Below are 72,089 nucleotides of genomic sequence, written 5' to 3'. Positions count from 1 at the left end.
TAATTTTCCAATTTAGCCTCAAATCAAAACAAATCATACCAAGTTGCACCATTAATTTTTAGGGAAGTTGAAGATGATGAATTGCAAGAAGAAACTTAAGAACATTATTTATGAAAATTTTAGAATTTCCTTGATTTATTTATGAAAATTTCACAAACTTATCTGAATCAACATAACTAAACCTTCTCCAAATAATTGTTGAATCCAAACACTTAGTTACTATGATTTTTGTAATGGGTAAAAGATGTAATGCATATGAACCCTACACGTGTCTAGATGTGGGTAGAATGAATAAATTAAGCAAAGTTGTTCTACTCTACTTAGAGGCACCTAAGTCAACCCAACACAGATTTAGGGCAGGGTAAAGTGTCCACCCTGCACTATTTCGAGAGTAGAGCATGGTAGAATTATGTAGCAAGACAAATCTTTCAAATATCCTAATTTTGTGGGATATCCCAAGAATTTTGGAAGGATGTGATGCGGTCAACGCGGAATCTCTTCAAATTGAGTAACTTCCTCAAAAAGCAAGGGATTCTTGTATAAAGTTCCCTGAAGATTAGGGATCATGAGAGGACTTCTATTCGGGGAAGATCTCAGGAAAAATGGATAAATAAGGTAGGAGGCCCAAAAAGGTATAGGGATCTGGGATGAGATTGAGAGTTTATTATTAATTTTTAGAAAGCTAACTTGATCGTTAGAGAATCCTTGGCAGGTACTACGCCGATACTACCATTAGATCAGAGAAGTAGGACTGAGATATGGACGGAATGACGAAGCTTAGTTGTCAGAGGTAACTCGAAATCACTTCTGTGGACACGTGATTTATTCAATTTTGAATATATCAACCACTTTTTGGGGGTTTGAAGTCACCACCATTCATATTTGAAATGGGTGTGAATGGTCACCCGGATTGCATTTTTTTGAAAAATCATATTTTTGGCATTTGATGACTTTCGTACGAATATGACTCATTTGGTCCAACTTTTGATTTAAAGTAAAGCGGTCCATTTTATGGAGTAGGGAAGGTGTTAGGCACCCTACTCCATTCACCGTTAGTGGTAACCTCAAACTCGATCCATTTTTTAAAATAAAAATAAAATTAGAAAATGAATCGGAAAATCCGATATGTGCCCTCAAGTATGAGGGGCTTTGATGTTGGTTCAACCCATTGAGGGCACCCTTATTGAAAAAGGGGCCTTTCGATGGTTCAAACCATGGTGATGTGTGTAAAGGTGTATAGAAAGGGATGAGTAGAAGAGGGGAGTTGAAGGGGGAGTTTTTTTTTCCAAACCCATCTTACTCCTTTGTTGACTTTCTTTGACTTTTCTTTAACTTTTATTGATGAATCATTTTGATCTTCTTAGATTTGCTTGAAAAGAAGTTGAAAGTTGAGAGTTGAAGGTAATGGAGGCGAGTTGAGAATTGAGAGTTTGAGAGTTGAAAGTAGTAAGGTGAGTTGAGAATTGAGAGTTTGAGAGTTGAGAGTAGTAAGGTGAGTAGAGAGTTTTTTTTTTTAGAAAGTATTTTTTTCAAATTTTCATTAGGTAATGAGAATTGAGAATGAGAGGGATTTTATAAAGTTTGGGAGTTATTTTTAGGGGTAAGATGGGGTGAAATGAAAAGAAGTAGTGTAATGGTGTGAGGTTTAAGAGAAAGGTGGAGGTAAATTAGAGAGGATTGAAGGGCATTTGTGTAAGAAGGGTAAATAGGTTGTTTTACAACCCAAATGGGTTGGATCTTTCAACCCATTTGAGTTGAGTATTAGATGGAATAAAATAAATGAGATGATGGGATTGTGTAAGAGAGTAATTAATTGGTGAAGTAAGTTGAGAGGATGAGATTTTAATTAAAAGAAGGGTTGTGTAAGAGGGTAGTTGATGATATTTTGGGAGGGTATGGGAGATGATGTCATGTGTTAAAATGGGTGGAAATGAAGGGTTGAGATGAATTGATGGGAGAGTATGATTACTTGATTTGAGAGGAGGGGTATGGGTTTAGATTGTAGGTATGAGTTTTGTAGGGAATGATGATGGTAGATTAGGGGAGGTATAAGTTAGAGGTGTGGGTAGATTATATTTTTTTAGAGAAAAGGTGATGGGTAAATGTGGGTAGATTAGGGATAGGTATAGGTTAGGGGTGTGGGTAGATGATGTTTAGAGAAAAGGTGATGGGATAGGTTGGAAATGAGGGAGGTGAATTGGGGTGGTGACATGTGTCTCACCTTGATGATTGTGGTGATTGGTTGTGATATTGGGTTGGGTTGAGAATTGGGCTTGGATAGAGTGTTGGGTAGGTATAGTGTTGGATTGAGTTTAGGTTGTGGGTTGAATATGAATGTATTTGAGTTGAATGGGTTTGGGTAATGGGTAGAATAAACATGGGTTTGGGTTAAGTTGAATGAGCTTAAGTACTGGGTAGAATAAAAATGGGTTTGGACTTATGTTGGATTGAGTTGAAGAGTATATAAGGGTGATGAGGAACTGGGGTCCATGGGCCACGTGGGAAGCCTTAGGCCATTTATTGAAAGAAATAGAGGTCTTTGAAGGTATGGGCTTTGGGGGCCCAATCCGTTTTTTACTATCTTTTTGAGCATTTTGCGTTGAGGGCCCGGTCAAATTTGGGTGTCTACAACCTCTACATAAACAGAACTTTGTTTTAATTTCATCTTTTTAATAGAAACAAGACGGTCAGATCGACTCGTTCTAGTAACAACCAATTGCAAGTCCCTCATGTCGTTCCCATCACGAGAGACCAATTGATAGCTTAGATGAACAAGATGAGGAAATGGCAGGAAGAGTTGCAGTAGAAGATGGAAACTTTGGCTATAGAGAATCTGGCACTTACCCAAGGATTGGAGGCTCAACAAAATGACAATCAAGGTCATAATTTGTGTGAAGATGCAAATGATGATGATTGTGCTTCCTTAGACCGTAATGGCTCAAGGCCTGGCCATGACCAGATTGGTACGGGAGGGGTGGTGTAGACACCTCATTTTTGCATCTACTTAATTCGACAATTCGTTACCTGGTTGTTGTGGATTCCTAATGATGAGCATAAAAGAACTCGAAGGCTTGTGAGTATTGCTTGATTCCTTTTATTTCTAGTATTTTCATCCTCCTTATTCGTTACAACTCGACATAGAAATTTACGCACGCTTAGGATCACTACACCTTACACCCGATTTAGCAAGCACGTACGCTTAGGTTCGCTACATAGTTCGACAACTTAGAGACTTTGCTGCACTAGGAAAATATGACTTTGAAACTTAGAAATACTCACACAGTGACTAAAAGAAACCTCATGCTAAACTTTGAAAAAATTCGTAAAAATAATCAAAATGACGAAAATACCATTAATAAATTCCAGACCTTCGAAAAATCTCGAAAGTACCTCCATTGCACTCAGAATGTGATTTCGAGTCTAACGAGACCCAAATAAATGAAAACAGAGAAATTTATAAAAATATATAAAATCACCTAAAATGACGAAAATACTCCTCATAAATTTCGGATCTCCGAAAAATCTCGAAAGTATCTCTATTGCATTCAGAATGGTAATTTCGAGTCTAATGGGACCCAAATCAACAAAAATAGATAAATTCAAGAAAAATCTATAAAATTCATAAAAATAACTAAAATGCCCCTTAATATTCAACTCTAACATAAAGACTCTGATCCCTAGGAAAATAAAATTCAAATCGAAAATAAAATTAAAATTTAACCGAGAAATCAATTTAAAATTCAAATCAAGTTCAAACCGAAAATTAAAATAAAATTCAAATTGAAAATTAAACTAAAATTTAACCAAGATCCAATTAAAATTCAAAACTCAATATTAATTTAAAATCGGAAATCAAATTAAATTTCAATTAAAATACAAAATAAAAATTAAGTTTAAATTAAAAATCAAGAAAAGAATTAAAATAAAAAATCAAAATCAAATTGAAAATCAAGTTGAAAATCATTCAACCAATTAAAAAGTAAAATTAAATCGAATCCATCAACAACCACTAATACAAATTAAAATTAAATTGAAAATAATTAAACAATCAAAATTTAAAATCAAATACAAATTCAAATTTATTTTAAACATCAAATTCAAATTCAAATCAAAATGTCGACTCAAATAAAGAATTTAATTGAAATCAACCGATCGTAATTAAAACCAAATTTATCAACCAATTATAACTCAACAATGGTAGGTTACCATAGTACGAGTAGCGTGGGATTCCTCCCCCATTTTATAAAAACATAATAATAATAATAAATAAATAAAAAGAGGGGGCTACCCACGTTTTCTTCCCTCATTCACGTCTTTCTTCTCCAACCGTTGCCTTCTCTCCCATCTTTCCATAACCACCCATGATCTTCCTTCTCTCCCTCTCTCACGTTCTATGGTGGAACCACCATAAAATAAGAGAAAACAGAAGTTCAAAACAAAAACAAAAACGAAAAAAAGATCATCTCTCTCACACTTGGCAATAGCCATATCCTCATAAGACAACCCACTCTTCCTCACGTTTTAGAGGACCCATTGCAGCCCCTTTCCTGCACAAAAAACTTGCAACACAACCCCATCCTCTTGGGGGAATCTCACTCACGTTCTACCCTTCACAACCACTTCTTCTTCTCCACCATTAAATTTGCAACACAACCATCATCATCAATGTCCCAGCCCTCTCTCACTCTCTAACAATGTCTCCCTTTTTGCTACAATAGCCCTCCCAATCTCTCTATCATTCTCTCTATTTCTTCTTCTCCATAGAACCTGCAACATAGCAAGCCCAGCTAGCTTTCTCACGTTTTTTTTTTCTCTACCCTCTCCTACTTGTCCTCTCTACAAAAACGCCCTCTTACTCCTTCTAGACGTTTTCTATTCTAAACCCCTCTTACTGCCCAATGCCCTTCTCAGACCTTTCTCCGTCTCCCAACCTCCATCTACCTCTCCCAACCACCATCACCTCTTGGCCTCATACACGTAATAGTAACCCAGCCGTTTTCTTTCTTTTCTACCCATTGCAACACCTCCCAGACCAACCTTGCCGCTCACAACAACCATTAACGCAATACAACGTCCCAGCGTGCCCACTTCTCTGCTTGGGCTATTCAAGTTTTTGTTACGGCATAGTTACAGCGTGTATAATAGCATCTACCTCTTTGTCCTCATCTCTTAGCAGCGAGTACTCACCGATCTTCAAGTTATACCTGAAGGAATCAACTCGCTATTATTAGGTAAGCCCATCTTTATTTTTTATTTTTATTTGTATTTTATTTTTATTTTTTTTATTTTTATTTTATCTTCTTCTTTTATGTTAAATTTGCCCCCCGTTCACATTGAAGTTTCATGTTAATTTTTGGTGTTATGATCATCATAGAATTGGTTATAAGATGATTTTATTTTACTTTATTTTATTTTATTTTATTTTATTTTTATTTTTTTATTATTTTTTCAATACCATGTGATATTTTATCGCATTTTAAACGAGAGGCATTGTTTATATGTGTTGTTTGTTTCCGCACGTCAATAAAATTAAAAACAATTTTATGAAATCTCATTTTCTTATTTTCTCATGTATATTGGTAGGATTAGAAATTCTTTTATGTATTCCTTATGTTTGCTTATCAATAGAATTAAAAATATTTTACTTTAGGCGGTTTTGAGTTTTTATCGATAAGATTAGATTTTTTTTTAACACACTCTTTTATATGTTTTGTTTTATTTTTGCATGGTGATAGGTTAGAGGAATATTTTTTATGTTTTATTTTTGCACGGTGATAGGTTAGAAGAATATTTTTTATGCCTCCATCTTGTTTATTTTATTTTTATTTTTGATTTCGTTTTTCAATGTACCTAAATTGATTTGCTAATCTTGGGTATACGCGCGTGGCACTAATGACAATCTTTAGTTTCCGAAATATTTTTGGATCTATTCGCTCATTTTTTGTTGATAGATTGACCGGGCCAACTCGCTAATATAAAATTAGTGGATCGGCTCGTTGGGTGTTAATATTTATCGAGTCAATTCGTCAATTTTTGATGTTATTGAGCCAACTCATTAATGTTAATATTAATCAATTCATAAACTTTTTGTGTACACGGAAGTTAAAAATTGATTTTCCTCAATAAAAAATCAACGAGTGAACTCATTGATTTTTGTGTGCATTGAAAATTTTAAATCAAAATTTTCTATAAAATAGGCGCATGAGTCAACTCATTGATTTTTTATGTGCATTGGAAATTCCAAATCGAGATTTTCTATAAAATTGGGTACGTGAGTCAACTTACTGATTTTAATACACGTGGCATTTAAAAAAAATCGAATTTCCTTTATTAAAATCATGTGAATCGACTCATTGATTTTAGTGCATGTGGAGATTCAAAAATCGATTTTCTTTGATAAAATGTCGTCAATGAGCCAATTCACTAATTTTATATACGTGGCATTGAAAATCGATTTCATATTATTCGAAATGTGACCGAATTGATCCATTATTTTTTGGCGCCATGTAAGTCTTATTAAATCATGGGATTCCTTTATGTGAAATTAGATAATCTATGTAATTATCTTAACCATAAGATTTGTTTGGCAAACCCGACATAAATCGACGATGATAATTGGACTATAGTCTTATCCCGTTGACCATAGGTTAGTTTTGGATCGTATTAGAGACCGATCATCTTGATCGGACAGGTTCGGTGCCTAACACTTTCTGAAACCCGTAACCTGACCCCTTACTCATCTCTCTAATCTGTGGACCGATCCATATCCATTTGGAGTTAATTTTGATTCCTACACCAAAACTAAGTGGCGGCTTTCTATTTCTTCAAATCCTCGAGATACATAAATCGGACCCCTATCCGTTATTTAGAGAACGGTCGGGGGTCGAGGCGATTTCAACAACAGTTATACATGTTGTACTTAGGATAGATGAAGAAAAGTTCAGAAAGAAAGATATTGATATAAAGCTAAAAGCTCGCAGAACAGAGCACATGGAGCACGTCTACTCAGTTAGGAGTGGATTGATAGATAGAACTTTAGGGGGAGGCGAGTTGACAATGGCTTTCTCTGAGAGGGATTTGGAATGAGTAGTTTATCCGTACTACGATGCACTCATTAGTCACCCTCCAAGTCGAAACATTCACATTGAAGAGGATATTGATCGACAACGGGAGCTTGATGCACATTCTATACTTGTTTACTTCCAAAAAGATGGATTTGACTAAGAGTATGCTTAACCCTGCTAGGGCACTTCTGGTCAGATTCAATAAGTCTTCAAAACAACCTTGGAGGGAGATAGTTTTGCCAGTTTAGGCAAGGTCAGTGACGTTAATCGTGAGGTTTACAATTGTAGATGTGGTTTCTCCATCTAATGCAATCCTAGGAAGGTGGTGGACTCATGAGATGAAAGTAGTTCCATCAACCTACTATCAGGCCTTGAGGTTCCCAACCCCTCAAGGAATAAGGGACATCCGATGAGATCAGGCGCTCGTATAGATCTGTACTATAGGAAATCCAAATACCGTCATGTCGACGTTTCTAAAGCAATCACTGTTTCCATGTTTTAAACCCTAGGGTTTTTTGATAGAAACCCAGAAAACTGTCTACTTAGAGAGAAGAAAAAAAGAGAGAATCTGATATTCTATGATTGTTTTTCACGTCCCCTCTTCTTATCTATTTATAGAGATAAACATAGAATTACAGTCTCCTATTATAATAGAGACTCAATCTTATTAGGACTTTAACTCAAAGAGGAGTCCTAATATGTGATAATCATGGTTTGGGTCCACATGGATGCCTAAACAACCAAAAAAAAAACATACAAAGGTGAGAAAGAAAATGGTAAGTCAATGAAAAAGGGTATTTTTGTCAAAACACAAGGGTTACTATAGAAAAACGCCCTATTTGCCCTATACTTTAAAAACGTCTTTATTTTATGAGTTTCATACTTGTGGAATTATAGCTAAAATTCCCATGTAATAATTTAACTTGTATGAAATTTTATAATATGTGAAAAAAGAATAGATGTTCATGTAATGAAAAGGTAAAAAAAGCTGAACACTTAACACAAGTACTTAAAATTCTCTTTATATTTTAAATTTAATTTTACTTGAATTACATTTACTTTGAGATATCATTTTGTTAGTATTTAATTAAACTACCAATTTTATTATAAATAATATGAATAAAATAAATGTACTAGTTGGATACCCGAATGAGACACGATTTTTATAAGGTCCTTAAGATAGCTACCTAGAATTAAACCCAAAAATGATCAAGTCCATAATAGAATACTCAAAACTGACTAATCGATTTTTTATTTTTAATTTTATAAGTAGAAGTTTTATTAAAACGAGAACAAGGAGTCCTCAAGGAAAACAAGCAACAAGCATCAAAACCACATCAAACAAACAAAGACTACTCCCTAATTACATTTTCCCATCTAAAAGGAAAGTTTTCAAAGTAAAAATTGTTGAACTTCTTAAACCGCTTACACCAATAAAATAACAAACCAAAGATAATATCCTAAGCATTACTCGCCTTGTCATTGAAAGTATGCATATTCCTCTCTTTCCACAAACCCTAACAAATAACAAAAAGCGTTAAACTCCACTGAATTTTCAATTTGCCAGAAAACGAAGGGGACTTCCAACCAAAAAGACATTGAACCATCGAATTAGGATGACACCAAGTAATCTTAAAGAAAGAGAAAGTGAGACCAAACACAGAAAGCCACTTCACAATGAATAAAAAGGTGGTTCACAGACTCCCTACTTGCTTTACCCATACAACAATAGTCAACCAAGATGAAACCTTTCCACCTAAAATGATTGATCGTTGGAAGCTTGTTCAGAAATGCCAACCATAAGAAAAAATACACTTTAGACAGAACCTTAGAATTCCAAATAACCGAAGAAGGAAATAAATGTCTTGCATACCTTCAATTAAGGAATAAAAAGATTTGACCAAGAAACGATCATCACCACTTCCTTTCCAAATCTTACGATCCGCCTTATCAAGTGAAAGACCCATAGAAGATAACAAGTCAACGATAAAAATTGCGTCATCAATCTCCCAATCGTTCAATCTTCTCCTAAGGCCAAGATCCCAAGACACACCCCTCTCATTAGGAACTAAGAAGATGGAGATCGACATTCCTTCTCTCATAGATAACAGGTACAAATCAGGGAACAAATACTATAAAGGGGTGTCACTACATCAACCATCTTCTCAAAAATGAATACTATCACCTCTACCCACTTCAAAGCAAATGCGATCATCCAAGGAAGTTCCTAACTTCGAAATGCCTCTCCAAACCTTGAACCCAAAGGTATGACGACTCGACTTACAATCCCAACCAAAATGTTCTTTCCCAAAGTTAGTCACTACAAGGGTTCTCCAGAGATCGCTTTTGTCAATGCCAAAACGTTAAAGCCACTTCCCAAGTAATGCCTCATTAACATACTTGAATCTCCAAATCCCAAGAGCACCCACTTTCTTAAGACAACATACTAGCTTCCAATTCACCAAATAAAAGTTACAATTATCGCTCTTGTCATTCCAAAGAAAGTCCCTCACCCACTTATTCAATTGAGAGTCAATGGAACTGGGCAACACAAATAACGAAAGATAGTAAGTAGAATACTTGTCAAAGTACTACTGATTAACATCAGCTTCCCCCCTTTAAGAGATATTTAGTTTAACATGAACCAAGTCTCTTCCTAATCCTTTCCAACATCAACTCCCAAACCGAAGGTGCTTTATAAGATGCTCCCAAGGGAAGACCTAAATAGGACGTGGGACTTGACAACCCAAGAACTCGGCCCAGGTCTCAATATCAGGAACCTCCCCAATAGCATAAATCCTGTTTTCTCTCAAATTAATTAGAAGATTAGACACCGCCTCAAACTAACAAAGAAGGCCCCTAAGAAAACACACATGACTAGGACTCGCATCCAGAAAGATAAGTGTGTCATCTACAAACTGAAGGTGGGGTTACTTTAGGTCCCATCTCAAAAACTCCAAACTCAGTTAAAGCTCCCACCGTAGTGACCCTATGAATCATCCTCCCCAAGGCTTCCACAACAATGTTAAAGAGAAAAGGAGAAAGCTAGTCGCCTTGCCTTATTAACCCTTTGGAGCTCTTAAAAATGCCAACCAAACAACTATTGACCAAAATGAAAAAGGAGACCGAGGAAACACATTTGGTCATCCAGTTGATCCATTTCTCATAAAAACCCATACAACGTAGAAGTTACCATAGTTCCAATTAAAATGATCATAAGCCTTTTCAATATCCACTTTGCGCACTAGACCCGCCTTCCTCGATTTCTTCCTAGAATTAATACACTCGTTAGCCACCAAAACACCATCCAACATCTGCCTCCCTTTAATGAAGAACCATTGCTCCTTGCCAATAACCTTAGGAATTACTACCTTAAGTCTCTAGGCAAGAGTCCTCGTCAAAATCTTTTAGGTAGAAGAAACCAAGCTGATTGGCTAAAGTCCCTAACGCTAAGAACGTACTATAATCCAAAAAAACTTCATCAAAGAAATCTCTAAAAATCAATAAGTCCTTTTTAATCACCTCCCAACATGACTTATAAAAACCCATCATGACTTATAAAAGATTTAAGTATAAAATAGTAAAATAGAATAAAAATATTTCAAATAACTTTTTGAGGCTTGATAATATTCATGAAATATAAGAATTTGTTTTGCCATTACAAGACGAATATATATATATATATATATATATATATATTGGGTCAGGTTCAAGGGCCATATGAGAAAACATATGAGAAAACTTTCGTTTTTCAAAATAAGGGTTAGAGGTTTTGGATTGAGCTGATTTTTTGCAAGGATGGTCACTATGATGAGAAGATCATCCTCACAAAAAATCAGCTCAATCAGAAACTTCTAAATCCATCAAAAGTGATTTACAAATTAATGATAAAAAGTGGTAAAAAAATCGACGGTCCACATTCTAAATCACTTTTAATGGGGTTAGAAGTTTCAGATTGGGCTGATTTTTTTTTTTTTTTGATGATCTTCCCATCATAGAGATCATCCTCACAAAAAATCAGCTCAATCCAAAATTTCTAACCCATATTTTTAAATTTTATTAAAAACGAAAGTTTTCTCATATGTTTTCTCGTATGGCCCTTGAACCTGACCCACATATATATATATATATAGGGAAATGTTCAGCACCCTAAGTTTTACCACACACTTTAACAAACGTTTTTTGTCCTACATGGGTTAGAAGTTTTGGAATGGGCTGATTTTTGGTGAGGATGATTTCTATGATTAGAAGATCATCCTCCCCAAAAATCAGCCCATTCCGAAATGTTTAGCCCCATGTTTACACGTTGAAAAATCGTGGACCGTCCATTTTTTGTAAACCATTTTTGATGGGGTTAGAAGTTTTGGAATGAGCTGATTTTAGGTGAGGATGATCTCCTCACCATAGAGATCATCCTCATCAAAAATCAGCCCATTCCAAAACTTCTGACCCATGTAGGACAAAACGCATTTGTTAAAGTGTGTGGTAAAACTTAGGGTGCCGAACGGGACCCATATATATATATATGGGTCCCATATATATATATGGGTCCCGTTCGGCACCCTAAGTTTTACCACACACTTTAACAAATGCGTTTTGTCCTACATGGGTCAGAAGTTTTGGAATGGGCTGATTTTTGATGAGGATGATCTCTATGGTGAGGAGATCATCCTCACCAAAAATCAGCTCATTCCAAAACTTCTAACCCCATCAAAAATGGTTTACAAAAAATGGACGGTCCACGATTTTTCAACGTGTAAACATGGGGCTAAACATTTCGGAATGGGCTGATTTTTGGGGAGGATGATCTTCTAATCATAGAGATCACACACTTTAACAAACGTTTTTGGTCCTACATGGGTTAGAAGTTTTGGAATGGACTGATTTTTGGTGAGAATGATCTCTATGATTAGAAGATCATTCTCCCCAAAAATCAGCCCATTCCGAAATGTTTAGCCTTATGTTTACACGTTGAAAAATTATGGACCGTCCATTTTTTGTAAACCATTTTTGATGGGAGATCATCCTCACCAAAAATCAGCTCATTCCAAAACTTCTAACCCATGTTAGACAAAACGCGTTTGTTAAAGTGTGTGGTAAAACTTAGGGTGCCGAACGGGACCCTATATATATATATAGGGGGGCGTTCAATGGCCAACTTTTTGGCAAATTTTTTGGCAAAACATTTTTCAAAACATGAGTTAGAGGTTTTGGAATGGGCTGATTTTTGGTGAGGATGATCTCTACGGTGAGGAGATCATCCTCACCAAAAATCAGCCCATTCCAAAACTTCTAACCCATATTTACAAGCTAAAAAATCGTGGACCGTCCATTTTTTGTAAACTGTTTTGGATGGGGTTAGAAGTTTTGGAATGGGCTGATTTTTTGTGAGGATGATCTCCTCACTGTAGAGATCATCCTCACCAAAAATCAGCCCATTCCAAAACCTCTAACCTATGTTTTGAAAAATGTTTTGCCAAAAAGTTTGCTAAAAAGTTTGCCCTTGATCGCTACCCATATATATATATATATATATATATATATATATATATATATATATATATATTTATATGGGCCTCGTTCAACAGACAGACTCAGAAACATAATTCATGACAAAACTTCTCGTGGGACTTTAGATCTTGTAAGATCCAATGGACAAGGTCGTATGAGATAGTTGCAAAACACTAATAAATAAAATACTTCTTCATATTTACAATCCACCCCCTCAATATTACCAACACCTCCCCTCTTATACACAATGTTCTGATCTCTTGCGAATTTGTACAGATGGGCATAGAGGAGGAAGAGATGATCATGATGAGGTTGAATGGTTTCAAAGACAAGTAAACAGATTTAGAATTATGATTTTGTTGTTGTAGTTGATATCATGGGTTGTAGAGGATCTTCCAAGTTTAAAATCTGCAAAAAGAGAAAACAGTTGATCAAGCCTTAAAGATGGATCCCCATATTACATTCTACACCTGCAACCCCTTCATCAAAGATGAGTTCCAATGACAAAAAGATTGATCGAAAAATCCCTAAAGATGGATCTTCAAAATTCGCGACCTCTCATTCAAAGATGAGTTGCCAAGATCGAAAATCAAACCTGCTTGAATCACGAATCACTCGAATGTGATACTCTACAAATCAAATATCGAATACCCATTTCAAGAAAATCATTTAATTTTCTTTTTATTGTGAAATTTTATACAAAATTAAACAAATCAAAAGATGGGAAACTTAGGGTTTTCTTTGTGAAATTTAGGATTTTTTTACTGATTGTTTTTTTTTATTCAAAAAGTCCTTCAGAGGTCCGCCATTAATGAGCTTTGAGGTTGCAGATATATATGAAGGGGACGAGAGAGAAAGAGTGATAAGAGGCTCTGTTGCAAGGTGATTGCAAACTAAGCTTTTGCCGCCTTCTACGATGGAGAGTGAAGGTCGTGTGGAGAGCTTCAGTTTGGGGAAGACTGAGAGGATAAAACGCTGGAAATTCATGGAAAGGTATTATTTATAAGAGAGAGGTGATTGTAATTAAACAAAAAAAAAAAAAATTATAAATAGATTAAAAAATCTGATAAAGAGTTGTGCGTCCTGCACGAGTGGTGTAAAACTATGAAACTTAGATCCTGGCCGTCCAATTGGTTATGATCCAACAGTTACTTTTCTTTTTCACGAAATCTGTTTTTGAGTCTGTCCCTTGAGGTTCTTTGGTGAAAGATGTAATGGAGATCACCGCATCCATATGCTTGCAAAGAATATGAGCATTTCCCAGAAAAAAAAAATTAAAATAATTTGCACAAGAGTAGGGCTAGCAACGGATCAGTACCACTCTGCTATCTATCCGAAATTTTCACCATGCAATCTAGATCCGATCCGAAAATTTCACCCTACAATCCAAATTCAATTCGAAAATTTCAGCCTATGATCCAGATCCGATCCGGTTAAAATTTCATCAATCCTAATCCGATTCAATCCAATAGATTTTTTTTTTCAAGTAATTATGTTTGGTGAAAATAACACCTACAGTTTGGGTTTGAGAGGGAAGAAAAAAAAGAGATGGGCTTTGAGGAAGGAACCCATGAAGTTTAGGCAAAAAAATTAAGAGATCGTCTATGGAGATGGAGATCTGCACTCTGCAATTGAAAAAATAAATAGAGAGCGAGACATACCTGGCGCTAGAGAGAGAGAGAGAGAGATGTGGTGCCCTCAGTGTCCAACCATCTTTGTCACCTAAGCCCTCTCCGTCGCCTGTCTAAGCACTCGTTGTTGCCGTGAGCCATGGCCTTGCAAGGTTGAATATGGGTGTTGAGGAGCCTAGCGTTTGGGATGCTTCTATTGAGGAAGATGAGTTGTGGAGGAGAAAAAAAAAAGAGATTGAATGAGTGGGTTATGGGTTAAGGGACACCACTTACGTATAAAGAAATCAGATTGGTTTGAGACTAATCTGAAACCGATCCGAGATTTTATTGATTTTTAATATTATGATGCAAATCCAATCCGAAAGCACAAATCTTGTATCCAAATCTGACTTTTTAGGATCGGATTCCATTCAGGATAAAAAGTGGATCATTGATAGCCCTAAACAAAGTAGGCCAAATACATTGATTTTTAGTGCAAATAGGAAATATCAATGTCCAATTCAACTATGGGCTAAATTAACCTTTCACACAAGTTTTATTAGAGCCTAATACATGGATTTTTACTGCAAATAAGAAATAACAATGCCAAATTCAACTATGAGCTCAAACCTTTACACAAGTGTCTTATTTCAGGCATCATTGGAGAAAGTGTCTTCTATTATAATACAAATGCATATCGACAAAAAAAAACCAACCATGAATGAACTATATTATCCACAAAGTAAATATATTTCACAAACCTGTATAAGACAGTAATGTATGTTATTGGAGATGGAATGAAATTCTACATTGGCGCCCTGCTTCCAGTGGTTGAAGAATGGAGACACTCCTTGATCATCTCCTGAATCGTTCTCTTCATTAACCTATTCTTCACATTGGTAAGCATGTTTCGGTAGAACACCTCCATCCAGTTGAGTGTCCCACGGTCTGCTGATTCCAATATATTCTCCCATTCCTTGGCAATATCATAAGTACCCGAGTTCAGCAGTGACCGTGGCAAATCTTTCTCGTCAAAAGGTTTCCCAAAAATAGAGCCATGTAGTATGCTAGCATATCGTTCCATGAGAGTCAATTTTGACTGGAGATGCCGCACCTCTTCCATAGCTAAAGATAACTTTTTGTCTGTTTCCTCCAATCCTTCTTGCAAGACTTCATCGAGTGGTGGCCACATCACGATACATGGATCAAAGCTGTCGATTACATTACCTCTTCCAAGAACACCACTCCATCCTCTACCCCAAGCCCAAAGCTTATATCCATCATGAGCAGCAAGAACTGTATGGGCTGCCCCACACGCAACTTGTACTGGGCTCACAAACCTATGACCATATAACTGCTCATCACATGGAATCCTAAGAGGAAAGACTGCATCACCAGCATCTGTCCCAGTAAAACTGGCATCTGGGCATAACCCAAGACCCTTTTCCATACCCCATGACCATACGTCTCCCTCCGAGGAAATGACACACGTGTGGAATAATCCACAATCAACAGAAATCAAGAACACATCTAGTGGCAGTTTCTTCACAGGTTCCGGTAAGGACGTGCTATTGGTGGTTCCGTGTCCGAGCTGCCCATTATTCCCAAGACCGAAAGTCCAACAAATAGATTTTTTCTCGAAGTGAGATGAGTTGACCTTATTGTGGGTGAGTACAGTGGTATGAAATGCCCCACATGCAACCTCATAAGCAGTGAAAGGGCTTTTAAGGTTAAAAGTCTCCACCATTTCAGGGTTCAGCCTACTCTCCAAGTCTCCCAGACCCAACTGGCCATGGTTATTATTACCCCATGAATAGCATATGAGATCAGACCCCATAAATGTTTCTCCAGCACTTACTAGGGCAACAACATGTTCGTTTCCACATGCCACCTTAACAACAGTGCGGCCATGGAAATCCCAAACAGGGAGGGGAACAGAGCTGCTAGTGAGAGAGAACTCTCCATTGCTGCTTTTGCTCGGCTGTGGGCAGTTTCCCCATATCCAGAGGGCCCCAATGCTATCAATTGCCAATGACATCATCCCTCCTGCTTGGACAGAAAGAACCTGCAATACAAATTCAATTTTTTAGAGCTGCTAGTGGCACCCCAACTTTTGCTTATTACACCCCAATTTCTTAAATTATTTCATCACCCCAATTAAAGATTAAAACACATTATTCAAAAATAAGAAAGACTTGGCTCAAATTATTAATTGAACATTACAAAACACTACAACACTCATTCAAACAATTTCAGTAGCTGTTTTCAATTATGATTAGGCTCATATAAATCCTAAACCCAAAAAATAGAAATCAAATATATAAAAAAAATATGAGAGGGCTTCTATTTGCACCCCAACCTTTACTTATTCTCAACCATTAATTTGCTTTCTTTATTTTTAATTGGGGTGGAATAAGTAAAAGTTGGGGTGCCAATAGCAGCTCTCTTAGTTTTTCATGATGGCCAACTTTGTGACTGTACAAGGAGAGCTCTTAACTTTACTTGTCTGTTTCAATGCAGGATCATCTGTTCAATGGGATCTTTTTTTTTTTTGTTTTCCTTGATTTTGTCTTTAGATGGGAATGGGATTCATATTGTTTGTTTAGGGTGATTTTTGGTTCTTGTCTGTCATGATTTTTGCTGCATTTTTGGAAATCTCAACTTACAAGGAGGGTGCCCTTTCCTCATTGTTTTTGTTTCTTTGATCTTAAGAAAATATTTTTTACCTAAAAAAAAGGTGATTGAATTTGTTACCTACCTTCAAATGTGTTTTGCAGTCTGTACTTGATTCATCTGTCAAGGAATCAGGAGAGCCCAACTCGAGGAACTGCTCTAATAAACATGGAACTGAAGAGTTCTCCACATTGACACCAAGCTGGCCGTCCATGCATCTGTCAAAGGAATAACAACTAGAGGAACCTATCATAGAGAAGATTAACATTGAAATGTTCCAATTGTTCCTGTGTCGCATACACCAAAAGTGGTAAAATATCTACTATGAAGGATACAGACATTATAGCCCCAACACCAAACTGATCCATCATCTGCAATTGGAATGATAAGGGATCAATTTTTTGAATAACAAGGATAGTATAGGCCAATAATATTGCAACGAGGAAAAAACAAAGTGACATATAATGATAAAACTAAATTTTTTCTAAAGGGATGTTATAATTGGATGGATTGTGCAAACTGTGCACAGTGATTTCTATTGTGGTTTTGTCACTGTGGGTAACCTGAGATGTTGTGACTCCCCGATTTGACAAGACTTACGTAGAGTGGAGTTCTGTCAGGCGCCAACACTTGCATGCTTGTTGCTTGCGGCTCATTGCTTTTTGGCTTTTAGACTCGCTTCGGCAACTTCACTCGTTGGGTGAGGCAATGAAATTGTTGATCATTTCATTCTCCAACCAGTATTTCTATTCCCGGTGATCCTATCCCGCTAAACACGTATCTTTCTTTTCATTTTATGTATCCCATGGGCGTATAGACGAAGTAGTAATTATAACCAAGTAGGTTTCAAAATGAAATAACCCATTAAGTAGAAGAGTCAACAACACGCACACGCAAGAAAGACGGTCTTTCGGTTCATCGGCCTGGTCTTTCACTTGTACATACATTATATGTAAAGCTAGTCTATTACAGGTGCTTTTCCCACTTATGGGTTTGTAGCCTCTCGGTCAACTGCCTACGCCGCCTCTACTCATGCAAGATGGCACCCGTGCCTATGCTTCTACGAACTATGGCATCCCTGCTCCCAGGGAAACCTCTAGTTTTATAACGTTCATATCCTATTTTCAAGTCGTTTTGTCTTGCGAATCTTCACTTTCTATGACTGTGAAACCAATTAGTTGAACATCGACGAAAGCCAGCCATAATAGACCATAGTGATCCATGATGGCCACCGAACATCTGGCTAGAGTGGATGGAGGAAAGGATTAACTAGTTGCATGGATTAGCTCTCCTCATCCCAACTTGAAGAATGAAAGCATATGAGCTACAAATACAACCTTATAAAATTGTCGAAGGCAAAGAAAACACCCAAAAACAAGTTGGTGTTCAAGTAGAAAAATGAAGAGAATAGCTTATAGTCACGTTACGAGCCAAGGTTGGTTGAGAAGGGTTTGGATAATATAAAAAAAGGTATTGATTTTGATGAAAATTTTAATCCGTTGTAAAAATCTCATTGAGTGTAGGATAGGTTTTGATAACAAACGCGAATTTAGAAATTGAGGGAGTTGATATCAAGTCAACCTTTGTAAATAGTGATTTGGAGGAAGAGATTTATAGGGAGAAGCCAAAATGATTTAAGGTCAAGGGCAAGGAGAGCATGGTTTGCTAAGAAAAAGAATGTATGGGGGTTTAAACAAGATCTAAGAAAATGTTATAGGAAGTTTGATTCATTTATGGTGGATTATGAGTACAAAAAGAATAGGTTTAGTTATGTATCTATTAAAAAAATAGTAACTTTTATTATCCTTTTTTTCTTTATGCTGAAAACATGTTGACCATTGGATAAGAAAATGAATAAAATTGACATGTAGAAGCAAGAGTTGAGGAAGAACTTTTCCATGGACTTGGGATTGGCTAAGAAAATCTTGGGAATGAAAATCTCTTGTGATAAGAAAGCTGAAAAGTTACGGATATCACAAGAAAGATATATTGAGAAAGCGTTTGATAGGTTCTACATGGAAAAAAAAAATTGGTTGGTTCTCCCCATAGATTGGCCATAAGAAGTTTGATGTACAGGAAGCCACACATTGCACATGTAGTTCATGGTGTAACATTTCTAGCTAATTCTTCCAAGGAGAACAAGACAATAGTTAAGTGGATTCTCATGTATCGCATGGGGTCATCCAAGATGTGTTTGCACATTGGAAGTGGTAAGATTGTACTGAAAGGTTGAACTTAGATCCATAGCTCAAGTTATTGACAATTTGACACATTGCAATGGAGCTTTGAGGCCATGAACTCAAGTCCAGCTTATCCATAAAATAAAATAAGATAAAAGGTTCACTAAGAGTATATGCAGATGTAACTGTGCAGGAGACATTGGTTATAACAAATTTAGGTAGTCTCATGGAAATTCGAATTGCCGAAGTTATTTGGGACAGTTATTTGACCTCATCTACTGCATAGCTAAAATACATTGCTATCATCGAAACTTGCCAAGATATATTATGGATGAAGAAATTCTTTCAAGTGAAACAAAACAGGTTGGTTTCTACTGTGATAGTAAAAATTTCATTAACTTGAGTGAGATCCAAGTTTTCGTTCTAAATGCATTGATGTGAGATACCATTGGACTCAAAATGTTATAGAAAAGAAACTGTTGCAATTTGATACATCCATACTGACTAGAATGGTGCAGATATGATGACTTTGTCCTTACTCAAGGACAGGTATGAGCTTTGTAGAAGCATGGCAAGTTCGAGTATGATAGAAACCCACTCATGATTCGGGATGGGAGGGTTGTGGGGTTCCTTCTTTCTATGGAAGTGGAACCCAAAAACCTTTGGAAAGAGTACTCCTAACGAATGTGGTGTTGTTTGAATTTGGGTTGGGTTTGTGAGAGTTATCAATACTCACTTCTTTCCAACTATTTTTTGGTGATGGGCTTAGCTTGGTGAATAAGCCATCCACTGTGTTGGACTTTCGAATTATTTCTTCCATGTTTGAGAGTGGAAGTGCGCAAGATAATAGTTTTCAGGCTATACTTTTGTAATAAGAGAAGAGAAAGAAGTTCAATATCTTAGTGGCGATTTTCGAAATCATACTGTGCTTACAGATTTTCTTTTATAATTGAACTTTAGTGTTAGGGCATCAGAGAAAGAAAAGAAAAGAAAAGAAAAACATCGGATGGCCTATCAATATAAACATATAACAATAACATAATCAATCCTACGATAGTTTGACTAGTTGCAAACCATAGTTTGAATTTGAAATAAACCAATGATGATAATAATCAGATCAATGAACTCTTTAGAGATAAGTGGGCCACAGTTCTGACCAGCATAAAAAATCAAAATAGACCCATCATCATCACCAATCATTGACAAAGTTTTATCCCATTACATATAAAGAGAGCTTCTATTAACACACCAACTTTTACTTATGACACATCAATCTATATGTAGATAATGACTTAATTTCATAAGGGTTGGTTGTTGTAAGCATGGCTTAAAATCTTGTTTCAGTTTGTCGGAAAACCGAAATGATACTGAAACAAACCCGAAACAGTACGAAACATTCCGAGACATACATAGCTTCAAATTGGAATGTCTATGAAATCTTACTCAAAAGACTGTGATCAAGAGGCATGGGTCAGTTTGAAGACATGGGACACCTCAATTATTTATCAAAATATGGAGGGTTTTAAAATAAATAACTCAATTTTTTAAGAAAGACCAAGGTCAAGGGCAACACTTTCGTTGTTTCTCTAAAGAAAAAAAAAAGTCAAGAGGAAGAAGACGACCTTACCTGGAATGTTGGCACAAATCCGGAAAAATCACGGAACCACCCAGGTCCTCTCTCTCTCTCTCCTTCTTCCTTCTTTATTTTTTCAGACAAATCTGCGAAAATTTCGTATGTTTTGAGTTGAGGATTGTTTTGTCTTGTTTTGGTGAAAACTCAAAACGTTTCATACAAAATGGTAAGAAATTTTAAACCATGGTTGTAAGTAAAATTTGGTGTGCCAATAGAATTAAATTGTACAAGAATGGCCCACTGGATTATTATCCCTAAATTATAACAATAATATAATTGATCCTGCTGCATACTTATAACTTAGAGAAATTATATTGCCACACCAGTTTTTCTTACGACACACCTATAATAAAGGTAATGGATTTCTAGGATGTGAGGATAGTCGATATAAATTTTCCTCTTAGACACCCCATTTTCTAACTTCAGCTAAAAACGAGGGAAGGAAGAGAGAAACTTCATTTTTTTTTCGTTGAGCTCTTCTCGATCGTTTGTTCTATTTAAATGCAATTTATAACCCCAAACCTAGAGCTTAATCCTTGCATCCCTTTCTTTGTTCTTCCAACGACTTTAAGAAATAATAACAAGCTGCCTACAACTATCCAATTGATGCAGGACTATGAAACTAACTAAAATGATAGTTCTGAGATTACGAGAAAAAAATTATCAAAGACAATGAATATCATAAGCTATCAGATTCTATCACAAAGAAATAAGAAAAGTCATGTAAATAGCTAACAAATAATTCTAGACAATGTTTTAAGTCCCGCCAATCTAAATCTAAAATATTAAATTGAGGGATCTTATAGAAGATAGAACTTCCAACTAGCCTAGGGTATTAGTCTAACAATATCTAAGAAGATCTAGAAAATTAGGGTTCCTAAAGTTAAATATAGGGTTGGAATAAGGTTAGAATAATAAAAATAAGGATTTTAAGATGGTCTATGCTTGCTGTAAATTATTGGACAGCAAATAGGAATGATTTATTAGTTGATTTTGGTCAACTAGACAAGGGTTTTTTGACTGGTTTGGGCTGGGCAGCAACATGGTACTTTTGGGAAGGGTTTTGGTAGGTTCTAGTATGTGTAAGATCTCTTAAAAGACGTTGGTAAGGGCTCACCTAGGGCTTAGTAACAGAAAAATCACAGAAAACTATGAAAATATGATGAAAAGAAGAAGAAAATTAGACTTTACCTACAAACCAAGAAGAAAATAGAAGAGTTAGATGATTATTGTTCACCGAGATGAATGTCCCAACATTAAAGATAGGAAAATCAGAATTCTGTAAATTGTATTAAAAAAGTTCCATAAAATAATATAAAGATGTCCTTAAATAGTACAAACAAAACCCTAAAGAGAAAAGACCTAAGCTACCCAAAAGATAAATTACAAAAATTATCTATTTTTCGTAACTTTCTCTCTCCTAACATTTCAAACCTTAAAAACTTAAATAAAAAGACAACCTAAAGTTACTAAACTACCCTCAAGCATCTATACTATGACCATGGGCCAATAAAACATGAAAATAAGCCACAAAAAAAAAAAAAAAATTTCCCAAGTATGCTAACATTATGGTCACATGTTGGTCATTCTAATTCAACCAAGGGAGAGATCGCTGCTTCCCAACCAATGGGTGGGTGAGCCCTCCCTTGGGATGAGAACGAACGATTGGGGGAGAAAGAACCTTCACTGGGACCGAAAGAAAGAAAGGACGGGGGACACCGATACCGCAAGATGGCATCAAAGGCGTAAGGTGTTAGGTTAAGTCCCGCAACAAGCGCAACCCTCGTGTTTAGTTGCCACACCAGGACTTTTTTTATTCTTCTTCAACCTTTCTTCGATAGGCTCAGAGGTATCAACCCTATGATATTCGCATGGGGCTCCTCGTTGAATCTTTTCTTCAAAGTTTGGCGACCAAGTCACGCTCGTCGGTGACTTTTCAAATCGATAATAAATGGTATCCGTACGCCCAACCACACACTGAACAATTCTACCAAGTCCTCCTCGATCCAAATAAAACCCATATGTACTCTCCAATGTGGAGTCTTCAAAAGATCTTGCACATTGGGTCCTCAAGTCCTCTTTGTAGCTATCACCAATCCACAAGAAAGCTTGTGATTTCCTTCTCCTATGGTAATATTTAGAGGGTGATGATCTAATGTCCCCATCAACTCCCCCTGATTGAGAAAATTTAGCCTTTAATCCAAGTGACATAAAACTATGGTATTGTTCCAAGAGATCCGGGTCAATCTTTTGCAACTCTTCCTCTATAATCCAAGTGCAATCTGAATCTGGCCTATTCTTCTACTTAACTAGACATTTTTGATATCTTCCATGTCGGGTTGAAACCACTTGATCGCTTTTGAGGTATAATAGGTGTGAGAGGCAAAGGTATGAAACTTTGTGATGGAAAATGCCATGGGTCATGGGTTGGGTCAGAAATAGAAGTAGAATGACTAACATGATGATCATGAGACAAATTATTGGGTGGTATTGTTGATCATTGAAAAGGCACAGGATCTTCCACATTAAATGTGAACTAATTCCCATGTCAGATGGAAGCTCTATCACATACGCGTTAGTACCCACCCTTTTCAATATTTTAAAAGGTCCAGCACTACAGGCTTGCAACTTCTTGAGGGAATCGCTCAGGTCTAATACGAATCATCACATAGTCACCTACTAGAAATTCCTTAAACCTACGGTGTGAATCAGCATGCATTTTATAATTTTCATTATTCAAGGTAATTATCTTCCTAATCTCATAATCCAATTCATGAATATGTTGTGCAAATGATTGTGTTGACTCATATGACCTGTGTGAAATTGCCATAGGGATGAGATCAATAGGTGTCATAGGCTTGTAACCATGAACTACTTCAAATGGACTCATGCCTGTGGTCCTACTGACAGAACTATTATACGCAAACTCAGCTATGGACAATATAGAATCCCATGATTTAATATGATCACTTACAAGACATCGCAATACATTTCCTACACTCCTATTGACCACTTCAATTTGACCGTCTATCTGTGGATGGTGTGCTGAAGAAAATTGCAATCTAGTACCCATCATATGCCATGATGTTTTCCAAAAGTAAATCATGAACCTAATGTCCCTATCAGATACTATGGTCTTTAGTAATCCATGCAAATGAACCTCTTCAAAAAATATTTTGGCCACATTAGCAGCGTTGGAGGTTTTGGAACAAGGTAAGAAATGAGCCATTTTAGAAAAATGGTCCACTACTACAAAGATGGAATCATGCTTCCTGATGGTCTTGGGAAGCCTAAGCACGAAGTGCATACTAATATCTTGCCACGGGGTAGTGTGGCACTGGCAAAGGGGTATACAACCCAGTATTCGGCTTTCTCTATTTTGCCATTTGACAAGTACGACATTACCTAACAATTTTGGCTACATCTCGTTTGAGACTTGGCCGATGAAATCTATCCTCAACAAGGACAATAGTCTTATCTTGCCCAAAATGTCCAACCGCCCCACTAGAGTAGAGTTCCCAAACGAGAAAATCTCGCAATAAGGTACGGGGAATGCAAAGTTTAGTGCCCTTAAACAGGTAGTCATCCTATAGAGCAAACCCATTGTTATTTCTCGCTAGATCATTCATAAGTAAAGTGTAAAGTTCCCAAAATCTATGACGTGGAATATTTATCTTTTAATCGCTCAAACCCGATTACTTCAACACTCATAGAGTGTACTAATGCAATCCTACGACTCAATGCATCCACTGGCCTATTCTCTACTCCCGTTTTATATTTTAACACAAAAGTGTACTCTTGTAGAAATTCAATTTCGCATGTCTTGGGTTAAATTTCTTTTGGAAACTAAGGTACCTAAGAGCTTCATGATCTGAGAATAACATGAATTCTTGCGGCAATAGGTAATGTCACCAATATTGTAAAGATTATACCATAGAAAATTCCTTGTCATAAGTAGAGTATTTTTGTCTTGTTTCATTCAATTTCTTACTAAAATAGGCAATTGGATGACCTTATTGACTCAATACTCCACCTATGCCTACCCCGGATGCATCACATGCAACTTCGAAGACTTTGCTAAAATCTGGAAGGCGCATGACGGGAGCTTCCGTCATCCTCGATTTAATCTTCCTAAATGCTTTGGCTGCGACATTAGTCCATCTAAATTCCCTCATTTTTATACAATTTGTGATAGGGGCCATGATGGAGTTGAATCCTCAAATAAACCGACGGTAGAATGTAGCTAGACCGTGGAAGCTACAACATCGTGTATATTCTTTGGTTCGGGTCAGCTAACTATGGCACCCTTTTAAGAAACTGCTGACATCCCTTCAGAAGAAACTATGAAACCTAAGAAGATAACTTGATTGGACATGAATGAACACTTCTTTCGGTTTGCAAATAATTTCTCTTTTGTAAGTACATCACAAGTTTGCCTTAAGTGGTCTAGGTGTTGTTATTTGGATTTACTATAAATCAAGATATCGTTGAAGTAAACTACCAAGAACTTGCCCATGAAAGGCCTCAACGCCTATGTCATTACCCTCATAAAAGTACTTGGGCCATTGGTTAACCTGAAGGGCATGACTAACCACTCATAAAGACTATCCTTCGTTTTAAAGGCAATCTTCCATTCATCCCCAGGACAAATGCGGATCTGGTGGTATCCACTTTTAAGATCTATCTTTGAGAAGATTGTGGCGCCTGCCATCATATCCAACATATCATCTAGTTTTGGTATAGGAAACCGATATTTGGCCGTGATTTTATTAATTGCTCTACTATCCAAACACATATGCCAAGATCCATCTTTATTTGGTGTAAGGAGAGCAGGCACAGCACAAGGACTCATACATTCTCTCACAAATCCCTTTTGTAAGAGTTCACGGATTTGCTTCCTCAACTCTGCGTGTTCAATTGGATTCATCTTATAATGTGGTAAATTGGGTAGAGTTGCTCTAGGGATTATATCAATTTCATGTTGAATGTCATGCATGGGAGGGAGTTCATTAGGCAATTCATCAGGGAAGATATACTGGAATTTCTGTAAAATGGGCAGTACTTCTTGTGGTACTTCCAAGTTGGACTCTTGTGAGGCTTCTTTGGTGGTCAAAACATAAATGGTAACCTCATCCTTTGTCTCCCTCTCAAATTTTGTGGGACTGATAATATGAAGGGCTTTAGAATTATTCTTTTGTTTACCCTTACTCAAATTTTTCTTTCCCCACTATGTGGGTTTTGGATTGGAGAGGATTCAACTTAATCCTTTTGCCCTCATAGGTGAATGAACACTAATTCATTCTGCTGAATAGTATTACATCTCAATCATATAACCAAGGCATATCCAAAATGATGTGACCCAAATCCTTAGGCACAACAGCACACCACACTGTCTTTGTAAGAACCAATTTCAATAGGAACCTGACACCGTTGGGAAACAAGAATAGATGATGTATCAACCCACGCAACTCGATATAGTTAAGGGTGGGCTACTCGCTTCAATCCTAAACAAGAATTAGTAGAGGAAGCAACTACATTTGTGCAACTCCCGTTGTCGATGATTAACTTACAATTCTTATCACCACACTTGATGTATGTGTGGAAGATAGAAGACCTTCGTCAATCATCATTTTCTTTTATCTCGGCTAGCGCACACCTAACAACCGTGGCCCTCGTCATGTCTCCTGGGAGATCCTCAGTATCCTCGCAATCCTCAACACTAGCTCCACCCGTGGGCTCATAAAATTCTTCATCAAACTCACCTTGGTCATTTTCCTCTATCCCCTCAATCAGTAACACACTTTGTTGGGATTTCTCGAGGGACATTTGCTTTGAAAGTATCCAAATCCTCCACAATTGAAGCATTGTAACTGATCATTTCCCCTGGAACTTCCACTAGTTATTCCCTTCCCCTTGATATATCTAACATTGGGTGGATTACTAGAATTTGTTCAAGGTAGTTGATTTCCGAAAATTGGTTTCACTCTCGTAGGGACATACTTGGCAATAGTCTCACGGGAGTCGACTCTCCTCACGAATTCAGGTTTTATGTACCGTTCTAGTTTTGGCAAAATTTGATAAGCATGATCTAAACTACTCACATCATAGGGTATGAACTCTTTTTAAAGCTCTGGACATAAGCCCATTCTAAATCTAAGGAGGATCACGCAAGGACTTGCATTGACATCACAATGCATCATCTACTCATCAAATTTCACGATTTATTCATTGGCAATCATAGATCCCTGGTGAAAGGTTTGCCATTGGTCTAAAAGCCTCTCTTGATAGGACAAGGGAAGATATTTCTCCTTGAGCTTCTCTTTCATCTCAGCCCAATTGACAATGGGATACTCATTAGCTCTCTCAATTTTACATTCAACATTAGTCCAATGGAGCTTAGCTTGGCCCACTAATTTCATATTGGCAAACCTCACTCTACAACCTTCAAACATCTCATTCCACTCAAAAAAGTGGTCCATGTCTGATAACCACTCAAGAAAGGCCTTTGCGTCAAGTCATCGATCAAAGTTTGGGGCCTCAATCTTGACGCTACACATAACTCTATCATCGGGATCATAAGGATCTCAAACCTCAACATGCCATGGTGGAGGTAATCTACCTCGTCCGCCTCGACTTACCGAACCTCTACCTTGGCCGCCCATATTTCCCTTTATGTCATCTAAGGCATCAAGATTATTCTGTAAGGCAAAATCCAACACGGTCAAGCGAGCATTGATCTCAATGGTATTTTGAGCCACACGTCCTGAAAGACTGCTATTACTCAGGTAAGCTCAGCGAGATCCACTAAAGGGTGATCACCCTTAAAACTACGAGTCGACATTTGTGCAACCTAAGAATCGATGTTGTCCTAAAACTTAATGCAATGCACATAAAAATTTATATGAATCCTATTTCAGATGTGTGATGATAAAACCCTAAGTAAAACCTATGTGCTCTAATACCAAATATGATGCAGGACTATGAAACTAACTAAAATGATGATTCTCAAATTACGAGAAAAAAATTTATCAAGGACAATGAATATTATAAAATACTGGATTCTACCACAAAGAAATAAGAAAAGTCGTGTAAATAACTAACAAATAATTCTAGATAATGCTTTAAATCCCGCCAGTCTTAATCTAAAATATTAAATTGAGGGATCTTATGGAAGGTAGAACTTCCAACTAGCCTATGGTATTAGTCTAACAATATCTAAGATCTAGAAAATTAGGGTTCCTAAGGTTAGATGTACGGTTGGAATAACGTTAGATTAATAAAAATAAAGATTTTAAGATGGTCAATGCTTGCTGTAAATTATTGGATAGCAAATAGGGATGATTTACTGGTTGATTGAGGTCAACTAGACAAGGATTTTTGGACTGGTTTGGGTTAGGCAGCAACATGGTAGTTTTGGAAAGGGTTTTGGTAGGTTCTAGTATGTGTAGGATCTCTTAAAAAAATTTGGTAAGGGCTCACCTAGGGTTTAGTAACAAAAAACTATGAAAATAAAATGAAAAGAAGAAGAAAATAGAAGATTTAGATGATTCTTGTTCACCAAGATGAATGCCCCATCATTCAAGATAAGGAAACCAGAAATTCTATAAATTGTATTAAAAAAAACTCCATAAAATAACATAAAGATGTCCTTAAATAGTAAAAACAAAACCCTAAAGAGAAAAGACCTAAGCTACCCAAAAGATAAATGTCAAAAATTATCTAATTTTTGTAACTTTCTCTCTCCAAAAATTTCAAAACTTAAAAACTCAAGGTCATTCTAATTCAACCAAGTCCTTGATCCAAATGCAACCCATTTGCACTCTCTAATGTGGAGTCTTCAAACGATCTTGCACATGGGATCCTCAAGTCCTCTCTGTAGCTATCATCAATCCACAAGAAAGCTTGTGATTCCTTCTCCTATGGTAATATTTAGAGGGTGATGATCTGATGTCCCCATCACCAATGCTCCTCAAATTCCAACAAGTGTAAAGTCTCATTTTCTCTTTCTTCTATGATTAGTATAAGAATTTCTCTACTAGCCATGATTCCGCTTCACCTAAAATCAAAGACAAAGAGAGAGGCGACTATGTGGGCCAAACAAAGAAATGAATTTCTTTAGTTGTTAGCCTAATTGTGAGAAACCCCAAATTGGCACCACAAAAAAAGTTAACCCTAACAAAGAAGTAGGCCATGTCTCTTTTGATTGCTTGCTCCTATGTATATTACCGTTCCAGTGTTTTGCACAATGCTTGTCATGGGACCTCTTGCAATTGCATTTTTTTGATGATGAGTTGCAATCATGCTTCTTGATGAACTAGAATTTGCTTTTCATGGTTCTCAGTGTGTTGCAATACAAGATGTTTATGTGTTCCCATTAGTTGCCTATGCATGTGAAACCTACACCGCAAGATTCATAATCATAAGAACAATATTGACCTTCACAAGATATGTAGCCTATCTTCAGAAGTACTATCATTTATTTTAAATTATTACACATCAAGGCAAAGAAGAAACCCAATTGATAGCCTCCAGATCCAGAAAACCATAGCCCATCTCACCTTAACTCTTGTCGGATTTGACATTCCATCAGCTTTATGACTCAATTTCTTTCTCTCTCTCCCTACTCTATACCCCCATATCTCTATTAGTCCAAGGGTTTTCTTTATTAAAGAAACTAGGGAAGAAGACTAGCATAATGAATGTTGTAGCCACCCCAATTTTTTTGGACTGAGCCCGAAAGTTCAGAGAACCCTACAAGGTAAAGTTTGGCCTACAAAAATCTATCGAAAGACCAAGAGAGGTCCATTTCTGAGGAGACTCAAAGCAAGGAAGCCCAAACTTAACATGGTCCATGCCTTAGGCACGGACCCAAGGGCAGATCCAGGATTTTATTGTTATAGGGGCAAGTTATAGTTAATGGAACAATTGAAGAGCGTGAAGATGAATGGTTTTAGAGAAATTCAGAGGTTTTTGGTTGGAAATTGAAAAAAGGATATTTAGGTCTTTTCCAATTAGTCTATAAGAGAAGGCTAGTCAATAGGCAATGTCATCTTCAAAACTGAAGGGGAGGGGGGGGGGGCAAAAATTGGAGGGAGGTGAGAGGTGGGGGCAAATGAGGCATGTATTTAGTTGAAAATATAAGGTTATCTCAATGTTTTGTGGGGGCAATCGAGGCATGGACTAGGCTAGTTTTTTCCATGGTCATGGGTACCCCAAGCAGGGGCAGATTCAAGAATTTCTAAAATCAACAGGGAGGTACTAATAATTTTTTTTTAAAAAATTTAACATTCTACTGCTTTGCCCCCACAGAAGTTTTGAAAATTTTTCTATTTGTAATTTGCCCCCACAGAAAATCAGAAATTAAAGATTTAAAAAAATAAAATAAAACCTCTACTCCAAGGTTCTAACCTCTCTAGTGTCCGTCTCTTCTCCAAGGCAGGAAGACATCTCGAAATCCCCCTCTATCTCATGATCTACGACTACAAGACCTTCCATTTCCACCTCCAACCATCACTGAAGTCTCTTCTCTAAAATTCAAGAGAGTCTCACAATTTAGAAGCCCTAGACGGCTCCCTCTCCATCACCACCAGCCGACAAGGCGAGAAGAACACCACCGTCACCACGAATTTGAACCTTGAAGAGTTATTTAGTATGTACTCTCTCTCTCTCTCTCTCTCCATAGTGGAGATTTTGATTTTGTGAGACCTTTTTATGTGTGTAAAAGGGGTTTTCAAACCCTAGATGAAAATTGAAGAACACTATGTCAATGGACAAGTAGTCATTGAAGCTGCAAGGGTTTTCCTAGAATCTCGAAAGATTAAACGTGATTACATGATGGGGGCGATTCAAGGGACATATGTAAAACCAATGGTTTTTCAAAACATGGGTTAGAGGTTTTGGATTGAGCTGATTTTTTGCGAGGATGGTCACTATGATGAGATGATCATCCTCACTAAAAATCAGCTCAATCTGAAACTTCTAAATCCATCAAAAGTGATTTATAAATTATTGACAAAAATTGGCAAAATATCGACGGTCCACATTCTAAATCACTTTTAATGGGATTAGAAGTTTCAGATTGGACTGATTTTTTTTTTTTTTTTTGGATAGAGATCATCCTCAAAAAAAATCAGCTCAATCCGAAACTTCTAACCCATATTTTGAAAATTTATTAATGTTACATTGTTTTTACATATGTTTTTTCATATGTCCCTTGATCCTAACCCTTACATGATTCATACTTTGAAACAACTCCATTATCTACTTAGTATGTCACTCGATTTGGAGATCAATTTATTGTAGTACACATGTTTTGTTGCTTACTTGCTCATCTTTTGAACTTCCATGGTTTGTTTGAAGGTTGTTTGTATAATTGTATTGTGTTCATTTTTAATGTATATACGTCGAGTTGCTTTTTTCCAAGAGATTCATAATTTCTATTTCTGATACTAATGATGAAGAATGTGTTATCCATTTTTGGCCTCTCCACTTTTGTGAGAAGTCTGATGGAACAAAAATTATGAAATTTTGGGATGAATATAAAAGTATCCCAGATTGTTTCTAAGGTTACATATCTTGGTTCATCTTCAGTTTCAATACATTTAGAAGTTGATTTCATTGAAAATCACACAGCCTCTAAAAGTTTTTATAGGCCTCAAAAGCACTTGCTGAACATTATCACCAAACAACCCCAACTTTTCATTACACTTGACCCCGGATGACTTCTATAAGCCTTTTCAAGTATTTATCATCTTCCTTCTTTTTTTCGATTATTTGGTAATGGTGCTTAGAGGCACTAAGTTAAGATTGACGAACAAGAAATATCCTAAAAAAATTAGTATGTTAGTTAACTTCAATAATCTATAGAGATGGAGTGATTGGTGAGGATATGATCCATATAATTAGTGTTATTGGAATAAAGTTGAGAGCTTATAAAGCATTAGGTAACCGACTTCTACTGATCAAGGAAATTGTTTACAAGATAACAGTAAGACTAGCATGCTTATGGAGGATAATGTTGGGTAATCAAGAAACAATTTGTTCATTAATCCATTTTATGTCTACAGTTGAAATTAATATAAACCTTGCTAAATTGTTAATGAATATTCCCTTCAAATGTGTTGTGTTTCCTTGCTATCATTGCATAAGTATGAGATGTACTAAAGGCACTGGTGTGTTAATATTAGTCTTTTAAATAAATGATGTGTATATTTTCTTATCCAGTGTGGAAAAAATAATTCAATTAATTGATATGTTACCAGTAAAAGTTGGTGTGTATATTTTGACAAATTTTCTTAATTTATTTATTTATTACTTTTTATATTTTTTACTCAACCAAGTATAATTTTGTAGGAATCTTTCAATTTATCACCAAATCTAAGCTTTGATCAGTCAACGATCAATACTCTTCCAATTTTGTTATTCAAGCATCGAAATTAACTTCAAAGGTATTCACTTTAAACTTATGTCGTTATTTCTTTTTATAAATGTATAAAGGGCGGAGCCCAATTGTTAATTTAGTAATGAAAAATTTATATTTCTTTTATGAATATACAGGGGGGCGGAGCTCTATTATTTACTTTATCAATGAAATATTGCATATACAAGGGGGCAGAGCCCTATTGTTAATTTATTGAAGATATATTGTTATTTTTTTTATAAATATACAGGGGAGCGGAGCCCCATTGTTAATTTTTTGATGAAATGTTATTCCTTTCATGAATATATAGGAGTAGAGCCCCATTTGTTAATTATTGATTATGCTTATAAAGTTATGATGTTATTAACTTTAATTTTTATTGATCATTGAAATTGTTGATTACACAATTGAGATTAGATTAGTTCTTGTTACCTTTCTTTTATATGTAAAACTATTTTTTAATGTTGGATTACATAACTTTCTAGGATAGAATAATATGTATCTTTAATATAAAGAAATATGTTAAAAAATTTGAGATCTAACTAAATAAATTAAATTTGTCAATCAGATATGGATAAATTTCTTATAAGAAAGTCTAATTTGGAACAACCATCCATTACTCGAGAAATGAATGATCCCAATGATGATAACATGTGGCGATGTTCAAAGCATAGTCGTGTTGAAATCAACCTGGAAGATCTTCCTTCGGATCCTGGATTATGAATCAAAATTTTGGATTATAATTCTAATGATCGAGACGAAATTTGAAGAGCGTACTTACAAAAAGGCCCATGTCAACCTCGTGAACATAATTTCCCACAAAGAAAGTTTGGGAAGGTGTCACGTCATTTTAATTCAACTTGGTTTGATAATTTTGGAAATTGGTTAGAGTATAGTATTACGAAAGATGCTGCATTTTGCTTGTGTTGCTATCTGATGAGAGTTGATTTTGAAGAGCAAGTTGGTGGCGATTCTTTCATTGCTGCGGGATTCACAAATTGGAAAAAGAAGGAAAGATTTCAAATCCATGTTGGAGGTCCAAATAGCGCTCATAATAAAGCTTGAAGGAAATGTCAAGATTTAATGAATGAAAATCGACATATTGAAGTTGCTTTTTCTCGACAATTTGCTCAGGCTAGAAATGAGTATCGGATTTGTTTGACTGCAACAATCGATTGTATCCGATTTCTTTTACGTCAAGGATTAGCCTTTCGAGGTCACGATGAATCCGAATCTTCAAGAAATCGTGAAAACTTTATTGAACTCCTACAATTTCTTTCAAATCATAATGAAATTGTCAAAAATGTCATGTTAAAGAATGCTCCAAAAAATCTGAAGATTGTATCTCATGATACACAAAAGGATATCGTGCGTTGTATTGCAAGTGAAACTACCAATATAATAGTCAATGATCTTGGAGATGATTTATTTTCTATTTTGGTTGACGAATCTCGTGATGTATCAATCAAAGAACAAATGGTAGTTTTGATTCATTATGTGGATAAAAAAGGATGTGTTATTGAGCGGTTCCTCGGCATTGTCCATGTTAGTGATACAACGGCTTTATCGTTGAAAGCAGCAATTGAAATATTATTCTCAAGACATGGATTAAGTATGTCAAGATTACGTGGACAAGGTTACGACGGGACTAGTAATATAAGAGGAGAATTTAATGGTCTTAAAAGTCTTATCATGAAAGAAAATCAATCTGCCTTTTATGTTCATTGTTTTGCTCATCAAGTCCAACTGGCACTTGTAGCTGTTGCAAAAAATCACTGTCAAGTTGCTAATCTTTTCAATATTCTTGCTAATTTGTTGAATGTCGTGGGAGCTTCGTGCAAACGTCGAGATATTCTAAGAGAAAAATGCGTTAGTAATATTATTCAAGCATTAGACAATGGTGAAATTTCATGTGGGTGGGTTTGAATCAAGAAACTAGCCTCCAACGAGCTGGTGATACACGTTGGGACTCACATTATGGTACTTTGATGAGCTTGATTTCTATGTTTTCTTCTGTTGTTAAAGTGCTTGTGACTGTTGAAGAAGATGATACAAATTCTGAGCAAAGAGGTGAAGCAAGTGCCTTATTAGATTCTATTCAATCTTTTGACTTTGTATTCATCATGCACTTGATGAAAACTGTTTTGGGAATTTCAAATGAATTGTCACAAGCACTGCAGAGGAAAGATCAAGATATTGTAAATGCTTTGACCTTGGTTAAAGTATCTAAGCAACAGTTACAAACGATGAGAGATATTGGATGGTAATCTTTACTCAATGAAGTTTCTTCTTTTTGTGAAAGACATGATATTATTATACCGAATATGGATGACATGTATGTAGTTCAAGGGCGGCCACGACGTAATGCTGAACAAGTCACAAATCTACACAATTATCATGTAAAATTATTTTGTACGGTGTTAGATTTGCAACTTCAAGAGCTTAATGATCGTTTTACAGAAGGAAACACCGAGCTACTTCTTTGTGTGGCATGTTTGAATCCATGTGATTCATTCTCTACTTTTAATAAGGATAAGTTGATTCGTCTTGCTCAATTTTACCCATCAGAATTTTCTAGCGTGGAACTTATGGCACTTGATAATCAACTTGAGACTTACATACTTGATGTGCGCTCTGACAATGAATTTTTACAACTTAAAGGAATCGGTGGCCTTGCAGAGAAATTAATTAAGACAAAAAAGAATGTTGTATATCAATTGGTGTATTTGATTTTAAAACTAGCTTTGATACTACCAGTGGCAACTGCAACAGTTGAAAAAGCTTTTTCTGCAATGAATATAGTAAAGAGTCGATTGCGTAACCGAATTGGAGATCAATGGATGAATGATTGCTTGGTTACCTATATCGAGAAAGATGTGTTTCATACCATTGATAATGAGATGATCATTCAATGCTTTCAGAATATGAAAACTCTACGGGAGCGATTGTGAAGATTTATGTATACATATCAGTGATTGGATTTTTTTAGAAACGATATGAAAATTGTGTATATATTACAAGTTTATACTTTTTGTAAGTGACAAATTATTGAAAATACATGTAGTAAAAGTTACTTTTTGTATATTTTAAAAATCAAAATTTAATATTATTAATGAGTTCATAGTTGCCCCCACGAAAACAAAATCCTGGCTCCGCCCCTGACCCCAAGGACCTCAATCTTTTTGCTCTGGCTGTGGGTCACCCAAGGATCCTTGAAGTTTTGCTCAGGACCTTGCCCAAGGAAAGGACCAAACTATTTCTTTGTTATTTTCTTGATTTCCCCCTATGTGTTATAGATTTTGTTAAAGTGCTCTTACACCATAAGCCCCTCTAATCCTCTCATTTCCTTCTTAGTCGTGAGAAGATGAGAGTGATTTGCCGACTTTATCCTTGCACTAATCACTCCCTTGAGGTTTCTTCCTTAGTTTATTGTAATTTCATGAGTCCTCAAGGATTGACCTTTGGCTTTTTCAAAAATCCAATTACCTCCCTAACCTTAGTTTGTTGAGACCAATGATTGACCCTAGATACATTCTTCTTTTAGATAATTCTAGACCATGCATCAAGGTTTCAATGTAGTTTGACCACCTTCAAAAGGCATGGACACCTTTAATCCTCCAAAAGAATTCTCTAGAACTTAAGGAGCTATTAGCCTCTTAACCACAATTTGTTGAGAGACATGGGAAAGTACTTGACCGTTAAGACCATCCCTTGAGTAGATAATTGCTTGCCATTGTGACATTTTTTCCCTAGAAGAGTCATTGCCTTTCAAGGGTAAAGACAAATTTATTCCCCAAGAGTTCTCAAGAAACTGTGAGGAGAATTATATTCTTATCCTTTGATCATTTTGATTGGTAAGACTAATAGGATTGTAATTGACCACAAAGGTTGTAATGCCCTGAAATTTTCTTACATATCTCGATGAATAAATTTTATGAAATTTGATGATTATTAATCATAATTGTGATGAAATAGTTTTTTAGTCAATCATGTATTGTTAATTGGTGTGGAATTGTTGGAAAAACATAATTTTGCATGAGCTTGATTTGATATTTAAGTTAGTTGATCCAAAAGAATATTTTAGAAGAATATTTATGAATATAAAGAGTTAATTTATATTTAGTTCTATTAAACCAATTAAGAGAAGTCAACTCTTAAAGTTGTTTATCTCTTGGCTTTTAATTTAGGTGTTGATGTTGATCTCTTTAGGAAGCGAAACTGAATAAAAAACTGGACTAGTTGAATAAGATTTAGGATGCCGATGTATGAAGTTAAGAATTGAATCCAATGAGGTAAGGAACTTCCAATTTCTTAATTGTAGTCATAGATTTGTTTTTAAAATATTTTTGTTTTAAAGTAAATGAGTCATTTCAAAATTTATGTTAAATGTATGTATTTTTAAGGGAAAAAAAAACAAACTCATGCACGTTGGATTAGAATTTTGATATATCGCTATTGTATTTATGTTATAGGATATGGTGTTCTGTAAAATGTTTTAATTTTAAAAGTATTTTTGTTATAAAATTGGTTTTGAATATAAAAAGTCAATAATGTTTCTTATTATTAAACTAATTGGAATGATAGAACACAGTTTTGAGCTAATTGAGCATAGTTTATTATTAATTAGAAACTTGTTTTAATTAACCATTTAGTTTAGAAGTAGGAAATATAGTTGTGAAAAAAAAAAATGATTTTTAAAAGAATTTTAGAAGGAAGAAGATTGAAAATTAAAACAAATTTTTCTATGATTTCAATTATTTGAGCAGGAGAATTATTTTAGGAAAAATTAGATATTTGATGTTTGAGTATTTCATTATGATTTCAAAAATGATTTTATTCATTTTGTAAAGAAAACATCAAGTTTTGGATTGCTGAAAAAAAGGGATTTTCAAAAGAGATTATGATTATTTTATATTAAAGTCACACTGGAAATGTGATAACTTGTGATGTTATTGAGAATGTAATTCTTAGTTGAGTGTGTATGTGGAGTGAGTACCCAATGGTGAGATGCTTCGGCGCATACATCGTGTAAGTCATGAATGCTTCAATTTGAAGATCATGTAAGACACGAAAAAAAGAGGGGAAATGCTTCAGCTCATCATCATGTAACAAGGGAAAAAAAAGAAAAAATGAAATGAAATGAAAAAAAGAAAAGAAAATAAGAGATAGAGGGTGTATTTATGTTGAGTGATAGATTGGATATTCAATTCACATACTTAGACTGTTATTTTTTGTTTCATGTTTTTGAAAAATATAAAAGTTTCATAGTTTGAAAAAAAATGAAAATGTTTTACTTATATATTTTTTTAATGATCTATTAAAGGGTTTGTGAAAGCCTACAAAGTATAACGTATTGTGTCACTTCCAGAGCGATATGTTATTCTAAGATAATAGTTGCGATATCTAATTTCTTATGTACTATAGGATACATAAAAACTTAACATCACAACAGGATTCTAGGAATTTCCTTTCTATCTTTAATGGAGAACAAGAAGTAAAAATAGTTGTATAAATGATAGAATTTTATTGAGGATCACATGCACGCCAGATTGGCATAGAAAAAGATGACTAGTCAATGATCATTAACAGTCTATGGTAGCTAGGAAAGAATGACCCACTTATTTAACCCATTTCTTAAGGCATTTGTCAAAGGCCAACCTGAGCTGAAAAATCAGTCACCCAAGTATGACAAAAACTGGCCATAGAATCAGAAACTAATGGTGGAGTTCCACATTAGTTAAGCATTGGATCAATCGTATCTTGACTAAGATAGTCACATCATTCGTGACCCTCAACTCTCATTATAATACTCCGTCATTGTATGTTATATTATGAGTTGATTTTGTATGTTTCATATTTTAGGATTATGAAAATGTTTATTTCACAGTTATTGAAATCTTTTATACGGATTTTATATTTTAATAAATCTGCATTTTTTACAAATGAATTTATGTGATTAATCTACATATTAGGACTATGATTTAGAAATATACGTTTTTGCTGAGTAACTCCCTTGTTACCCACCCTACCAATCATTTCAGTTTCAGGAAGTTCCAGTGATCGATGATCAACTTTATGATTGTTGCAATTTCAAGATAAGTAGGTTTGCGTATTGTGAGCGTTAGTAGATAAGAGGTCAGTTTATGTTGAGAGAGCAAGTTAATATATTCTTGGCAATAGGTTCCATTATTTCTTTCTGTTGTATATAAATAAAGGGAATTGTGAGATAGGATTTTTGTTTTGTTTATGTATCACATAAATATATGCTTTTGCTGCAATATATAGTATCATTGTTGGAAATTATTGAGTTAAATGTATTTATCACTATATGAAAAATATCTCACACCTCGAAATTTTAACACTTAATCGTGGGGATACGTGTTAGGATTTTGCGGTGTGACAAAGGCCTCTTTGATGAAGGGAAAATAAGGTCATTCTATGTGATTTAGTGCAATTAAGTTGAACTTGTGGTGTGTAGACCTTTATATCCCCAAAAGTCTCCAAAGGCCTATAAATAGAGAACTCTCCCAAGGCAAATTCATACAAACTCCACTTAGTTAAAAGTACATTAACATCATTATCATGTAGTTTAAGCATCTTCATAGGAAAAATAAGATGAGGGAGTATACCCTCATCATGAGGTGATTCCCTACATTTGTAAGTCCATAACAAGTTCCTATGGAACATTTAACATGCATACATACACCCCCCATGCATTCATGAAGTTTTCAAATAGGTAAAAGTTGCAAAGAACACTCCAAACAAATGGAATGTTTCTTAGAACCTTGCCAACAAAATTGAGCTCATCTTTGAGCATATATTTCATAAGTATGCATCATTATTAAAATGCTAGTTTCCAAGGGTGCTAACCTTATGGTTTAGTATTCCTAAATCTAAGCAAACATAAAAATCCCAACTAGTGGGAACATAACATGCACTCACCCACTTAGAAGTTCATGCATCCTCCATGCATACATGCATGCATATATCAACATCATACTAATCATAAAAGTCTTCAAAAAACAATCTAAGTCCTCACATATGGTCAATACCTTGGTAGCCACCAACTTGGTGGGTTGGGTGGGGTGCCTAACACCTTCCCCGTCTTACAACCGAACCTCCTTACCCAACCACTTAGTTGGACCAGTTTTGAGTCATCAAATTCATCAAAAAATGAATTTATAAAACTTTGTTTAGGTGGCCATTCACACCTTAAACTCTTTGAATGGTGGTGACTCTCAAAACCAAGTAGTATTGAGGTTAAGACCACTAAACTTACATATCTACAAATGTCTTTATCCTTTATTGGTCTGCCATGTGAATTGCAATGAGATAAGAATATGTTGGTTTGAAGTATAAGTTCTTTTTAATTAATTGTAAGGCATAGTTCTTAACAAGTATGTAAAATACAAATCAGGTAAGCAAATGGACCAACTACTTGCAAATCACGAGTTGCAAATTCCGCCCCAACCTTTAAAAGATATTTTTTATTTTAAATTCCTACCAATTGCACCTCATTTCAATAAAGGAAAAGCCCCATCTTCAATTAAGAAAAAAAGCTCTCTCTCTCTCTCTCTCTCACTCTCTTTGTCTCTTTGTTTCTCCACTAAAGTAAGAAATACTTGGTTGAGCTGTTCTCTTTCTCTAATGATCTGGTTTTGACTTAAGAGAAATAGACATTCCCTTCAACATTTGAGCAATTGATATATGTATGTATGTAAAGAAAATCCATTAAAAAAGGCGATCGAGGAGACCAGCCAGAAATACGACCAAAAGAAAGACTTTACATATTACAAAAGGAGTCCCATCTAAACACAAAATCCTCAACAAAAAAACAAACCTTTGAAAGCTCCATCTAGCTTACACCAATAAAATAACAACCCAAGAATAAAACAAACCACGTCATAGTGAGATCTCTCCATTCCCAAGAAAATTCTCCTATTTCTTTCCTTCCACACACCCCAGCAAGTGGTTCAACTCCAAACTTTGAGTAGCCATAAGTGCCCCCTCTTCTATATTTATATTTAATATAATTAGGGTCATTTTGGTAAAAAACCAAGAAAATTGCAACCCACGACAGTATATTCACGTTGCTTAGTTTTCAAAATTACAAAAGTATCCTTTCTTACTATATAATCTTCAAAAACCTTTTAATCAATATTTTAAATTACAAAATAAGCCCTTTTATACACGTGCGCTGCACATGTCACCGTCTAGTATAGAGAGAAGAGAAACAGAGAAATGGATGAGATGACCTCATTCATTGAGGCTAAGCTCATCTTCTTTCCATCCAATCCCACTCCTTACAAGCTAGTACTAGACGAGGTTACGGGTCTTATGGTGGATTAGCTATTGCAGTTTTAATTTTGTGGGCAATTTTGATTTTTTTGTCCAAAATAAGAGATAAAACAATTGATGCCTTCTCCATTTTTTCTGAGAGATCGATTGAAAAGAATTTTTTTTTTTCTAGTTTTAATGATAGTTTGTATTGTTTTAACATCTGGATTTCAATAGAAATGATGAATCAATACTTAGTGATGGAGTGCAATCGGTACTAAGGTGATCTGCAATTAGTCAGTCTCTAAATAACAAGAATATCCCCTGTAGTATCGCCAAATTATAATTAAAACAACAAAAAAGCAAGAAATCGGAATTAAAATAAAATAAAATACCCAAAGATAGAAATCAAAGCTAACCTTCTAATGCAAGACTGTGATAAGCCCCAGCCGCGATTTCAACAAACTTGGGTCTCTCTAATTCAGATTTCTTTGCGGAAATTCTAGTTTTTCTTGACGAGTCGAACTCGACTCGGACAGGGAAAAGCTCATCGTCTTCTTTTCCGGTTCCGAGTCGACCGAATGTCCCTCTCCCCCATGAATAAACACTTCCATCACCTGTAATTTCAGATTAAATATCCCCAAAATCCAAATTTAAAAATAATGAAATTGAACTTTTTCTCATTTATTGAAAATTAATACCTGCCAGTGCGAGAGTATGCGCTTCTCCGGCGGCCACTGCAACGATCTTCTGAGATAAGCTGCCTGAATCCGCCATTCATTCAGGAGAAGGAGAACTGGCAGCTTTAGGTGAGTAACCTCTGTAAGATTAGAGGATAAACCCCCACAAGGCAATCAGTCACATAGAGAAGAAGCCTTCAGTTATTTGTCTAAAAAATCAGAGTGATTTAGACATAGGGACCGACTAGTTGCACACCAACATTTAAAATCCTTTATTTTTATAATCTCTATCTTAACCTACTACTTGCACTACAATACTTAACCTTTATTTTAACTTGTAATTTGTTTTTTGTTTTTTTTTCACGTGATCTACTTTGATTGTGTTTTGTGATTGATTTTTTTCGTGTTCTCTTTGGCTCTAACTTAATTAAGGCATTGATTTTCTAATCTTAATCTGAACATGCGTATTTCAAGAAAACGTAACTTTGTAAACATGATTGTGAAACGAAAAACTAATTCTTGCAAAAATTACTAAACTAGCAATAATCCCTCCTTGTGAGGTAATTTCCTCGTATAAGTTCTTAATCAGCTTCATGGAGGGCATTAATCTCTAAATGATGTTGTTCTAGTTTATTTCATTTTTATGGACTTTAAGTTCCTAGTTGTTCTTTTAATTTCATGGCTTAAGAGCTAGAAAATAAATCCTCTATGAGGTAATCTTTTGTTATAAGTGCATTCATGCATACACAATATGCACACACCACACACCTAAAATGCTATGAGCTAAGGTGTAGATCTCCATAGATCCATAGCTAAAAATCTCTAAGCTTACAAAAATAGTCACAATGAGGCACAATGCATGCATAAAGGTCTCTAGTTTTACTAGGGTGGTCTCTAAATCATGGATGCCTCCAAAGGACTAAACTAATAAAAAAAGACTCTCAAGTAAGCACATAAGAGTCAAAGAGAGCTTTCAAACCCAAAAGAGGGAAATTCATATTTCACCTACCACTCTACCTTTACACATGTCACCCTCCTATTTATCCTCTCAAAAGTATTTTTTGTTCTCTCGCCTCTATTTACCAAAAAATCAAATATCAAATAATATTTTTAGGATTTCTTCACAAATGTCATATTTACCCTCATACAAATGAAAAATCCAAAAAGAAATAACATAAACCTCATGACCATTCTCTTTATTTTTAGGATTGGACCACTTTATCCCCAAAAGTTCTCTAAAAACTCTATAAATACCCTCATTTTCCATGAACAAGACATGCTCTCAAGGTCCCATCTCTCAACTTAAAACTTTACCAAAATTTATACTCATCTCTCAACCTTCAACTCTCTAATCTCTCAAACTACAACTCTCAAGTTCATCTCTCAAGTTCAAGTTCATTCAAGACTACCAAAAGGACAAGGTGGGTTAGGATTTAGTTTACTTTTAAGTTGCATCTTCTTCGACAAATCCTCTAGTTTCTTTTCTTTTAGTAGCCTTTAGGATGTAATGGAGAACCCTCCTTCATCCCTAGTAGATTGAACCTCAACCTTGGGCATAGAATGCTTGAGGTGATTTGGTAAAAAAGATGGAGGTTGAAGTCCCTTTTAAAACCCATCTTATCTCATGCATCATAATGTACACCATGCACACACACCACACATGCTTGGCAATGATAAAGAATTGTGTAGCTCTCTTGATGGGGCTAAAACACTAAGTTTCTAGCTAAGTATGCATGCATTAAGGTTGTGAATCTAAAGGGACTCTATTCATGGAACTTCTCTAAAATCCTAAATTAATATTTCAACTTATGCTTAAAAAAATGTGTTGGTTTCATAGGATATCCTCTTCCATAAGATATTCCTCATGTCAATACTAACATTAAATTCTCTTTCAAAGAGGAACATATTTATCATGTGCACACACTCACTTCATGCATCTCATGTATTTTCCTTGTTATGTTAATTTTTTTAAAAATGATCAAATCTAAAGGTGGTTTAGGTGGAAAGAATGGGGTGCTTAACACCTTCCCCATTCTCTAACCGAATCCCCATACCTAGATCTTAGGTAGACTATACATTTTCCATGAATGAGAGTCACTACAATACCATGAAAAAATGGTTTAAAAAAAAATTATTTGGGTGCTCATTCATACCCATTTCCAAAAAAGAATGGTGGCGACTCCAAATAATGTAACATTGAGATTCAAGGATAAACATTCTTATGTCTACAAGCACAATTTTTATTTTTATTTTTTAGTTTTCTTTAAAAAAAAAGATATGCATGGCAAATCTTTGGAGAACATAGACTAACTTAAATAACTCATAAGGTTTCAAATTTTACTAAAGGTCATTAAGCCAACGTGATTATTTTATCGATAATCCAATACCATAGTTTTTTATATTTAATAGAAAAAACTTGGATCAAAAAGAGAAAAAAAATCAATTTTAAAAATGAGAAATTTAGGTCCAAGGTTTTGAAAATGAGTGATTATGAAATCTCAAATCAAAGTTTAAGATGAAACTTAATTTTTTTTTTTTTAAATTGAAAATTTCTTTTAAAAGTTCATGGAATTTTGTTTGTCACAAACACGTGGCATTGGATCACTTTTTTTAGTGCCACGTGACGAGATCAACGACTCTTTAGCAATTTTTGAAATCTTACTAAATTGGCAAAGATAGCCTTACCCCCCCCCCCCCCCTTTTATTTTATTTTATTTTATTTTTTGATTTTTTTTTTTTTTTTTTTTTTTTTGTCAGCACACCAACTCACAACCATTTTTCTTTTATGTTGCTGCCCCCAACAAATGGCATACACCACGCAACTCACAATTCCAGCACAACGTTTCACAAACATTTTTTTTCTCAATGTTGTTGTCCCAACACAACTCACAATTCCAGCATAGCAATTCACAAATATTTTTTTTTTATATTGCTGCCCCAACACATGGCATACACCACGCAACTCACAATCAACTCACAATTCCAGCATAGCATTTCACAAACATTTTTTCTCAATGTTGTTGTCCCAACACAACTCACAATTCTAGCATAGCAATTCACAAGTATATTTTTTTATGTTGCTGTCCCAACCATGGCATACACCACGCAACTCACAATTCTAGCATAGCATTTCACAAACATTTTTTTTCTCAATGTTGTTGTCCCAACACAACTCACAATTCCAGCATAGCATTTCACAAACATTTTTTCTCAATGTTGTTGTCCCAACACAACTCACAATTCTAGCATAGCAATTCACAAGTATATTTTTATATGTTGCTATCCCAACCATGGCATACACCACGCAACTCACAATTCTAGCATAGCATTTCACAAACATTTTTTTTCTCAATGTTGTTGTCCCCAACACAACTCACAATTCCAGCATAGCATTTCACAAACATTTTTTCTCAATGTTGTTGTCCCAACACAACTCACAATTCTAGCATAGCAATTCACAAGTATATTTTTATATGTTGCTATCCCAACCATGGCATACACCACGCAACTCACAATTCTAGCATAGCATTTCACAAACATTTTTTTTCTCAATGTTGTTGTCCCAACACAACTCACAATTCCAGCATAGCAATTCACAAATATTTTTTTATGTTGCTACCCCAACACATGGCATACACCACGAAACTCACAATTCTAGCACAACATTTCACAAACATTTTTTCTCAATGTTGTTGTCCCAACACAGCTCACAATTCCAACATAGCAATTCACAGATATTTTTTTTTTTATGTACATGGCATACATCACGTAACTCACAATTCTAGTACAGCATTTCACAAATTTTTTTTTTCTCAATGTTACTGTCCCAACACAACTCACAATTCCAGCATAGCAATTCACAAATATTTTTTTATGTTACTGGCCCAACACATGACATACACCACACAACTCACAATTCCAATACAACATTTCACAAACATTTTTTTTTCAATGTTGTTGTCCCAACACAACTCACAATTCCAACATAGCAATTCACAAATATATTTTTTTTATGTTGCTGCCCCAAAACATGGCATACACCACGCAACTCACAATATTTTTTTATGAGCTTTCTTTGAAAAAGAGCCATTTTTTTGTAATTAATAGAGAGAGAAAGAGAGAGACGTTTCTCTCTATTTGTTGTCACTTTTGCACATGGAGAAGGAGATAGAAATTAAAATAATAATTTTACTATTGACACACCACGCCTAAAGTGCTATCTTTTTTACTTCTTTTTTTTGTCAACAGACAGATCGACACATGCCTAATAAAAAATAATTTTAAAAAAAAAATACTATTGAAGGACAGATCGACACACACCTAATAAAAATAAAAAATAAATAATTTTTATTTTATTTTATACTGTCAAAGGACAGATCAACACACACCTAAAAAATAAAAAAAATAAAAAGGTTCTTTTAAAAAAATAATCTTCATGGTTCAACAACCATTACTTCATCCTCAATGAAACTAACCTCTTGAATTATTTAGGGTCATTCCAAGTGACCCTCGATTGAGCCATAGAAAATAATATTCCAGAATATCATACTCAAAATCCAATTACATGATGTCACAAGAACAACAATAATAAAATTTAAAGAAAAAAGAATAAATAAACACACAAACAAAATAAAATAAAAAATAACACAAAAACTAGGTTTATTTGACTATGTTCTCATACTTGGGGCTTTTCAAGTTTGATCATCAATAATTTTCAGTAGATTCGTCACTAAAAGTACCCTCGATCCGCGAGGTGTGTGGATCCACTTTTGACATTTGAGGTTTGGGAGTCGCCACCTAGTTATTACGGTCTAAGAATCGAATATCGACTCTAAATAGATAAAAAAACTAATCTACTTAAAAAATAACTGAGTTCGGGGATCAAATTACGGGGTTAGAATATGTTAGGCACCAACCCCGCCCGGCAAACGCCGATTTCTACTAATTCCCAAATAAAACTACATTGCAAATAATACTTAAATAATAATAATAAAAAAATAAAAACAGTTACCTTTTTCGAACGCAACGGTTTTGTTCCCTTAGATCTGATAGAACAACTTCTTGTACAGTATTCATCACTTCGTTCTGTTGCCGGATTTGATTTCGGATCTCCAAGTTGAGGTATCTTCTTCTTGGATCTGTGAGTTTTTTTTATTTTTTTTATGGATTCTAAGGTATTTTAGAAGGGTTTTGGGTGTTTTTTGAACTAAAGTTGGGGTATGGATGTTAGGTAAGGAGTTGGGGCTTCAAAACTAAGGTTTATGGGAGGCTAGGGAAACTTTTTGACCTACTTTTTCTAAAGTTTATTTTTTCATACGAAAATAGGGTCTAGGGACCCCTATTTATAGATTTTTTTAAAGTGCCTTTTAGATAGAGTTAATGTTTAATTAGAATTCTTTTAGAGAGAGTTATTATTTAGTTAGAATTCTATTAAATAGAATTATTATTTAGTTAGAATTCTATTAAATAGAGTTATTATTTAATTAGAACTCTATTAGGGTTTTGACTTTTAGTCTCATTTGATTGACTTTAAGATTTTGACTTTAGTCTTACTTGATTGACTTTTATATCTTGACTTTAGTCTTACTTGATTGACTTTAAGATTAACTTTAGTCTTACTTGATTAACTTTAATTTTTTGGAGAACCCCCCTTTATTATATCTTTAATTCTTTGGACCCCCAGATGGAGGGTTCCTTTAATAAATATCTGGGCAACCATCAACAATTTTGTCTGAGAGCCTAATTAATCAATTTTTTTTGTTCAAAATTTTAAATTAATTTTATTAATGTTTCCCTTTAAATTATTTAATGTTTTATTTATTAATTTCAAAATTTTAAAAAAAATTTAATTAGAAAATTATTGTTTTGCCCCTAAAGAGAACTTTTACATTTCAAGTCAGTTTTTGATGTTCTAGGATGTTTTAGAATCGATTTTTAGTAAGGAATTCAATGGGAATATTGGTTTGTGTCATTTATGAATTTTTCTATGTGAAATGATCGTGAACTTAATGAGGGGTATTTTTGTAATTTTGTCAAATTTTGTGAAAATTGGCGAAATGATTTATTTGATTTCGATTTATTGTTTTATGTGTTTGAAAGGGTTTTCCTAAGCGTAATGTAGGCTCTAGGGTTGTTTTGAGGTTAGGGGTATTTTGGTAATTTGATCATTTTTTAGTGATTTTTATCGTAAAACTTCTTTTTATCTGCAAGATGATGATTTCTATGTTTCTGAGGTCATATTTTCCTAGCGTAGCGTGGTTTCTATAGTTTTGTCAGTTCGAGATACCTCATCCAGATTTCTGAAACATATCTGGTAACAAAATAAAGCATTGGAATAATCATCCATCATTGAGAACTGTTGCGATCGGGTTGACGAGTCGATTAATCAGGCAAGTGCAAAAATGGGGTGTCTACACCTAGTCAATCAAATAAGACTTAAGTTAAAATCCTAATTTAAATAAACTTAGTCAATCGAATAAGACTTAAGTCAAAACCCCAATTCACTTTATCAAAAAGGAGACCTAGTCAAACTTTAATTCTTAAAAAAAATCTATAAATATGAGCCTCCACAACTTAGTTTCGGAGGACAAAATAAATCCTAAGAAAAGTAGGTCAAAAAGTCTCCCTAACCTTCTCCAAACCCTTGTTTTTACTCAAAAAAACACCCAGAAACCTTTCAAAAAATACAAAAAAAATACTCAGATCTAAAAAAAAGACACCTCAACTTGGAGATCTGAAACAGATCCAGTGATGTAGGAAAAGCAAGGAAACTCGTACAAGGACGATCCTCGCTAGTGCTGAGGGAACAAATCGTTGCGATCATCTAGGTATAATTTTTTACTTCTTTATATGTTTTAGGTCTTTTAGCAATGTAATCTTTTTTGGAAAATAATAGAGATCAGTGTTTGTCGGGCGGGGTTGGTGCCTAACACCTTCCAACCTCTTAATATGATCCCCGTACCTGTTCTCTTTGTAGATTAGTGTTTTATCTGTTAGAATCAATGGTTCCTAGATCATAATAACTAGGTGGCGACTCCCAAACCTCAAAAATCAAAAGTGGATCCAAACACCTCGCGGATCGAGTTGTTCTATCAGATCTAAGGGAACAAAACCGTTGCGTTCGAAAAAGGTAACTGTTTTTATTTTTTTATTATTATTTTTTAAGTATTGTTTGCAATGTAGTTTTATTTGGGAATTAGTAGAAACCGGCGTTTGCCGGGTGGGGTTGGTGCCTAACATATTCTAACCCCGTAATTTGATCCCCGAACTCAGTTATTTTTTAAGTAGATTAGTTTTTTTATCTGTTTAGAGTCGATATTCGATTCTTAGACCGTAATAACTAGGTGGCGACTCCCAAACCTCAAATGTCAAAAGCGGATCCGCGCACCCCGCGGATCGAGGGCGCTTTCACTAGATTTCTTTATATTAAGATTTTAATTCTTACGTACAATGAAATAATATATTTTTGATTTTTGGAGAACCCCCCTTAATTATATTTTAATTCTTTAGGCCCTCATATGGAGGGCTTTTTTTAATAAATATCAGGATGTCCCAATTAAATAAGTGGGCAACCATCAACAATTTTTCCTGAGGGTTTGATTGATTAATTTTTTTTGTTCAAAATTTTAATTTAATTTTATTAATATTTCACTTTATATTAATTAATGTTTTATTTACTAATTTTAAAATTTTAAATTTTTAAAATTGAAAAATTATCGTTTTACCCCCGAAGGGGACTTTTGTGTTGAGGAGTCATTTTTTGATATTTTAGAATGTTTTGGAATCGATTTTTTGTAAGGAATTCGATGAGATTATCGGTTTGTGTCATTTATGAATTTGTTTGCATGAAACGATTGTGAACCCTATGAAGGGCATTTTCATAATTTTATCGAATTTGGTGAAAATTGGCGAAATAGTTTATTTGGTTTCACTTTGTTATTTTATGTGTTCGAAAGGGTTTTCCTAAGCATAAGGAGGGCTCTAAGGATGTTTTGATGTTAGGAGTATTTGATCATTTTTTTAGTGATTTTCATCGTAAAGCTTCTTTTTATCTACAAAATGATGATTTCTATGTTTTTGAGGTTATATTTTCCTAGCGTAGCATGGTTACTACAGTTTTGTTAGTTTGAGATACCTCATCCGAATTTCTGAAACATATCTAGTAACAAATAAAGCATTGGAATAATCATCTATCATTGAGAATTATCGCTACCGGGTTGACGAGTTGATTAATCAGGTGAGTGCAAAAATGAGGTGTCTACATGCCCCTGTGATGTGATAACAGCCTTTGGACGTCTGTCTCCCAGGATACAACGCTTCACACGTGTAAAAGGCAGCACTCCTATTGTACATGTACAATTGAACTTGTACTGTGATTTGTACTCTCAAAGAAATACAAAGAAATATCTTAAAAACAAAAGAGCGCTATGCAAATAAAAAATTGAAAATTGAATGAATTCAAATAAGGAAGTAATGAGAATATAGAGAAATAAAAGTGCCTTTCTAGACAGTCACCAAAATTGTTGATAAGTGAACTTGGGTTCTAACTATTCGAACAGACACACTTGTCTATAAATTTTGAGTTGTGATTGTGTCTCTTAGAATAGTCATGAGTTGTAACTCCTTGAGTTCGACTCGGTCCAATAAAGTTTTAGCAAAAGTAAGCTTTTCACGCATACCCATGTAAAGTTTAAATTCAAAGATTTGCATCCCTCTGTCCTTGCGCACACATACACTAAGACTTTTTTGGATCAATGGGTCCAAATCCCTTTTAAAACCTATAGGCTCTCACTGATAAGTGTCTCAAAACACTGAATTATACGCAAATTTCCTTGATATTTATCTTGATTTTTGTCCATATTTCTCCGTATTAAGGTAATTATCATGATAAGCTTTGAAACATCATGTTGCATGTTAATTAGGTTTAATTATATATAAATAAATTCATTTACTAGATAAATCTAATTACGTGTGTTTCTTGTACAGAAAATCAACATTTTGGATTCAAAATCTTAAGGCAAAATCATTTGGGCCCACTTTGAAATGCCTTAATCCTTAACTCATGTTCTCATCTTTTATCTTTTTGTGCAAAGAAAAGTGAAGGCTACTTTTAGACTATTCTACACACATTTTTCTCTATAAATAGAACTTCAATCTCTAGAGAAACCCTCCCTCTTGGTTCACTTATCCAAGACTCCTTTAATCTAAGGCTCTTAACCTCTTCTCATATATTTTTGCATTTTTATCTTCTAGTTATTTTCTTTTTAGTTAAATAGTTTTGTAAGAAGTAGTAGAAGAAGAATTTGTAAGTTTATTCATGAAATGAAGAAAAAAATTTTCATTTCTTATCTTCCCTCTTTTTCGATGACATTAGGCTAAGCTCCCCTCCATTGGAGAATGGAAAAGTCTAGAGCAAGTTCTTGTGTTGTTTCTAGTTTCATGCATTTCTTTTATCTAAAATACTCATGAGTTCTCTTTAAGATTTCTTGCACATTTTATTCTTAATATATATAATTTATGCTTAGATTAGATCAAGATAAAGTATGTTTAAAATAGATAGTTGGTAGTAAGAAGTTTAAAAAATTCTACTTTGTTTATGTTCCCCATTTGCTTTTATTTGCTAAATTTTTCGATCTCAAGAGCTAACACCAAGCCCTTACGATTGAGTTATAAAAATGCTAGAGACTAGGAGTTGCTCATTAACATGTTCTAGGTAGATCCACTTCTAATGGTGCTTTAATTTCATAAGTTTACTTACTTTTAACTTCATTTACTTTGATTAATTTTTCAGTAACTTTAAATTTTCTTGATAAGGTTAAAAATCCATGAAAAGAAAAAAAAATAGTTTTAATCCCATTTAGTTGAAACAAATTTTTTCCTCTTAACTTAACTCTACTCCCCCTTTCTCTTGGGTTTGATCCCCTAATTGTCCCACAAGTAAGGTAAAAGTAAGATTAATATTAAATCCTAGTGGAAAGAACAACGATATTACCACCAGAATTTTGACACCACAACTGGGGAAAGGTAAAGGTAGTAGTAGTAAGTTTTGATTTAAAATTTATTTCTTTCATTTTTATTATTATTTTTTTTTTGGTTTCTTTATGTAAGTTCAAGTATTCTTGAAGGTTTAAAAGAGAAGAAAGAAGAAAAAAATGGAAAAAAAGTCATTCACGTTTTTTTTTCACCCAGATAGTAGAACTTAAACTGACTGTAACTTTCTGCTCCAATCTTCGATTAACTATTATAGTATATCAATTTGGGGTAGAACAAATTTTTTTATAAAATGTGACAAAGTCAACAAGATTTTGATAAGTCAAATATGTTTTTGAGTCCGTTTACTATATTTTTTGCTAACATTTCTATTTTGCTCATTGTAGGTGTATGTCTATATATTTTTTTCTTTTTTTTTCAATTTCCTTTAATTTTTAGTTAGGTTTATTTTTCTGTTTTAGAAACTCTTGTATAGGATTCCTTGTAATTTTTTTTAATTATCCAAGAAGGCTTGGATTATAATAGACTAAGGAAGGACGACGGGTGGACAATACCGTCACAGCTCCTTAGGTTCGCACACCAAAATTGGAATTGATGGCCTAAGTCGACTCAAATCGTCTTCACCCCGTCTAGCACGGGAGGTAATCCCGAAACACCCACGCCTCTCTATGCTAGTGGGTTACTCATTGCCTTTGTTTGTTATTTTTTCAATTTACAGACACGTGGAATATTTAATTATGTAATAAAGAACACCCCTCTCCTAGGGATGATATGATAAGATAAAGATTGGAAGTCATTACCAATTCCTTACTCTAACTAGGATAATCAACTCACTAGTCATCCAATCAAATTAATTAAAATTGGTTAGACTTGACTTTAGGTCCCATTGAACTCAATAGGCAAAGCTAATCTAAGTTGTACCAATTGCACTTCTTGATCGAAAACAGTGCCTAAGCGCAATCCTGCCCCGCTGTATCTCGTGTATTAGGGGGATTGACGATGTCTATTCTAGATAAGAGGTGATTTAATAGTGTATTTGCTCAGTATTGTGCATCACCTCTCAACTGGGGATTAAACTGGTTATTTGTGATTTCAGAGATTTGGATTGGAGGCTAAGATTACCACTTTGAAACAGTTAAGAGCTGTCTAGTCGTAAGAACCCAATATCACGTGTGAATTCTTCCATCTCTTGTGTGCAAATCAATAGTGTATAGATACAGAACCCCGAGCAAATTTTGCATCATCATGGAGTTTATGAGAGAATCGTGGATCCCATGCATTCTATGTGATAACTATGGTCATTCTCCCGAGCGTTGTCCAAGTCTGCCCATGCTTCGTGCTACACAGGCTAATATGCATCATTCTCAAAATTCTTATTGGATGCTTACATCTAGTTCATTCAACTAACCATATGTAGACACCCCATTTTTGCATCCGCCTGATTAATCAAGTCGTCAACCCGATTGCAAAGGTTCCCAATGATGGATGTCTATTCCAATGCTTTATTTTGTTACTAGATATGTTTCAGAAATCCGGATGAGGTATCTCGAACTGACAAAACTTAGAAATCACGCTACACTAGGAAAATACGACCCTAAAAACATAGAAATCATCATCTTGCAAACAAAAAGAAGCTTCACGATAAAAATCACTAAAAATGACTAAATTACCAAAATACCCCTAACATCAAACAACCCTAGAGCCTGCACTACGCTTAGGAAAACCCACTCAAACACATAAAACAACAAATCGAAACCAAGTAAACCACTTCGTCAATTTTCACAAAATTTGATAAAATTACGAAAATACCCCTCATAAAGTTCACGACCTTTTCATACAAAAAACTTCATAAATGACAAAAACCAACATTCCCATTGAATTCCTTACGAAAAACTGATTCCAAAACATCCTGGAACATGGAAAAACGACTTAAAACGTAAAAAATCCTCTCCGAGGGCAAAATAGTAATTTCACAATTTTAATAATTAAAATTTTCAAAATTAATAAATAAATCATTAAATAATATAAAGTGAAACATTAATAAAATTAATTTTAAAATGTGAACAAAAAAATCGATCAATCAGACTTTCAAGCAAAATTGTTGAAGGTTCGCAAGATATTTCTTTAAGGACCCCTCCATTTGGGGGTCCAAAGAATTAAAGATATAATAGAGAGGGGTTCTCCAAAAATTTAAAGTCAATCAAGTAAGACTAAAGTCAAGATATTAAAGTCAATCAAATAAGACTAAAGTCAAAATTAAAGTTAATTAAGTAAGACTAAAGTCAAGTATTAAAGTCAATCTCATAAGACTAAAGTCAAAACCCTAATCTAAACTAATCAAGTCAATCTCATAAGACTAAAGTCAAAACCCTAAATCAAAATCCTAATCTAAACTAATCAAGTCAATCACATAAGACTAAAGTCAAAACCCTAAAGACTAAGTCCATCTCATAAGACCAAAGTCTAAACCCTAATTGAAACCCTAAAAAGAAACCCTAATCAAACCCTAATGCTTCTAAAAACTTTATAAATAGGAGCCTCCACACCCTATTTTCGCATCAAAGAAAAAATCCTAGAAAAAGTAGGTGAAGAAGCCTTCACAACCTCTCCAAAACCCTAATTTTGGAGTCCCAACTCCTTACCTAACACCCCTACTTCGATTTTAGCCTAAAAAATACCCAGAAACCTTTCAAAAACACCTCCAAAATCCACAAAAAATTCAAAGCACCTAGATCCAAGAAGGAGATACCTTGCCTCGGAGATCAGAAATCAGATCCGGAGACAGAACGAAGTAAGGAGTATGGTACAAGGAGCAATTTCACCAGATCTGAGGGAACAGAACCTTTGCAGATCGAAGGTAAGATTTTTGTTATTTTTTTTATCTAGGTTTTGTCATTAGCGATGTAGTCTTATTTGGGATAAGTAGAGACCGGCATTGGCCGGGCGGGGTTGGTGCCTAACACCTTCCAATCCCGTAATATGATCCCCGGATTCAGTTTTTCTGTAGTAGATTAGTTTTTTTTATCCGTTTTAGAGTCAGTTTGATTCCTAGACCATAATAACTAGGTGGCGACTCCCAAACCTCAAGGGTCAAAAGTGGATCCGCGCACCCTGCGGATCGATGGCGCTTTCACCATACCACATAAATAATTGATTTTCCTTGGAAACTATACCTAATCAGAACGAGTTCACTCAAGGTAGTCATTTTGGTAACCATGAGGATTTTTATATGCACGACACCTCGATGATGAATCCAACCATAATTCCCCAACAATCATATGACTCTCAACATTTCTTCGAGTACAGAGCTGTAGTCCAACTAGGTCAGCTTACTGTGCCCTTAGAAGAAAGAGAAAATAGTCAATTTTCAAATAAGATACGCCCGAGAGGCAACCAATGTTTCAAATTCCCATTGAGCTAACCGATTGTATAAATTTGGCTAAGGAAATTGATTTACCATCAGAGGAAATTGTTGTTAAGGAAAAACTAAAGATGAACTCTAATTTGTTAGTCACACCAATTCCGACCACTATTAATCTACCCTGGTACCCCATCCAGCCTATCCTTTCACAAAATTGTAAAGACCCTGCCTGTCTTACAACTTCCATTCTCTTAGGAAATACGATGGTTGAGAACTATTTCGAAAATGTGATGACACTAAGAACTGAGGATAAATGAGGGATGTTGATCATTTTAAAAAATCATTTTCATGTCCCAATGATGATCAAAATTTGTCTGTCTATCATTTGGGGTGGGAAGTCGATTGTCGTGTCTATCAAATCAGATGTTAGGAAAATTCTTAAAAATTAAACCTTTTGATAGGTCCGGCTGAAGATATTAAACTTAGCGCTGCTTGGGAGGCAAACTATGTGCTTTTGTTTTAATAAGTAGTGTAATTAGGAAACAAACTTTTAAAAAAAACAAAAAAAAAATTCTAATCCTAATCCCTTTCTTATTATCTTCCTCTTCAAGACAACTCTTAACCAAACCAATCAATCAGCACTACTAGGACTGCAGACTGATCAGCAATTGTTGATTGAGTAACAGAGATAGATGTTGGTCTATATGGAGAAGAAGGCGACACAGGTCACTGAAAGTTCGGATTCATATTAAGATGGGTTTCATTATTAGATTATAACATTTTTAAGTTGTTTCTTAATTCTTAGGTAGGATTTTATTTATGCAAAACTATTTCGAAAATTATAATTGTTATAACTTTCAATCTTTTCATATCAGTTGTAACAAGATTTTACATATTAATGTCCAATCCATTTTAAATATAATCTAACATTTTTCTCTCTTTCCTTATTGCGTGTATATTAAGGACAATATTTTATTTAGGTTTTTGGGTATTAGGTTAGCTCACAATTGTATTGCATATAATTCTAGTTTAGTCTTATGTTTTCAGAAAAAAAAATTTGAAAAAAAAAATATTTAACACTTTTGAAATATTTTCTTCAAAATCTTTGTTTGTACTTTTTACAAATAAATTTCAAATATCAAGCTCATGTCCTAACTTTTGATCATAAGTTTTTGTTGTTGTTCCAAATGAAGAAAATCATGAAAAAATTACTTTGAAAAATTCACTTTTGATTGAATACTTAAAAAAACAAGATTTTATAGAACAAGAGTTTACCTTCTTCTTTGTCTAGAATTTTTGGGAAAACTTAGTGTAATGAACTATGACTTCCTTATCCTTTGGTTGGCTGGTTAGAAGAAAAATAGAATTGGAGTTAATATGACTTGGACAATAATCATGGGATTAAATTGGGTACCTTGAAAAGGACTACTTGTTTTTTGTAAAAAGAACACCAAAAAATGGTGAAGTATGAAAAAGTTGAGAAAATAAAAAGTAGAAAGATGTGAAAAAGACTAAAGTAAAGCAAAAAGGTTAGAACTAAAAAAGTACAAAAGTGAAAAGAGTCTAATGAGACCAATTAGTTCAGTAGGGTGAAAGCCATCAATGGTAAAAATATAAATAAACTAGAATATCACAAATAAAACCCCTTAGATGTATTAAAATGAATAGCCACACCTCTCATAATCCCAGACAGGATGCCTAGTTTCGAGTTAGAACTTAGGTAGAACCGACCATTCCTAGCAATTAGGAGGTGAAATCTTGTTCCTAAAAAAATATTATTTTAAAAAGAAAAAAAATCAGAAAATCGCACAAGTATTCAAGTTATCTTTGAAATTTTTTAAAATGAAGAATAAAAACTTAGAACTTTGTTCAAACATAAATGACATTTAACTGATTTGTGAAATATCATTATGTTCGCTTTACATACTTTGATTTTGATTTTGATATTTTGTAAAGTGTTGAAATTTTGTGGGTATATTTTTAGCAAACCCTCACGAGTCAAACTCGTCCACTAGAGGTAACCTAGAGGTTTAAGGGCTTATTATATTCGTTAAATGCAGTCAAGGTGCCTGTGAAAGTGGCAGTTTTATTTTCTAAGGACTAGAAAAAATGTAAGTTTGGGGGTGTGACAAGTGTCTTGAAACACTGAAGTATACGCACGTTTCCCAGACATTTATTTTGATTTTTGTCCCTATTTCTCCGTATTAAGGTAATAATCATGATAAGCTTCGAAATATCATGTTGCATGTTAATTAGGCTTAATTATACATAAATAAATTTATTTACTAGATAAATCTAATTACGTGTGTTTCTTGTGCAGAAAATCAATATTTTGGAATCAAAATCTTAAAGCAAAAACATTTGGGCCCACTTTGGAATGCCCTAATCCTTAACTCATATTCTCGTTTTTTGTCTTTTTGTGCAAAGAAAAGTGAAGGTTACTTTTGAACTCTTCTACACATATTTTTCTCTATAAATAGAGCTTCAATCTTTAGAGAAATCCTCCATCTTTGTTCACTTATCTAAGACTCTTTTAATTTAAAGCTCTTAGCCTTTTCTCTTATATTTTTGCATTTTTATCTTCTAGTTATTTTCTTTTTAGTTAAATAGTCTTGTAAGAAGTAGAAGAAGAAGAATTTGTAAGTTTCTCCATAAAATGAAAAAAAGCTCTTCCATCTCTTATCTTCCCTCTCTTGCGATGACATTAGACTAAGCTTCCTTCCATTGGAGAGTGAAAAAGCCTAGAGTAAGTTCTTGTGTTGTTTCTAGTTTCATGCCTTTCTTTTATCTAAAATGCTCATGAGTTCTCTTTAAGATTTTTTACATATTTTATTCTTAATATAGATACTTTATGCTTAGATTAAATCAAGATAAAGTATGCTTAAAATATATAGTTGGTAGTAAGAAGTTTAAAGAATTCTATTTTGTTTATGTTCCCCATTTGCTAAATTTTGTGATCTAACGAGCTAACACCAAGCCCTTATGATTGAGTTATAAAAAAGCTAAAGACTAAGAATTTCTTATTAACATGTTCTAGGTAGATCCACTTCCAATGGTACTTTAATTTCATAAGTTTACTTGCTTTTAACTTTATTTACTTCGGTCCATTTTTCAACAACTTTAAATTTTCTTGATAAGGTCAAAGATTCATGAAAAGAAAAAAAAACAGTTTTAATGCCATCTGATTGAAACTAATTTTATCCTCTTAACTTAACTCTACTCCCCCTTTCTCTTGGATTTGATCCCCTACTTGCCCCACAAGTAAGGTAAAAGTAAGATTAATATTAACTCTGGTGGAAAGAACAACGATATTACCACCACTCACTTGCGCATGGGCTTTACCCATATCTTTCTCACACTTACTACACTATATGAAAACTTTCATATAAAAGTTACACTCTTTAGTTGTTCCTATCGGATATGGGACTAAAATACTTTACACCAAAGCTTTGAAAAACAAATTACTTTAACTCTTACTTTCACTTTTTACTTTTGTATTTACTTTTTTGCTTTTACTTCCACTTTTATTCAAACATTAGGATAAATCCCACATAATCCAACAATCATCTACATGAATGGAGAAAGTTGTAACTAGATAAAAAATACGATAAACCATTTTAAACCCACAGAGAATACAATAGAAAATGTATTGCATCAGGAGAAATAACTTGTGGCTTTAACCTTTCCTCAATAAAAGCATATCGGATTTACTAAACTAAGTAGTGAACATAAGTTTTAAATTATTCAGTCTTTCATGTAAATCAAGATAATAGACTTTACACATTTTCTTTCCAATCGTAGTAAATTCTTATGATTGTGTTCATTTTGGTCTTGAACAATCCCAGAGTCATGAATGCTCTTGAGAATCCAGTTTTTTAATATTCTTATAGAATCGATCAGTTCTACACTCACATAGGTGATATTATATTAAGAGCACCTTGTTATACGCTACTTGTAAATATAAGATATATGCATCATTAAAAGTTTAGCTTATCCTAAACATTCACTGCAGACAGTACTTAATGCATCATAAAAATGAGCAAAAGAAAAATCTTCTAAGTGATATTGATTGAGTCACTCACAACTAGTTTTCCTATTGAACCTAGTTCATGAGATCTTCAATCGCTAGATTAAGTTTTCATTGAGGTGACTCTTAAATATAGGTTTTAATCTTATTTCCCTTAATGCATGATATTTCTGCTCTCTAGACAAATATTTAGAAATAGATATGCAAGGTTTTCTTTAGACTTTATAAAGTCGATAGAAATAACTCTATTTGAGAGCAATTTTTTAATGGTGTTGTGTCTACGATGTATGTATTGTGACTTCCCATTATGAATAAAATTTTCTACCTGAGTGATAATTGCTTGATTATCACAATGTACACAAATTGCAGGCACATGTTTTTCCCATAACAGAATATCTTCTAAGAAATGACAAAGTCAATCTACTTTTTCACTTGTTTTATATAAAATAATAAATTCAGATTCTATTGTGAAGCGTGTTATACACGTTTGTTTCAAAGATTTCTATGAAACGATTGCACCACCAACTATAAATACATAACTACTGGTGGATTTTGACTCTTCAGAGTTTGATATCCAATTGACATCACTATATCCTCAAATATAGCTGGATATTTAGTATAATGTAATTCATAGTCTAGAGTGTACTTCAAGTACTTTAATATTCTGACTAATGCTTTCCTATGAGTAACTCTAATGTTAGTTGTATATCTACTCAAATTTTCAATTGAGTAAGCAACATCTATTTTTGTGTAATTCATGATATACATTAGACTGCCTATTATTCGATAATATTCTAATTGGGATTTGTAAGGACCAATATTTTTTTTAAAGTTATTTTAGGATCAAAATATTTTTTAGTAGGACTAATATCAAATTTATTGAATTTCTTCAACATATTCTCAATATACTAAGATTGAGACAAAACTAGTTCATCTGAAATTCTTATAATTTTAATTCCAAGAATAACATAAGCAACACCCAAATCTTTTATATCAAAGTTATTGATCAATATTCTTTTACTGGATCTAATGATATCTTTATTAGTTCTCATAATAAGTATGTCATCTACATAAAGACAAAGAATTATATATGCATTATCAATATTTTTAAAATAGACACATTTGTTATACTCATTGATTTTTAACTCATTCTTTATCATTATACTATCAAATTTTTCGTGCCATTTCTTTAGAGCTTGTTTTAGTATATAAAATGATTTTACAAGTCGGCACACTTTCTTTTCTTATCTTTTGACAATAAACTTTTTTGTTGTTTCATATAAATTTTCTAATTTAATTCACCATTTAAAAATATTACTTTTACATCTATTTGATGTATTTCAAGTTTATATAAAGTAGCAATTCTTATTAACATCATAATGGATGTTATTCTTATAACAGATGAATATGTATCAAAATAATTCAAACATTCTTTTTTGTTTGAATCTTTTAACAATAAATCTTGCCTTATATTTATCTAGTGGAAGATTTACCAACTCTCATGTATAATTTTGCATAATGGATTCACACTATTCATAGTCTATTTTCAATATAGTGTTTTAGGTGTGGATATGACCTCCTTAAAGTTTTTTGATTCATATTCTAACAAATAAGTTAGAACATCTAGACTAAACGACATAGAGATCCTTATTTCTCTTATTGTACCTTGATTCATTATCATGATCATCATTTGATATAATATTATGTGTTCTTTTATTAGAACGTATATCATCTATAAGTTTGCATGAAAATATATTTTAAAAAAATACTGTATCTTGTGATTCAATGATTGTATTTTGATGAACATTAGTTATATATAATTTATGCACAAGAAAATGATATGCACTATTATTATTGGCATAGCTAATAAATAAATAGTCACTAGTTTTAGATCCTAACTTGGTTCTTTTATGAACTGAGATCGCTACTTTAGCTAGGCACTCCCACACTTTCAAGAATTTATACGAAAGTATTTTGCCTTTCTATAATTCATAAGGTGACTTATTAGTTTTCTTGTGGGGTATCTTGTTAATAATGTAATTTACGGAATGTAAAGCTTTCCCCTATAATATTTTTGATAAACCAAAACTAATTAGCATCACATTCAACATTTTTTTTAATTTTCAAGTTTTCCTTTCAACAAGTCCATTTTGCTAAAGCGTGTATAGTGTTGTTGTTGATGAATAATTTCATGTGGAGCACATAGGTCATCAAAAGGTATGAATAATATTCACCACCTTTGTTCGTTCTTAAGACCTTTAACATTTTATTAAGTTGATTTTCAACCTCATGTTTATATTTAATGAACATTTACAGAGCCTCATCCTTGGTTCTTAGTAAATACACATAACAATATAGAGTGCAATCATCGATAAAGGTCATAAAATATTTTTTACTTCCTCTACTTTGAACAAATTTTAGATCACAAAGATCACTATGTATCAAATCTAAAGGTTCATAATTTCTTTCAATAGATTTGAAAGATTATTTTGAAAACTTAGATTTTACACAAATTTCACATTTATGATTAGCATCAAAAATAAATTTAGGCAACAATCCTAAATTAGTCATTCTTCTTAAAGAACTATAATTAACATGACCTGATCTACCGTACTAGACATAAGATAACTCAAGTATGTAAGCAGAAGAATTAATTTTATTAATATTGAAAACTTTGGGTACAATAGTAATTACATTCATTTTAAATAGACCATCGATCAAATACACTCTCCCCACATACATCCCATTCTTTGTAAGTAAAAATTTGTCAGACTCAAGAATCAACTTGAAACTCCTTTTACTGAGTAATGATCCTGTTACAAGATTTTTTCAGGTGTCGGATATGTGCAACGCATCATTTAAAGTTAGATTCTTCCTAAAGTAATTTTCAACACAACCTTTCCTTGACCTTCAAGTGTTGAAGTCGAAGAGTTTCCCATAAATAATCTTTTTCCATTTTTCATTTTTCTTATATTCTAAAAAAAAATTCTTGTCAAAACATGTATGTCGAGTGACTCCTATGTCTACCCATCATTCCTTAGTATTTTCAACTAAGTTGATTTTAGAGATAACTGCAAAAAGGTTGATGTAGAAAACAACTATCGTAAGATTTTTTAATTTAGTCAATTGGGCTTTAATAGGTTTATTCTTTAATGAATCTTGCTCTTTGCGTTTACGACAATCCTTTGCTCGATGTCCAGGTTTGTTACACACATAACAATTTCCCTTGAATATTTTATAATCTCTACCTATAAGACCCTGACTACATTGGTTGGAGAATTTCCTTTTTTTGTTGTGAGAGTTCGACTTAGGTCTTTTATCTTTCACCACATTGGCCTTAGACTTGAAAGAGTTGTGCTTAGCCTTTTTCTTACTCATTTTGTTGTTCTCCTCTATCCTCAATCTTATAATTCAAGTCCTCAAAATTCATCTCTTTATGTTTGTATTTTAAATAATTTTTGAAATCTTTCCATGACGGCGATAATTTTTCAATTACTGATGCCATTTGAAAAGATTCACTATCTGAAATACCTTCTATATGAATTTCATGTATGATAATCTGGAGTTCTTGGATTCTAGTTATCATTATTATGGATTCCAACATTTTAAAGTTTAAGAATTTGCCAACAACAAATTTTTTAAGTCTGGCATCTTCTGTTTTATACATTTTGTCTAAGAAATCTCATAGTTTTTTTGCAATAGTAATTGAATTGTACATATAATATAATGTGTTATTCAGTCTATTGAGGATATAATTGTTGCATAGAAATTCTACATGTTTCCATGCTTCAATAGTAACAATAGTGGTTATGTCAGATTCGTTCTCTTTGAGAACAAGATGATTCATTTGTAGGAATTTCGTCAAGTTCAATGTCATTAAATAAAACAACATCTTTTGTTGTCACCTTTTGAAGTTTGTGCTGTCAAACTTCTCAGGCTTCTCTTGTGGAGTATGCATCGTATAATTTATTTTCTTTTTTAAAAATCTAATCAACATAGAAATATTAATAAATCTGTCTTAAGATTGTTAATACCAGTGATGTTAGATTATAAATAATAAATAAAAAAGATTATGAAATAAAATAACAAAGTAAATTTGAAATACCGTGAATGATTATTTTTATATTGAAATGAGTGAGGCTTGTATTGGACATAATAGCCTTAAGATAGATTTGCCCTTGTGATGTGCTAATAGTCTTTGGACATTTGTCTCCTAGGATACAACGTTTCACACGTGTACAAGGCAGCACTCTTAGTGTACACATACAAGTGAACTTATACTGTGATTTATACTCTCAAGGACACACAAAGAAATCTCTTAAAACAAAAAGGCGCAGTGCAAATAAAAAACTTGAAATTGAATGAATTCAAATGAGGAAAGTAATGAGAATATAAAGAAATAGAAGTGCCTATCTAGATAGTTACCAAAACTGTTGACAAGTGAACTTGGGTTGTTACTATTTGAACATACACACTTGTCTATAGAGTTTGGGTTGTGATTGTGTCTCTTGGAACAGTCACAAGTTGTAACTTATTGAGTTCAACTCCATCCAACAAATTTTTAACAAAAGTGAGCCTTTCATGCACACCAACGTGAAGTTTAAATCCAAAGATTTGCACCCCCCTACGTACACACACAAAGGTTTTTTGGATCAATGAGTCTATATAAGAGTTACACTCTTTAGTTGTTCTTATCCGATGTGGGACTAAAACAATTTACACTACAACTTTGAAAAATAAACTACTTTAACTCTTACATTCACTTTTTTACTTTTGCTTTTACTTTTTTACTTTTACTTTACTTTGACTTCCACTTCCATTCAAACATTAGGAAAAATTCCATATTAATCCAACAAATTAATGTTGGATAGATGACATAGTTCTTTAAGAATTGGGACTGCACTTGCGCCTCTAAGAAGATTGTTGTGAAACATTTCTGAAATTTAATACTGATGGTTCACTATTCTCAAATAAAGGAGGGTTGGGATTCATCGCTAGAAACTATCATGGGGAATTGGTTTTTGTATGTTGGGTGAGCATAGATGAGAAGTGAAAGAGCTCTCGATCCGTGGGGTGTGCGGATCTGCTTTTGATTTTCGAGGTTTGGGAGTCGCCACCTAGTTATTACGATCTAAGAACCGAGCATTGACTCAAAATGAATAAAATAACTAATCTACAAAAGATACTAAGTCCGAGGATCACGTTACGGGGTTGGAAGGTGTTAGACACCAACCTCGCCCGATAAACGCCGGTCTCTACTAATTTTCAATAATATTACATTGTTAAAGGTTTAAAATAAATAAAAAAGACAAAGCAATTATACCTGTGACGATCGCAACGATTTCTTTCCTCAGATATGGTAGAACAACTTCTCGTATAAATTCTCTTCGTTTTATTCTATCATCGGATCTGCTTAGATCAGAGTTTTTCCTAGTATTGCGATGCGTTTCTAGGTGGTTTTTAGGGAGTTTTGAGAGTCTTTTTTATAAAAGTTAGGGTTTGGATGATAGGTAAGGGGTTAGGGCTTCAAAATCAAGATTTTGGGAAGGATAGGGTGGCTTTTTGACATACTTTTTCTAGGATTTTCTTTGACCTACGAAATTACGTTGTGGAGGCTCTCTATTTATAGAGTTTTTTTGGGTAGAGTTATTGTTTGATTATGTTTTTTTTAAGGTTTTTATTAGGGTTTTTACTTTAGTCTTATGAGATTGACTTGATCTTTTTAGATTAGGGTTTTAATTAGGGTTTTGACTTAAGTCTTATGAGATTGACTTAGTATTTTTTAAATTAATTTTATTAAGGTCTTATTTTATTAATATTTTATTTATTAATTTCGAAATTAAAAATTTTAAAAATTAGAAAATTATCGTTTTACCTTTGAAGAGAACTTTTGTGTTTCAAGTCGGTTTTCGATGTTCCGGGATGTTTTGGAATCAATTTTTCTTAAAGAATTCAATGGGATTATTGGTTTGTGTTATTTATGGAAAAAAAATTGATGTGAAATGATTGTCAAACCTTATGAGAGGCATTTTCGTAATTTTATCGAATTTGGTGAAAATTGACGAAATGGTTTATTTGATTTCATTTTGTTGTTTTATGTATTCGAATGAGTTTTCTTAAGCACAAGGGGGCTCTAAGGATGTTTTGATGTTAAGGGTATTGTAGACACCCCATTTTTGCACTCGCCTGATTAATCAACTCGTCAACCCGATTGCAACGATTCCTAATGATGGATGATCATTCCAATGCTTTATTTGTTATTAGATATGTTTCAGAAATTCGGATGAGGTATCTTAAACTAACAAAATCTTAGAAATCACACTACGCTAGAAAAATATAACTCCAAAAACATATAGATTATCATTTTACAGACAAAAAGAAGTTTCACGGTAAAATCACTAAAAAATGATCAAATTACCAAAATACCCCTAACATCAAAACATCCCTAGAGTTTACATTACGCTTAGGAAAATCCTTTCAAACACATAAAACAACAAATCGAAACTAAATAAATCATTTCACCAATTTTCACAAAATTTGACAAAATTACAAAAATACCCTTCATAAAGTTCACGACCATTTCGCACAAAAAATTTCATAAATGACACAAACCAATATTCCCATTGAATTCTTTACGAAAAATCAATTCTAAAACATCCTAGAACATCAAAACCGACTTAAAACGTAAAAAGTCATCTCCGAGGGTAAAACGATAATTTTACAATTTTAATAATTAAAATTTTCGAAATTAATAATTAAAACATTAATTAATGTAAAGTGAAATCCTAATTAAAATTAAAGTCAATCAAGTAAGACTAAAGTCAAAATCTTATAAGTCAAATAAGTAAGACTAAAGTCAAAATCTTAAAGTCAATCAAGTAAGACTAAAGTCAAAATCTTAAAGTCAATCAAGTGAGACTAAAAGTCAAAACCTTAATAGAATTATAATTAAATAATAACTCTACCTAAAACAATTCTAATTAAACAATAACTCTTTCTAAAAGAATTATAATTAAACACTAATTCTATCAAAATAAGTACTTAAAAAAATCTATAAATAAGGGTTCTTACAACCTATTTTTGTATCTAAGAATAAACCATAGGAAAAGTAGGTCAAGAAGTCTCCCCAACTTTCCCAAAACCTTAATTTTGAAGCCTTAACTCCTTACCTAACATTTATACCTCAACTTTAGCTAAAAAAACACTCAAAAATCCTTCCAAAACACCTTCAAATCCATAAGAAAAATAAAAAAATTCACAGATCTAAGAAGAAGATACCTCAACTTGAAAATCAAAAATCAGATCCGGTGACGGGCGAATAGTAAGGAAATACATACGAAGATACTCTCCGCTGGTGCTGAGGGAATCGTTGTAATCGGCAAGGTAACTTTATTTTATATTTTATATATATTATTATTTGTTGTTTTTGGTCTATTTTGCAATGTAACCGATTTTTGGGAAGAAGTAGAGACCAGCACTTGTTGGGCGGGGTTGGTGCCTAACACCTTCCAACCCCGTAACGTGATCCCTGGGCCCGTATTTTCTTTTATAGACTAGTGTTATTTACCTTTCTAGAGTCAATATTCGGTTCATAAACCGTAATGACTAGGTGACGACTCCCAAATCTCAAAGGTCAAAAGCGGATCCGCGCACCTCGCGGATCGAGGGCACTTTCAGGTATTTTGGTAATTTGAACAGTGATTTTTATCATAAAACTTCTTTTTGTCTGCAAGATTATGATTTTTATATTTTTGGGGTTATATTTTCCTAACGTAGCGTGGTTTCTATAGTTTTGTTACCTCATCTGAATTTCTGAAACATATCTAATAACAAATAAAGCATTGGAATAATCATCCATCATTGGGAATCGTCACAATCAGGTTGACGAGTTGATTAATCAGGTGACTGCAAAAATGGGGTGTCTACAAGAAGGATATTATTTAATAGAACTTTAGGCAATTTTAGAAGCATTGAAAATTGCATATCGAAAGGGGCATGCTAAAATAGTAATGTGTTCAGACTCGTTATACTCAATTAAGAGTATAAATAATGAGATTGAAAGATCTTGGAAATACAGATGTTGGGAAGTACTTTGAAGTTCATGTGGCGCGAACTAACAAAGCTGTTGATTATTTGGCAAAGCTTGGAGTGGTGGGCGCTGGTTTTATGGTAACTAAGGATACATCTTGTGTTCCTCAAGAGCTTTAGAGGATATTAATAGAAGATCTATACTGTAATTATTATTATTAAGATCTTATATTTAGGGAGGGGCCCTTTAACCCCAATTTATCAATCAAAATAATATATATCTTGGTTAAGACTTATTTGTTCAATGACAGGTTGATTTTATAAAACTAATTTTTGGTAACCATCCAGACCTTGATTTTATAAATGGTGACGACCCTAAAACCTAAGTAGAGTGGAGGCCTCTTGAGTGAAACCTACATAGGGCATCTACAATATATATATATATATATAACCCAACAATTTGCCCAACATGTTTTGTCCTACATGGGTTAGAAGTTTTGGAATGGGCTGATTTTTGGTGAGGATGATCTCCTCGGTGTTGGGCAAATTGTTGGGTAAAATGTTGGGTGCCAAAGGGGACTCTATATATATATTCAAAAATCGGGTCATGACATTCATCTCAATCGATCCTTTTTGAGACTACATTCCCTATCATTTTTTCCTTTTTGAAGTACATGCCATCAACAGATTTGATTGAGTCATTTTAGCTAGTACTAATCATAGAGATAGGATCGTTGAAACCTGGGAGGTAGTTGTTCCTTCAACATCAATTTATAGTGTTATTGGGCCATTATCACTTTTAGGCTTGTGCCTCGGTTTATCAACAATCAAAACTGATAAATACTTTTCTCACTTTCATTTGATTTACAGATTATATGCTCTATCATCATTGGATAGAAGAATTGTTTTTCTCTTGTTGGATTATATTCTTCCAAGGTAAATCAAAACAAAGAGTTTTCCATAATATGAATTTTTTGGATCTACTTTTCTAACAAACCATAAAAAATCACCTCAATCTTGGACAATTTCCAAAACCATGCACCTTGTTAAAGTGGTAGTCTTTGAGAGGTAATAAAAGATATTTGGGATCAAAGCCTCATGCATTTGCATTCATATCAAAAGGATCTGGAGAAGAAGAAAAAGTTTTAACCTTAGACATATTTTAATACACTAAAAAATATGGATGAGTGACACTATGCATGAGCCTTGTTTCCCTTGCCGTCGGGAGTTTCATCATTTTTCTGGCCAAGGAGTTTCTGGACCATCGTATGCAGTCTATCAAAGAGTTTCAATGTGTTGAAACGAGACAAACTAAAACCAATAGCATCCAAATACCAACCACTTCTCCCTTTGAAGCCTACAATCAAGCCTCCATCCATGGGAAATGAGAATGGTGTCCCTTCTTCTACTCCGAATGGCCCAAAACTTCTATGGTTGGTCTTGAAAGTGAGTGATCGGATCACAGGGGAGCCACCATGCACTACAGGACTATAGTGGCCGCTTACAGCAGTCAGGAACTCTTCTGGGTATCGCAGTGTAACCTAGCATGAACCATATAAATTGAGTATAAGTTTCTGATATATTTTTTTGGGGGAAGTCACCTTGACCATACTTTTTAAAAACATGGACCAAAAGGTCTTGTCAAGAAAAATATACCTTTTGAGGGACACTTGTAGGACATTATTACGAGACCTTTTAAAGTATTATATCATTAAATACTTAGATCTTTCAAATATATATATGCATGATCTTCTCAGTCACAAAAAATCAGCTCAATCCGAAACTTCTAACCCATATTTTGAAAAATGATTGTTTTTACATATGTTCCTTGAGCACCCCCTATATATATACCACTTCACATTTTGGTGAATATTTGAGTTACCCCAATCTTTTAAAATTGCTGGGATGTCTTTTGACTTGATCTTCTCTTATAGACTATTGAAAAATGACCATCATCATCATCATCATCACCACCACCATCCACATCCAATAGGTTGGAGACGACTGATTTTGGGAAGAAAAATCAATGGTTTTTAAGTCATTTATCATAAATTTAAAACATAGGGCATTTAAAATATTTATCAACACATGGAGGCCACTGTCACGTGTCATGAGAAGGTGATTATTTCTTCAAAACTTTAAAATGACATTTTAGTCATTTTTTAAATAATATTTAAAAAGATCTTTGTCAAAATAATGTTTTAAAAAGTGGGTCTTAAATTGTCCATATTTTTGTTAAAGACCTTTAGATCCATGTTTTAAAAAATATGGCCATTTTACCAAAATTGTCAAGTATTTTGGTATAGACTTTTCTAACCCAGAACAAGGTATGAAGCTCCCATCAAACATATGGCTGGGATGTGAGGAAAACTAAATATTTTTTTCGAGATCAGTTCTAGTTTCTTAGAGTTTTGACAAAATTTTCAGTTATCTTTTTGCCTGTTAATCACTAAGGGCATCCTCCCATTCCAGCTGTTTCTTACTTTCTTTAATGAAGAACCTCAAATGTTGTTTGAGACTAGCATTTTCATTTTGGTATAATTACTTGACTAAGAGCATAAATGTAAATATATCATATGATCCGCTCAACGACTATGCATCAAATAACCATTTCAGAGGAAAACAAATGTTGTTTCGTTAAGCAAATCGGTATGTGGCGAGTTTTATAAATATAAATAAAAACTTGATTGATTCAGTAATTTCAGAAAAAAAAAAAATTTACATAGTGCCTGTAAATTCTCCTAAAATATTCCAGTCCTGTTGAGACCCAATCAAATAATGTCGATCTGGGACCAATCCAGTCCTTATTCGATTCGTTTTTTTAATCCGATATCAATACTAGAATCCATATCTGATCAATTAACACAATTATATTAGGTTTGAATCGAATCAATTCCTATATCATATAAACGTCACTTTTGTAAGAAAAACTATATAATATAATATAATTATTCGACCATTCAAACCCAAGGTACATTTTTTTTATTCAATTAAGAATTCGGGTAAATTATTTCATTCAATATTTGTTTTTTGACAGGTAAGCTAGACTTGAACCCACGACCTCAAAAGTTGTTTTGCAATGTGTCAAACCAACTGAGCTATGGGTCTAAGCACATATCCTCATTGGTTCAAATTTCAAGAGATGATCAACAACTACATAAGTTTAAAAAAAAAATGGAAAGTTGGTGAAAGATTTGTTTGGGCTTACCTTCACCGTCCGATTGCCTCCTTGGCCTCCATGTTTTTCTGCTAAAACAGGTTTACCATTCTTATCATACTCAACTCTGATGGAATCAATGCAACGGTCATAAACGAGCGTGATTTCTCTGACCCCACTGTAGCTCCCATCATCCCAATTGCTCCCTCCATTACCTCCCCATGGTCCAACATTTATAGTCTTCTTTCTTCCTCCAACCTTCTTCTCACCATCCTTCATTCACAAAACAAACACATAAATTCCCCCTTTGGGACCACCTTAATGGATTTATCCTAGAAAGAATCCCGATTACCTTCGATCGATGGTGTTGATTTTTTTTATTAATTAGTAAAAGAATTAATTTTTAATAATTTAAATAGAAGTAATTTATATAAAATAAAATAATTTACAATTGAGAGCATCCATTGATTCGTAATTCAATTAACTAGCAAAGATTTTACTAATATAAAGTTTGTTTGTATTTCATACCATGTGGACGAAGAGGAGGTGGCACCAGATGCTCTAACTCTTTATTTAAAAGATAAATATGGGAAAGGAGATTGTTAGCGTGCTGGTCTGTGTTGGGAAATAGTGTTAATATATACATTTTTAAAGTGGGAGCATTTGATTCTGTTTTTGTCCCACTAACTTCGAATTTGCTTTATTTCTTTTCTTTTTATTCTTTCATTTATAAATGAAAGAATCTATTCTACAAACAATATGAGTGCGAATTTTATGCCAAGGCTTTGGATATTAGGGATTATGCAAAATCATGCTTGCTTACCACTTCAGCCATTCAAATTTTCACTCCTCTTTTTTTGTTTTTTTTTACCAAAACGTGATCAACTTTTGACGAAATTCCCTTTTCGGCTCACTATTCATTTTAATTCCCAAAACATGAAGTGAGAGATCACACATTTTCCAAAGTGACGATCTCACTGATATAATGTAGTTAGGTGGCTGATTTTTTTTTTATTTCAAAGTGACAATCTCGTTGGTTATATAAGTGATGATCTCTTTCAGGTTTCCAACAAAGTAACGATATCATTGCTATATAAATCAGCGGTCAGAGGGTAGATCTGAACCCTGTTAGACTCCAAGTTGGGGAAGATCATTTTTTTTTCTCCTATCCAACCATTGTGGTTAGAGAGTGTTCTATTTAGATCGAAAGGCTCTTCAATGTGAGCCTACTCAGGTGATTCTTTGCAATTCACTACAGAAGTAACTCTTGCAAAGATGGACAATTGTAGATACCCTGAAATTGACATTTCGTGGGCAATCTTAGATTCATTCCCAAAAGCTTTCCGAGACTTGGAGTTTTTGAAAGGCAAACGAGTTGAGGAGGAAAGTTTTTCAGCTAAACAAAGGTGGATCCATCCTTTAGGCATGGACCAAGCTAGATTTAGTCGGGTTCGTTCTAGAGGGTAGAACCATTGATTTTCTTGCCTGGGCCATTCCACAAGCAAGGACCAATTCAAATTTGCATGGAATGACTATATCCTCCAATGATTTCTCTAGAGACTTTGAGGACAATTACACTCTTATCCTTTAATCTTCTTGATTGGTGAAACTCATTAAGTTCTAATTCACCATCAAGGCCTTTTTGACCAAGTGTATTCAAGGTCTAATACCTAAGAATTCTTGTAATTAAGTTGAATTTGTGGTGTGTGAATCATTATATTCCTAAATATCTAGAATTGCTATAAATTAATGAAGAAATCTCCCAAAGTATGGTAAAAAAAAAGAGTTTCCTCCCTGCCAAAATTTTGTCAAATTTGTCTCTCAAGAATCTCTAAGCCCCCAAAACTGTGTCCAAATTCTATCTCAACCCATTTTGAAGATCCAATAAGGAGAAGAAGAAAGACAAGAGCAAGAAGAAGACTAAGGTAGGAGCCAAGTTTTAAGTCTCTTACTATTATTGAATCCCCCTCTCCCCTCTCGATCTCCCCTCTCAAACTCTTTTGTTTGGTTTTTCATTAGAACCTTGGCTTACAAAACCCCTACTCTTCTTATGTAACTTGGGACAACTTGCTTGGAATTAAACCTCCATGTGAGAACCTGGGTGAAACTGTAAGTAGGACCCTAAGCTCTAGGCACTTTCTAGTATCCCAAATCATGTAGTTCATTATCAAAGCAACATCATATAGTCACTACTACAAAATTCTGTTATAGCGACGGTCATAACCCTCACTATAACCAACAAAAATCATAGCAAAAGGATACAAAGATAGCCAGCCTGACCGTCATTGCTTGCCGCTAAAAGTACCATCGCTATATGTTGTATCGATGGCCAGCCAAGTAAACGAAAAAGTTTGGACTTATAGCTACAGTCACTAGTGGCTGTCACTACATGTTAATGAGCATATTTTTAAAGGGAATCTTCAGCACCAAACATTTTGGCAAAACATTTTTCAAAACGTGGGTTAGAAGTTTTGGAATT

At 34.2% G+C, this 72,089-nt stretch overlaps 2 protein-coding genes and 1 pseudogene across 2 annotated transcripts; 1 reads left to right on the top strand and 2 right to left on the bottom strand.

Moving 5' to 3' along the window:
• Positions 1 to 14,763: 14,763 nt before the first annotated feature.
• LOC147381148 (ultraviolet-B receptor UVR8-like) lies at positions 14,764 to 41,283 on the bottom strand. The gene is made up of 5 exons (XM_086430794.1): positions 41,069 to 41,283; positions 40,787 to 40,984; positions 17,194 to 17,229; positions 16,944 to 17,068; positions 14,764 to 16,250 (listed from the first exon to the last, which is right to left on the bottom strand). Exons 1-5 carry the CDS (start codon positions 41,142 to 41,144, stop codon positions 14,991 to 14,993), a joined length of 1,695 nt encoding a protein of 564 aa, XP_086286920.1. The 5' UTR covers positions 41,145 to 41,283; the 3' UTR covers positions 14,764 to 14,990.
• Positions 32,661 to 35,041, top strand: LOC147381149 (uncharacterized; annotated as a pseudogene).
• Positions 41,284 to 67,432: 26,149 nt separating the features above from the next.
• LOC147381147 (Mannose-binding lectin superfamily protein) lies at positions 67,433 to 70,241 on the bottom strand. Its single transcript, XM_086430796.1, has 3 exons — positions 70,139 to 70,241; positions 69,662 to 69,883; positions 67,433 to 67,994 (listed from the first exon to the last, which is right to left on the bottom strand). Exons 1-3 carry the CDS (start codon positions 70,139 to 70,141, stop codon positions 67,647 to 67,649), a joined length of 573 nt encoding a protein of 190 aa, XP_086286922.1. The 5' UTR covers positions 70,142 to 70,241; the 3' UTR covers positions 67,433 to 67,646.
• Between the last annotated feature and the right edge of the window lie 1,848 nt (positions 70,242 to 72,089).

Source organism: Akebia trifoliata, unplaced genomic scaffold (genome assembly GCF_017979445.1).
Source record: "Akebia trifoliata isolate Shusen 1 unplaced genomic scaffold, ASM1797944v1 Contig00722, whole genome shotgun sequence".
NCBI classification, from domain to species: domain Eukaryota; kingdom Viridiplantae; phylum Streptophyta; class Magnoliopsida; order Ranunculales; family Lardizabalaceae; genus Akebia; species Akebia trifoliata.
The sequence above is the reverse complement of the archived record's forward strand: the minus strand, read 5'-3'. Positions and strand labels throughout refer to the sequence as shown.

Coding starts and splice junctions, on each gene's coding strand:
- LOC147381148 (XM_086430794.1), bottom strand. CDS start 41,144: ATGGCGGATTCAGGCAGCTTATCTCAGAAGATCGTTGCAGTGGCCGCC. Junction 40,985..41,068: donor GCATACTCTCGCACTGGCAG/GTATTAATTTTC, acceptor CTGAAATTACAG/GTGATGGAAGTGTTTATTCA. Junction 17,069..17,193: donor GTGTTGGGGCTATAATGTCT/GTATCCTTCATA, acceptor ACAGATGCATGG/ACGGCCAGCTTGGTGTCAAT.
- LOC147381147 (XM_086430796.1), bottom strand. Junction 67,995..69,661: donor GAGGCAATCGGACGGTGAAG/GTAAGCCCAAAC, acceptor GGTTCATGCTAG/GTTACACTGCGATACCCAGA.